This window comes from Perca flavescens, chromosome 7 (assembly GCF_004354835.1).
Source record: "Perca flavescens isolate YP-PL-M2 chromosome 7, PFLA_1.0, whole genome shotgun sequence".
Taxonomy (NCBI): Eukaryota; Metazoa; Chordata; class Actinopteri; order Perciformes; family Percidae; genus Perca; species Perca flavescens.
The window spans coordinates 25,486,090-25,558,178 of NC_041337.1; the positions used below are offsets into that span (position 1 = coordinate 25,486,090).

The following is a 72,089-nucleotide window of genomic DNA, read 5'->3' on the forward strand; positions in this document are numbered from 1 at the left end:
GGAACAGGAGTCTTCTTCTTCGTCTAGAAAAAGGATATTGAAAAGAGCAAGAGACCGGCTTTTTGAACCGTGAAGGCTACCATAGCTGTAATACGTACTCTGAACTGCGTGGTGCGAGAGAGTTGATTGCCATATATGATCTCAATGCTAGATGGGAGAAATTCCCACACATTGGACCTTTAAGGCCTTTTTTCTATTGTGCTTGATATTGGTAAAGTTTTTTTCACTTTTTGACTCTTGTCTTCTTGTGCTACTGTTACACAACATTTATGCATGTACCATTATCCCATAAATGCCACAGTGGGAGACCATGATTTAGTGCTCTGGCTTGTGGACGCATTGTGAGCCTATTTCAGGGAATATTTGTGATGGGAGGTACACAACTTATAATCCTTACTCTCGCCTCATGTGCTCCCATCCCGGACATCATGCCACATTCAGATTAGTTTAATACCACAACAGCAGCATTAATCGGATTTCATATGTTGGTAAATATTTTTCCTTCATCACGACTCACCACTTGGTCTGATGTGAAGTCAATGTAGCCCGGCAGAATCAGGATGTCACTGAAGGAGAGACGAGAAAGATGAGGTTAGAACAACTCCTTACAAGACCTGTCCATCCTAACAGCTTTAAACGTGTCTCAGCCAATCAAACATGAAAGATTTAATTCATAAATCGGGAACTTCACATTCCAAAACTAAGAACAAAAACCTTAAGAGAAACACTCTTTCCGTTTAATATAAATAAATAAAATGTGATGAGTAGACCTGCACCTAACACATATTTCTAGTTCAGAAATAGAAAACCAAGATCCATTTGGCATATGAGTGGCCGCGAGGCCCATGTGGAGATGAGACCAAAAAGAGACAGGCCAGCAGGTTCTAGCATGTGACATGAGTGACTGTCAGCCATTAACCAACTATACTTTAATAAACAAACGTCTTTGCTTTGCAATGTTTGATTAATGTGTGTGGATTTCTTTTCTTTTTTTAGACTCTGTAAAGTGTCTGTGAGTGTTCTAAAAAAAAAAAAAAAAAAAAAGCACTATATAAATAAAATGGATTATTATTTCAAAATATACAAAACTGTCTCTCTATACAGATCAGGTTTAAATTTACTGACAGCTGCATTTGTTAAAAGATGAAATTAATCTTTTCTCAAAGTAACTGGAAATCAAAACAAATTCTTTAGTGAATAAGTGTGTATCCCTTCAGAAAATGTATTGCATGGCATTCCCAAAAAAACACCTTGAACTGACACACCACCACTTAACTTTTGCCCTAGAACGGTCAGTGCCTCACTGGCTGCTGGCTCTTACGTATCCTACACTGCCAGCTACATATTCTCTTACTTAATGAACCATACACACTCTCACATACTAGGGCTGCAACTAACAATTATTTTCATTATCAATTAATCAGCAAATTATTTTCTCAATTAATCGATTGGCCTAGCAAATGTCAAAAAATAGTGAAAAATGTCCATCCCAGTTTCTCAAGGTCCAAGGTGATGTCTTGTTTTGTCAATCCAAAAATATCCAGTATATATATATATATATATATATATATATATATATATATATATATATATATATATATAAAAATAAATAATGGTATATCAAATTAAACTGGATATTTTGGGGTTGAGAGGCTGAAAACAGCATATTCTGCCACTTCTACATTAAGAATTACTTTAGTGATTAATCAATCACAATATTTGCAAATTATTTTTCTGTCCGTCGACTAATCGATTAGTCTACTAATCGTTGCAGCTCTATTGCATACCCGTACATTTAATACTAAAGCTTATACTGTACATATATAGACCTATGGAGTATTTATACCACTGTCTACATTGTACATACTGGATCTATAGTGTATAGGCCACACATATTCATATCATACCTCCAGTTGTTATTCTGTATATAATGTTTACTACAAGCACAATTTGTACTTACTTTCTGCACTATACCTGCGCTGCTTACTATGTTCTACTGTATATCTTAGCTTATTCATACCACTGTTAATACTGTATATATGTAGTGTATTCACACACTTACTGTTTATTCCACATTCTATTAAATTCTATATTTTACTATACAAGTGCTGAACAATGATTAAAAATCAGACAAGATAAAGCAATAATAATAAAAATAAATAAATGATTTAGAGACCAATGCACACTAAGATAAATAAAAAATGAATCAAATATACTTAAAAAAAAATGAAATGTTTAAAACAATATCAATCATAATTTTTTTTTTTTAAAAGTAACCTGCTTTTTTATACCAAGTTAAAACAAATAAACACTAAAAAAAAACAATGAAATAATATTATATAAAAGTAATATAAAAAAATATTAATTAAAAGTATAAGACACTATGTGAAAGCCAGACTGAATAAGTAGGTTTTTAGTCTCTGTTTAAAAGGTATTTAGGTTTCCAGCTCCTCTCAGCTCCTCAGAGAGGCTGTTCCAACATCTCGGTGCATAGTAGCTAAAAGCAGCATCGCCAGAGGTTTTTGTTCTGCTTTGTGGAACAGCTAAAAGAGAAAAGTTGGAGGATCTGAGGGGCCTTTCTGGTTCATAAATTAAAAGCATTTGTGAGATGTGGTTAGATGCTAAACTGCATTTTGTTGTCTTAGTACCTGTGCAATGACAACAAAGTTGAATCTAATCATAACTATTTTTTTCTGATTTATCAATTAATCTTTTGGTCTATAAAATGTCAGAAAACAGTGAAAAATGTGGGAATCACTTCAGATAACTGGTACATATACAAAGATATTGATGTCAAAAATATAATCTAGGATTTTGGACATGAAAAGGTGACAGCATCTAGTTAGTACATGGCATTACTATGTTTGCTTTGTTGTATAGAGGACTACCAAGCAGATGCTTTAAATATAGTTAGGTCCACACAGCCCAGAATTACAACACAGGACTGTGTAGGCCAGGACCTAAATTTGGAACCAGTGTGTGTACAGAAGGAATGCCCCCCCCTCTCCCCCTCACAGTGTAATTGAGTACTACACAAGTGTTGTTTTTTTGTTTTGTTTAGAAGATAAAAAAGGAGAAAAAAAAAAGCTTGACTTATCATTTTTGGCAGCAGTGTGTCGTTTAAAAAGGTGAAAACAATGAACTGTCTGAAGGTAAAGTTCAAAACAGTCATAAAACTTCACTGATGGCCAAAACTGCCAACTGTGACCAAAGGATGTCCTTATAACCAAACTAGACAGTGGATTAACAATGTAGCTTCTGTTTCATATTATAAAGAAAATAAGATTTTTTTGTCTCACCACAGTTTCATGTTATAAAATTGCATATTTTTGATTTTTAATATAATTAATTGGACTTTCAAATTTAAACCACCACTTTGGGCTCTGGTTACTTCTTAAGTAAATTAGTGATTACTCTGGACATTTAAAAGGGATTTTCCACCCATTTTAAACAATAAGTTCAGTTTACTTGCTACAAGTATTAACTTATTCAATGTGTGATTAAAGTTATTATAATAATAATAATAATAATAATAATAATAATAATAATAATAATAATAATAATATACGTGCAGTTTAGTGTCCCAAATAATTTTCCAAATACTGAGTGTCCCAAATGATTAGGGTCTAATTTGAGACAGGTTGCCCTAACCCTAACACCTTTTAAACAGGTGGTTTAGCAGGTTCATAATTAAGGACATTGTATGGGGGAATTTGGGACACTAAACTGCACTTATACCAACAATAATAATAATAATAATAATAATAATAATAATAATAATAATGTCTTCTCTGGCTCTGACTGAGCTTTCTAATGTTTAATAAGTCATATAATGTGAGGACAAATGCTATTGCTTGCATTATGGGACATGTAACATCCAGTGTTTTTGAAACATCGATTCATTAATAACTAAACTGTCACCGGCTGTCCCCAAATAACTGTTTGCTGTGGCAACACCAGATCCAGTTGCTGGACAACTGACAAACATTCTGCATCAGTAAGTGAAAAACACATCAAGGGCAGGGGGCTAGTTAGCACACAAAGCTACGTTACATTACAAAACTAGACATTGGTTCAGCGTGGGGTCTTTACTTGTAAGTGAGCCCGTCTCCTCCGTTGAACAGCTGCTGTCCCGACAGCCCATCATCGGGGATGTAACCGGTCTGCCCGCTGATCAGGTAGTCCGCCATGACGTCCAAATAAGCCCTAGCCAGTCCTTCAGTTTAAACTAGTAAGAAATTAATTTAACAAGCTCCTGCGGATACACAAACAGACAACACACAGGCCCGGGAACAGAGACCCAGAACTTTCTTCTTTCGCCCCGTGTGCTGCTATCCACCCGTCGTCCTGCTCCGTGCGCCTCTGAGCAGCCAGGAATAGTTCTGTCCGGACTCTCTGTTAACGCCCGGGAACTGAACAAAAAATGTCGGTATGAAAGCTTATGTATGCCTTTTCAGGCCTCCATGCCAGCCAAAGCTGAGCGCTGCTCTTCCTACAGTTCCTCAGACACGTGCATTATTCCTGTCTGACAGCGTTTCCGAGCCTGACGTCACGTCCGGCCGACCCACCGCCACATTTTTTATCATTACAGAGAGAAAAGCTTTTATTATACAATATGAAAGTTATTGAAAATGTGAAGTAATTACTATTTTACAGTCATATCTGAAGAAAAGTCAACTCAGTGGAACATACAGAGCTTAAAATCCATGCATGCTTTGCGTCACAGTACATATACTGCTGCTATTTGGCTAAATCAGGGGTGGAGTGGCCGGTTAGCTCAGTTGGTACAGCGGGCGCACATAAGCAGAGATTTATTCCTCGATGCAGAAGGTCCAGCGTTCAAGTCCTACCCCTTTCATATCTCAGCTTTCCTATCCAATAAAGGCAGAAATGCCCAAAAATTTAAATGTCACTTACACAAGAATTAGCATCAAAACACAATTGTTAAGTAGCAAGTGAATGTACTCATAAAGCAGAATGGCTCCTTTTATTATAAGGTATATTATTGATTATGATTAATGATTAATTATTAATGCTTTATGTTGTAGCGGGTAAAGGTGGAGCTCATTTTAAGTACTTTATAGTGCTGAACAGTTTATTCTATGATAATACGCCATTATTCATGAGTTGATTGTATTTTTTTTTTTATTATCAGAATCTGTAAAGTAACTAGCATGTCTTTTAAAGATTATTTTTTGGGCTTTTCCGCCTTTATTTGTTAGGACAGCTAGGTGAGAAAGGGGGAAGGCATGCAGGAAATCATCACCGGTCGGATTCAAACCCTGGACCTCTGCATCGAGGAATAAACCTCCAAGTACATGTGCACCTGCTCTACCCACTGAGCCGATCCAGCCACATAATTAATGTTTTTAAATCAATGAGTAAACAGTTCAACATTTCCCTCTGAAATGTAGCCTGGTGTAGAAGAAGTACAAAGTAGCAGAAAATGAAAAAAACTCAAGTAGAGTACAAGTATCTAAAAATCGTACTTTCGTACAGTATTTGAGTATATGTACTTAGTCACTTTCCACCACTGTTAAAAAAAACAAACAGGTGTTTGATGGATCCTGTAACTGTGGTATCAAGATGACCTAATTTTAATAGTTTGCAGTTACAAATATATTGCATCTCCAAAAACAATACTGTATTCTGGACTGTCATTTAGAAAGGTTGGGGGATTTTCAGAAATGCAAAATGTGTCCCACTTTATCTGAACACATTCTATTTTACAGTGGTTTCCAAACATTCTACAGCTCATTGAGCGGTTGTATAATGGAAAGTGCCTACCTGTACTGTTTTGGAATAAACACTTGAGGGTGCAATCCTCCCCAAACTCCATGTGTGAAGGTGAAACTGGGTCACAAACACATAAGGTCAGGCAGAGTAGTGGATCAGTTAATACCATCTTGGCACACAATAACAACTATATTAGGCTGTGGCAGACACCCTAGGCCCTGCAAGAAAATAGGTGCCAATCTGATGATGTCAGAAGTGGCCCAGGTTTCTGCAGCATGTCAATATGTGACTGCAGTAGTGACTTGAGAAAAAAATTATAAATATTTTAAATTTGTAGAATGTACAAGTCTGAAGTCCCAATGAAATCAATGAGTAGCACATTTGAGTGCTGGGCAGTACGATGGAAACATTTTAATAATCCTAAGAAATTCTTCCCTAATCAATATTTAATCACAATATAGACTATACTTTAAAACAGTGATTAGACATAGCATGTATCTGTCATTTCTCCTAAGATTGTATACTCATACCAACATTAAATGAAGTTCATTATGACCAATGGGTCTGCCACTGTCTTCAAAAACAAGGTTGCATTTATAAATCTCAGCTGCATTTTTATCTCCCAAAGTTAGTAGTTTATTCTGCCAAAATCTGAGTCTCCAGGTGGTTTTGTTGTTGGGGAGGTTATTCTTAAATTTAGGAGTTGAAACTCTCAAAAGGGTTATATGAACCTCCTGTTAAGGGGAGCAAGAAATATTATCCTACGATAATCGTTAACACATCACATTTTGTCTTGTTAATAACCACCACTTTAGACAAACACCCTATTACGTTTATGGAACACATTACATTTACTTGACTCCTATCGACCTAAAATGAAGTAAAAGCCAAAGGGTTTGATCTTGTGTTTGTGTAAGATCGTATGTGTAATGAACACACGAGAGACAGGGTCCGGTTTTAAAAACTCTCAGTAACTCTATTTCTGTATTAATGTACAACCGTTGAAAATTACAACAATTTTTTTGTATTTTTTTTTTTTAACGATCTATCAACAGCCATTTTCCAGAAGAAAAGTGAACAATGTGAGAAGGAAGAAAGGAGAAAATAAAGAGCAAAATAAAGTGAGGGGATGAAGGTAAAGAAAGAGAAGACAGCACAAGATGGGGAAAGGAGACAGATTAACTGTTAACGTTTATTTTCTGCAGCGGAGTGTTTGAGCACGAGTGTGTCAATGTGTACATGGTATGTGCGTGCAAATGCTGTGTCAATATCAGGGGTGGCGGGGGGTGCTGTCGTGTGCACAAACGGCTGAGAGTACACTTAAGTTCATCATCGGATCAGTGGAGGTGCAAATGTTAGATTTTTATGAAGAAGGTCTGGCTCACACTGGTTTGGATCTACACTAGCTGAACAAAATCAAGCAACATCATCAGTAGGAGAATGTAAAGAGACAAGAATGGGACTTAGCGGTTTTACTTCGACCATAATGACTAGCAACTATTTGCTGGCAGTCGTAGCTGTAGGTCAGGTTAGGTACTAACACAAACAAACAAAGGGGGAAGGTGTGTTTATTGTGAAACACTGGCAACAGAATCTATATGTATAAAAAAAGTTGTCTTTTAAACATTCATCTTATTCTTTTGTACTTTGTTTACATAAACATGCATCATAAGTAGGAAAATACTGTATTTTGTTCATTTCGAGGAGTATGTGGGACTCTGAGGTCACCATTTTTTTCCACAGTAAACACACCATATACACATTTATGGCAGAAATAAAGCACCTTTACAATGAAAGGTCTCCATAAACTGCCATTGAGAATTCTTCATTGGGCTGTGTGAAGTTGCCCCTATCCTGTTGATAAAACAAAGTCAGGGCAGTGACACATTTCACACTCCACTAGACACAGCTTCTTTCATTAAACCTTCCACAACTACTACATCATCATCTTTGCTGTAATCAATTTCTTATTCATGTCTATTAACCTTCTGCAGCTTAGGAGAGGTAACTTAAATTTAAATGTTTGGGAAAAAAAAAGAAAAGAAAAAAAAAATCTACTTTGCATGTGTTCAGGTCAATCCAGTAAGTACTACAAGTACAACTGCCAGCAAGTGCCCCCTAGTCATTGTAGTCTATGTGAAACCACCAAATACAGATCCACAATCAGCACAGTCTCCTGAAAGAAAGCGTATTCTATCTCCCACATCTTCTTTGTCTGCTTAACAAAAGCTTCTGCATCATTTTACCTTTTCTCTCTAATGATTATTCCAGCATCACAGGAATAATGTTTGAGAATAACCGCTCTTTTCAACAAATCTTTATCTGCTCGTGTCAGAGTATAAAAGCTTAATGTGGCTTTAAAAGTATACCCACTGTTTTCAGACACAACCTCAAAATTGGACCTTTAGGATTAGATCTGAAAGAAAAAAAAGCTGCAACAAGCGTAACCACGGTGAATGTAGTGATCTGGAGCCAAAACATGTAAATGAGTTGAGGAGGAGAAGAGGAAGGGAAGAAACAATCGTGCCATGATGTTACTCTGCAGCATGATGGGAGTGAGAGGAGGGAACGACCAAAAGAAGCGAACGAGCGAGTGTAGAGAAGCAAAAAGGAGGGGTCAGCATGAGACTTCACCGAGGGATGGTCATGGAGGGAAGCAAAGGCAGGAGGCAAAGAAGAAAGGAAGGATGTAAGGAGGGAGATGCTGGTGCTTTGCAGTCGCGATGGAGCTTCAGGTGTCATGGAAATCCTTCAGCAGCGTGCGGCGCCTCTGCTCAGCAATATGCATCTGATTCTCCAGATCCTGTAAAAAAAAAAAAAAAAAAAAAAAAAAAAACCCAGACGAAACAAAATCAATTATTATTGTTAAAGACACTTCCAAAACAAAACATCGACCAAGTGAAAAGTCAATTGTGATTCCTCGGCTATACTTCTTTTTCAATTCTTTACTTTTTAAAGAAATGAACTAAGAGTCTACAGCCATGTAGACAGTGGAGCTTAGAGCTAAATGTTAATCTCGGAATGCTTAACATGCTCCCAATGATGCTGGTATAATAGTTACCAGGTTCACCATATTAGTTTAGTGCGTTAGCATGCTAAAATGTTCTAATTACCAGCACTATTCACAAAGTGCAGCTGAGGCTGATGGGAACGGCATTAGCTTCGCAGGCATTAAGTCATCAACCAAGGTACTGGACAAATTAAACGCTTGACCTGGTGACAGCCTTAGATGAACAGTCGGAGGATCACCAAAGTTATTATAAAATCATCCTGAGGGAGACATGAAGGTCTATATCAAATATCCATCCAATAGCTCTTACCCCTCTGTCACTGGCGCTGAGCTCTCCCTCGCCTCCCACCACTCCCCTCTCATAGGTGTCAGCCCGCTCCACCTTCCACGACAGGTTTTCTATTTCTGCTTCCAGCTGGGCCTGCTGGTACTCAAACTACAGAGAAAACCGTTAACACCATTAATTAAGTTACTACATTATTTTACAATGAGTGTTCTGCAATAATGAACAGGCATGGAAAGAGGTTTCTCACCAGTTTCTTGCGTGGGCCAGAGTCCATGTAATAGGCGTAAGGGTACGTATACTGCAGTGTGTAGCGACACTGGAAACAAATAGACAAGACACAAAGTGAGTGTCAGAATTAAGAAACACACCTTGATAATTTATCAACATGATCTTCCTCTGATTCTACCATTGCACTGTTATCTACAAGAGACTGAATTGATAATATTACACCTAAGACAAATAAATGCATGTCATATTTTAAGTCATTTGTGTCCGTCTCGTACTCTTTCTGCTTTACCCTCTCATTACTTACTTATTACCTCTGCAACACACACACACACACGCACGCACGCACGCACGCACACACACTTAAGTGTGAGAGTACCTTAGCCAGTAGCTTTGCAGCGTTATGCAGGTACTGCCAGTCAATCCAGGTTCCCAGGTTGTTCATCACTCTCTCCTGGATCTTCTCCTGGATCCTCTGGTACGTCTGAGCCTCCAACTGCAGAGACTTGTTGTGATTCTCCCACTGGTTGGGCAAAGATAAAAAAGAAATGAAAATAATGAAATACAGAACAAATATTCCTCCTGTAGATCTAGAGCTACGCTGTATTGAAACGTCGGTGTTTATAAAATGTTCCATTTGCAAGCTTATGACAGTGTGCTGTGATATTTTTGTCCTGAGAATGGCTTTCGACACAGACGTCCCTAAAAACTTTTATACAAGAGTGCAGGACAAAATCTGTTATGAGCTAATCTCCCTCAAATCCCCAAAAAATGAAAATCTTTCATATGTTCCTAGTTTATGTAATGCAGGGTTTTGGGACGTTGAATCCCAGGCTCCACAGATTTTTCCACCAGTCTCAGCATTTGAGTAGAAACAAAGAAAGAACATAAGAAAGGTAGAAAAGTGTTTATTTGTCCAGAGGGACGAAATAAACACAGCTGCAGAGCTTTTCAACCTTTACTTTTATTCAGGAAACATTTTTGCTCTTAATAAATGTTAATGTTTTTTTAGAGCCAAATATAAATGGGGATCCAAAAAGACTCACCCTCTCAAAGTAGAACAGGTATTTTTTCAGGGCCTCTCTGGCCTGAGCCTGCTGGCTCTGGTTGACTATATCAGGGTTCTCTTTGTAGCGGCTGCACTCGTAGTATTCACTGCCGTGAGTCTTCCAGTCACCAAGACACATCCAGCAGAAGTCTTTCAGGAAACACAAAACACACATTTATGGACCCCCCACTACATAAATTACACAGTATGTACAGTAAGTGACCCATTGTGTGTATCATGGAACAGCCTAAAAGAGTCAGCTCCATTCTTAAGTCTACAGCCAGTCTAAACTGGTTGATATTGGCTGCGGTTGGTCATATATTATCCATTTCCCCAGATGACTAACCAATAATTAGATAATTCCTTATCTAAATTACCAAATCTAACTAATAAAGAAGGAGAAGAAAAACAATACTCAAGCTATAGCATCAGAAGTTATTTAGCTTTTTTTTGTAAATATACGATGGGTACTCAACTATATGCTCCTTTAAGAATGGCAGCTGCCACCATTACCCAAAAGATGCAAAAAAAAAAAAAAAAAAAAAAAAAGAAGAAGAATAACAAGACTTATTATAACCAAGCGTCAACTTTCACTTTGAATTTCTTGGAAGTTATCTCATCCTCTAATTACTGTGGATGGCTGCTTTTTGTGTGTTGCATTATGCCACTAGGTGGATATAAAGGGCCTCCCAGAACAGTGAGTTCATGCATTACTGGATAATACTGGAGGTGTGAAACTGAGACAAACTACTTACCGTGTTTGCACTTGGAGCATTGCTGAAATAAACAAAGACAGAGGAGGAAGTCAAGTTAAGTGAACCAGAAACATGACAAAACAACCACGTAAGGCGGCATTCAGACTAGATCAGGCGCTGTGGCGAAAACGCCAGTCCTCCGATTCATTTGAGTGGGTAGTCTGTTAAGGATTCAACATTTTGGAGAAACGCAACCCGACATCATGCTGCGGTGGCCAATCCCGTAACCGGCGATCAGACTGGACACAACACAACGGACTAGAGTGTAACGTTATTGTTTCACGTGTAGTCACTCAATTTGGCCTTGTGCACCAGTTTAAAACCCACTGTTCTGATAGACCTTGTGTCCTGTTTAGTTATTGAAAGTAAATGTGTTTTTTTTAATCACTCAATTACTTGTAGGACCCAGCATACTAGCAGCATGGCTTAAAAAGAAAAAAACACAACACACCCACACCGCTGCACAACCCTGCGGCTAATCTCCACAACGCCAGATCCTATGAATTCTGATATAAAGTCACATTTTTTATGAATCAGAAAAATCAGCCGCTGAATGTTTTCATACAAAACCATTTAGTGCTTGATTTAACACAACTGCTTTGTCATACATACAGCTTAGAAACTGTATGATAAAAGCAGTATATAGCAGGTAACATATCTGAGGAGTGATCTAACCAAGTGTCAAACTATTAAATTTGAGAACTGCGGCACTCAGAATATGAATATATTTTTAGCATCTCCTGTATACTAGGAAAGGGTGATTTTTATTTCTAACTCACCATGTGATTGCACCCTCCGTTCTTCTCAATGCAGATATTGCACTTAGGACACTAGAGGAGAAATACACATACAAATTAGAGGTGACCCCCAATAGTCGATAGAGTATTACATAAAGTTACTTGCTTTCTCCCTCCAAATAAATCAGCCATATATATAGGCGCTATATCTATCTATCTATCTATCTATCTATCTATCTATCTATCTATCAAATATATATATAAAAAAACATATAACACATGTATTAATCAGAGCACTTGCATAAGAGTGTAGCACAAGCAGAGCGCTGAATATGTTTTACATTTATGAAGGATTCCCTGTCAAAATGATCAGGGGGAGGAGCTTAGAAACAGCCGTTTGCAGCTTGCAGCTCTTTAGTCTGTGTGGGAAAAATGCAAGACTGTTAAAAAAATGAAAGAAAGAAAAAAAAAAAAAAAAAAAAAAAAAAAAAAAAAGACATCCAATTGAATTTGACAATGTAAATTGTGACAGGTTACAGCACTGTATTATAGATAAGTAATATACGTTTTTATGCATTTTCAAACTGTCAGCCCTGATCGTTAGTGTCCATCCAAAATATAGTATGTGTGCAAGTATGTAGACACACCAGTGCTTGTGTATGTGCATGACTATATGCGTGTATAGATGTGTACACGTATAGTTTCATCATACATCTTTAGTGTGTGCGCTGATGTAGTTAGCCGTCTCGGAATCATCTGCACATTTGGTCAGCCATTTCCGGATTGTTGCACAATCTGTGGGTGCATGGTACATCTGACGGCATTTAAAACTAAGAAAGAGAAAAAGAAAATACAGCAGTGAGGACAAATTCTGGACCGATTCTGAAATCATAATATTTTACTAGTGGTCAGTTACAGAGCTTAAATAAATAAGGGAACGTGGTGTGTTGAAGTAAATTAAATGCTCAGCTGTCTCTTTTTTTTAAACTTTTTTTCCCTTATTCTTTATCGGATACTCAGGACATTCAAATTCAGCCAAGGGGGGGGAGGGAAGAAAGAAAGAAAGAAAGAAAGAAAGAAAGAAAGAAAGAAAGAAAGAAAGAAAGAAAGAAAGAAAGAAAGAAAGAAAGAAAGAAAGAAAGAAAGAAAGAGAGAGAGAGAGAGAGAGAGAGAATGACATGCAGCAAAGGGCTGCAGGTCGGAACTGAACTTGTAGCCACTGCTTCAAGGACTGAGCCTCTTTATATGGGTGCGTGCTCTACCAGATGAGCTACCTTGCGCCCCAAAAAAAAAAAAAAAAAAAAAAAAAGGGAAATTGCAAAGATCTGTAACTGCTTTAACAAACAAAGATTCAGAGTCGATGAGAAAAATGCGTACAACCCTGTTTTAAAGCCAGCGGGCAAGCAACAATAATCTGACCATAGTCAAACAATAGTAGAACTTAATACTTAGGGCTGGGTATCGTTCAAAATCTTTCGATCCAGTGCCAATTTCGATACCTCAGTTTTGATGCCGGTTCCTAACGATACTTTTTTCGATACCATATGTTTTAAAATCCATTTCAACATCAACAAACATCCATTAACCACAAAGACGTTCGGTACCCAGCCCTATTAATACTGTAGTTTTTGTGAAATTGTTACTATCAGTGTGCTGTTTTTGTGTGCGAGTCCTACCAGAAGACTTCACTGCAGCGGCTACACTGCACCCTGCGTGCCCGGGGCTCCTGCACCTTGATGACAATGGGACAGTCTGCACCTGGACACAACTGCAACTGGAAATGACTCTGTGGGACGGGGAGAGGGAGGGAGAGAGGGGGGAGGAGGGAGGGGGGGGGGGGGAGCGAGCAAGAGAGAGAGACAGAGACAGACAAAGCTTAAGTAACAAAAAGAATGTCAAAATTAACAAACGCATCATGACAATGGTGATTATGATAATTGCCAATCCCTGGATAAAACCTGCTGGAAGGTGCCTTGGATTAACCATAGCAGTGCAGGGTTTTTTTTGACGCAGTTTGTTTTTGCCTTTTCCAACGTTTTAAATTGTTACATTTTTCTTCCCATCTGTCCCATCTTTTCTGATATAAAACAAAAATTGAAAACAGGTCAATGTGACCCAAAGTCAACACAAGGGTTAAAGAGTTGATTCCCCCACAAAAGTGGTTGGGTGGAGTGATGAAAATAGTATTCTGTGGATCATCCCGAGTATCAGGGATATTGTTTCTGGGAAAAGGTGGGTTTAATTTTTTCAATATTATTACATTATTACAATTTCCATTCACCTCACTTGGAGGCAGAAAGCTCAGACACAGGTTATCTCAAAACCTTGGTAAATAAAAAACGGAAAATTATTTTCTTTGTTATTTGGGTGGATGATCCTTTCAGAAAGCGCAAATGTCTAATTAGAGATATCATAATTCGCATAAATACATTTAGAGAGGATTCAGATTTAATGCTGCAGGGTTTCCGCCAGTGTGTTGAAAGCCTGGCGGCTTAAAGAGTTTCTCTCCTTCACACTCCCTTTCCACATGCCTCTGACATCTCATTTGCTGCACATGCAGCACTTGACGCAGCATCTAAGCAAACAGATTTAGCACACGGAGACACACCTCGACATAGTCTCTGAAGAGGTAGCGTCTGTATTTGTCCTTCAGCTCCTCTCCTGGCAGCAGTGGCAGGACAAAGTCTTCTGGCATCTGCAGGGAACAGTCCTGAGCCATACACGTGATACCTACACACACACACACACACACACACTCTTAAATCACTGACTTGGGATAGTGAGAGAGCCAACATGTACACACTGACCTACATAGGCTGCAGCTGCTGTTTGTGGGTTTCTTTACTAATGCAGCAACAAACTACACCCATCATTTTGACTTTGTCTGTGACTAAGAAAGTTCCTCCAGTTGTGTTTGGTTTAAGTGGGCTGGTTTAGTGTTACAGTGACCCAGATACTGGATCGGGGTCACCTTTCATCATAAATGTGTCCTTCGTACAGCTGATAAACACATATCAGGCTCAGAAGGACTCTCGATAGAGAAAACACATTTACGGTTACGTGGACCGACTATCAGGGAGAATGGGTTACTGCATTCAAATACACACATACAAAAGCACTGGTGCTCCCACACACTCACAACTTAAGAACAGGGAATCTGGTAAATTGTATGCACTTTACCACACAAATACATCATACTGTACAAAATATAACTATCTGTGTACACACCCACACTTCTATCTGGTCTCTTGCTGACACAAGCATACTTTCTTTCTCTCTTTAGACACACTAATAATCATAGTTAGCAGTATGCCTGCCAGGTACATTTTACACCAGACACCCCCCCCCCCCCCCCCACACACACACACACACACACACACACACAAATTGACTTTTCTCAGATCTAATGATTGTAGTTGGCCCCCCAGTAGACTTCTTTCGCAAGTTTTGTCTTTAAGCTTTTTAAGTGTTATTTATTTATCATCTGCTGTAGCTTTTCCAAAAATCTAACATTGTCTTGCAGGAGGACCCTAACCCCCCCCCGCCAAATCATGCACCGAAGTCTTCCCGCAAACCTAGAGAAAACGCTGCATCCAGCCAGGATCCATAGTAATTTACAGCAAAGGGCCGCAGGTCGGAGCCGAACCCGGGTCCGCTGCATCAAGGAGCAAACCTCTATACATGTGCGCCCACTCCACCAACTGAGCCATCCAGGCGCACAAACTCACCTTGTTAAACCAAATACCAGACTTCAAACCATGCTCGTCTGGCAGAAAAGCATAGGCTAAAATAAACTTCCAAAAGGATCAGAGGCTGAAACTGATAAAACCCTGAGCGGATAAACACACACCAACACATAAATACAAGGACATACAGACACACATGAACAGGCACTTACGAGCTCACATCAAACAAAGTGTGACTCACCCACTCTAATACCAGCTTTGATGACTACACAGACACACACAAACACTCACCCACTCCAATGCCATCTTTGACCAGGACAGTGCAGTGCTGCTCCCAGCATGCCTTGCAGAAAGAGTGCTGGCAGGGCAGTGCCAGCAGGGAGTCTCTCCATACAACCTGTAGACACACACCACACTGGAGGGACTGAGGGACCTGAAACGCAGAAATCATGAACATGTCGTCAAACACAATCTGCACTGGAGCCCTAAATACAAAACCTTGATATGCTTTTTTTAAATTATTAAATCAACTGATTGCTTAGTATATAAACACAATAATGCTATATTGCCATCTCATGTTACCACAGTGATGTTTTCAAAATGTCTACACTGAATTTCTTTAATTCTAATAAAGAGAAATTGAGAACAGAAACACATCCTCCCATTTGAGAAGCTGTAACCAAGAAATGTTTGGGACTTTATCCTAATAAATTATTTAAATGGTTAGTCAATGACCAAAATGTCCATATATTCTTTTGCCAAACAACTAACCAATTCATCAACTGAATCAAACTGCTGCATGTTTGAAATCAGATGACAATTTGTCCTTACAGTAAACAATTTTGTAAAGGATTTTATTTCTTTATTATGGCTTTTACATTATGTACAGCCTGAAAGGTTTTACTCAAAGTAATGTTCACACAAAGGACGGACGAATGCTTCAAGAACCAAGCCAGTAACCAATGAACAGCGTTATAGTAAGTCGTAGCGAGGTCACAAGATATGAATGATATAAAAAAAAAAAAATCGGAACAAAGAGGTATGAACAAAGCATGTAAACAGTATCTGTGTGTATAAGCCCTCATTTATTGCATGTGGCCTGTTACTTACCGGGACTGATCTGCAGGTGCTGCTGGGCTGGACCTGAGCATCCGACAACAGCAGAGACAAGTTGGACTTATATCTGTGGGGAACATGGAGAAAACCAAGGGTTATTCAAGGATGAGAAACCAAAATATATAAAACTGCAATGCAAAGAAATGAGAAGTAGAGAGACAGAAATCATAGAAAGATAATAAGGAAAAGAGAGCCAGGAGAGTGAGGAGAAGAAGGTACAGGAGAAAAGTAAAAGATGACGGAATTAAGAGAATAAAAATTATGGAGGGAAAAAAAGTGGAGAAAGGGAGGATGAAGGAGCAGAAGGTCATACCTGTCCAGTATTTGTGAAACCTGCCAGTGCAAATGCACCAGGATCAGTTTTGCTACTGCTGGTAAAACCTGAGAGAGAAAGGGACACATGAGTGACTTGGCAGCTAATCTGCAATGATACACAGCTCTTATATATACCCCCAAAAAATAAATATATAAAAATAAATAAAAGTTTTTTTTTTTTTTTTACTGTAATTTTACTGCATAATAATAGCACTTCCTTCTTCATGAGGAGGAAATAATTGATAATTCTGACTATGCTGTCAACACTTATAACGCAAGGTTTCAAATAAAGCAAGTAACTTCAACAAAAAACAACCAAAATGTTTCAATGACAATTTTTACAACTGAGTAAAAACCTAAAAGGTTATTACAGTTTCTCAAAAGGTAAAGTTTTACTTTTGTTTTATACTTTTATAATTTAATACCATTTGCTTTATTGATCACTGCCATGACAATAAGCTACTTGAAGACTTCACTTTGGACTGTGACATTATATAAACTACAAGATCAGCAGCCATCAATTAAACAAATAGGTAGCTTTGTTTATTCATTTAATAAAAAAAATTTAAAAAATGTATTCCATACATACAACATTTCAAAACAAAAAGCTGCCCCAACTCTATTAACACCCCTTTATCTTGATTAATGAATTATATGGCTAGAAAAACCGAAATGTAGTTCAGGCACTGACATCCCTGCTGATGACTTGATGTATTTTCTCAGCTGTAACTGTACAGTGAATATTAGATGAGACAGGAATATAACTGTAATATAACTATAACTAATAAGTAAGCTATATAGTGTTACTTTAGCATATTACCTAGCACTACAGGCCAGGCATATATGGCTCATATTAGTCATCAGTCCAGTCAAATGAGAAAAAACTGAGAAGTGCTACCTTTGTTCACCTACTGCCATCAAGAAACACAAACTGCTCCTCTGGGAGCTGCTCAGTTCTGCTAACAGAAGACCGTTGTGCTGTGCTGCTCACAGGTGTGAATATGTATAATTATGTACAAGTGTGAAGTAAGTTACTGCAAAACAGCATGTTGACTGAATAAAAAGAATAATTAAGAAATTAATCATATAATCATATAATCAATGCATCGAATCGTGGACGATGCTGCATCGATAATCGGGCGGGCCATAATCGATTATTTCTGTTTACAATTTAATGTATGCCTACAATTTAATGTATGCCTAACAACCTTTCTGTTTACATATTCTGTTATGTTTTGCACATTCAGGAAGTGCCATGTGCTCAGTGCTGTAGTTTTATGTATCCAATTTATTTAGTATTAGAGCACTGCAGAATGTTTTGTTTATGAAGCTTGAAAAGCTATGAATTAAATATCCTACATGGCTTTAATAATTAATTGACAAGTGTGAATTGGTAATAATTAATGGCAGTGTGACATTTATAGAAAAATGTATTTGACGCATCGTGATATCGAATCGAAGACCTGATAATCGTAATTGAAAGATCAGTGAAGATTCACACCTCTACTACTCATAGGTCCTTTTCACAGCAAACATTTTGCACAGTGTTACTGATAGCATTTATGATGGCTCTGTTCTATACATGTGTCCTATGGCAGTGTGACATGAGCCAGCATGCACAATACAGCAGCCTGAAACTAAAGCAGTTAAATTGAATTCAGAAAACATTAATTTGATTGTTACACCATTACTTTTCCTACAGTGACAAGTCAAAATGTCATCTCTGAAAAGGGCCTATTGTAAAGCATGAAAGGACATGTTTAACACGATAGAAACCTCATGATCACTGAGTCAGTCTCCTTGTGTCTTTCTGAATGCATTAATATTAATGTGTGCACTCAGAACAATGTAAACCGTCAGACAGATTATACAGTAATTTGCCCGTTGTGAGAGTATACTCACTCAACTGTTGCAGGCTGATCGTTTTAATAGAAACATAACCTTAACCAACTAAGGGCAGCCATGCACACAAAAGTTTGATAAAGATAATAAAACATTACCATTTTTGGTAAAGCATTTTTTCTTTATTTGGAGAGAGGTGATTCTTTCCTTGTTGCTACATTGCAAAATTTTGGAACAAATGCATTAGCAACTCAGGTAGTGACTATCAGGACTCGCTGTACATATAAGTAGTCTTGTGGTACTTTGGAAACTCATACTTCTATTTGATACAAAATTTACTGTAGACCCTAAAGCGACCCTGATACACACAATGTTAAGGTGGCATTTGCTTTTCGGGAACAATTGAATAAGTAAATCCGAAAGTTGTCATTCTACTGTGGACAAACAGTAAACTTTACCACAACAATAACGTATGCCCTCACAGACACAATTGGGTACAAACTTAGTGTTGCCTTCAACTTCTTTTGTGATCACTTATTTAAATGACTTTGTATTCTCAGAGCAGGAATTACCATTTTATTTCCATTAATGAGCTTTGCTATTTAATTCTCGTGTAATCCTCTTATGACTGAAAAATATGTCAATTAGATTGAGAACAACACACAGTAGCCCTAATCATGGACAGTAGGAGCATGGTTTAACCTGCTGAGACCATTAAGAATAACCAGACTCTGTCTGTTCTATCTTTTGCGCAGCGTGGTTCTTATTACCGTTTTGTGCAATACACAGCGAAAAGCATAATTTTGCTTTGAACTGCTTTACTCGTGGTCATACGGTATAAAGTGTATGGTGGCCTGTGAAGATAAAGTCTGAAAGCTAGGTCTGTGTGAAAGGTTATGAACATTTTTGCTTTTCCAAATGCTACAAAACATTTGAATTCATTTTCAGGATTATGACAGTGCAGCCACACACAACCCAGCAACAGACACAAGCTCACCTTCAGTGCAGCAGCCACAGTGTTAACCTCCTCTATCAACACCCTCTGACTCTCTTTGTAGGTCAGACAAGTGAAAAGGTACTCCTCTGGGTCAAAGGAGTCCGCGCCCTGTTGCTCAACGTCGCTGGCCACACCATCATAGTAGGTTTCAAGGTCGCCCTGATCCTCCTCTTCTCCTCCATCGTCCTCATCATCCTCTTCTCCAGAGTTCACTCCGAAGTCTTCCTCGTTGCTGTCCGACGCCTGGCTGTTCATGTCCACAGACATCCAATCGATTGAATCAACCACCCGCACAGGTAGACGGCCCGCCTACCTGTCGGATCCAGCTCCCTGTTTCTCCCTGCACCTCTTTCCACCTGCTTGTGTCAGAGACACCCCGTCTTCCCGTCTGCCTGAGGCGCGTAGAGAGCGCGCTCAGCAACAGCGGAAGAAGCAGAAGAAGTCACACTCTCCGTCACTCATTTGGAAAGCTGGTTACAAGTTGATCTGAGGAGAAAAAAAGACTGAAGAGGAGAGTAGAAAAGGAATGAATAAATAAGTGAGGAAGAGAAAGAAGTGAAGTCATACAGGAAAAAGTGGGGGGGAAAGAAAGAAAAACATGCATAAGTGATCACAGTTGTTAATTATTCCTGCAGGATATTCCTAATATTTTAATAAATTGAATGCAAATCTTTAATTAAATTCTGAATCAAGTAACAGTGCAAGATTAGACTATGTTGAATTGGGCTGATAAAAATGTCCCCACATTCTGCCCATATTTTTGGTATATTTCCCAAACTATTCAAATGTATTGTCTAGATGTATTTAAACATGCTGGACAGGCCCTACTTCTGCTGCTCCTACTTCTGCTGCTCATGTCTGCCTTTAGTTTTGGATTAAACTTCACAAACACAGGATTTTACATCAGCTCTTGCCTATACATCCTGTATTTTTCAATCCTACCACACTGTAGATCTGATAAAACACGTGTGGGACACAAGGCATGGGTTAAGGCTTAAAACGCAGTTTAGAGGATTAGCTGACGATGCTTTAGCCTTAAGGATGAGGGAAACATGCAAACCGTAATTGTACTTAACTTGGTGACAAACCGTAAAGTAAAATTGGGCACATAACAGGACAACAAAATATGTCTCAATTGGAATTAAAACCAACTGCAAGCACACAACAACAAAGCAGTAATGCATGACTGGAATAATAATATAAATGATGGGAAAGAGGAAAGGGCTAAAACCTTTTTACATGTATTTTGTCTATTAATCTAATGATTCTGGGGATCTTCTCATTGAACTTTATTCATTGTAAACACAAATTTCTCCTATGATGGCTTTCAAAATACTGTCCGTTAAAAAAAAACTCAGTACTGAACATCACCTTTACATACAGATTGTCAGTTATTGCCTTGTTTTACCCCAACATCAACCTGCTCTTTGCCAAAGCAATACAATTCCTTTGAATGTAGAACTGCATTGTGGAAATACAATTCCCCAGCATTGCTGTACCAAATTGTATGTCCTTGTCAGAATGGGGGTTCCCTTTCCGCGTAGTTTTATCACTGTCCTATTGTGTTTTGTTTTTTTATGTGGGTGGGTAGCTTTTTGGGGTAGTGTTTTTCTCCTTACCAAAACGTGTCTTCGCATCATGTAACATAGTCCATAACTAAAGGGAGTGTACTCTGAAGATGATACAAACTTTGATCACAGAGGCCGTAAGTAGGCTTGTTTTCACATGTGATTTGTATCCACTATGGTAAAAAAAAAAAAAACATCGGATCAAAGTAGTTTGCTGGCACCGGGGATCAAATGTGACTTCGCAAATATCCACCTGAATAAAAAACAAGGTTAGTCGGGAAAGACTGCTGCCAGCTGGCCCCGGTGCTTGCATTCCGTCCGGTCCAAGCTAAAAATAGGCAGCCGACTAGGTGACACACATCTTGCCAGGTTAACGTTATTGTATCACGGCGACTCAGCACAGTTTTGGTAACACGGCTTGGGGGATGGGAAGTAATATGTTTGGGGAAGAATTGGGCAACGTCAAAAAACGACTTGGTTGTTGCTGGGCATCGGCCATTCGGTCAGACTTCGGTGCAGACATTTAAAAAACGGCAGTAAAATCCAATCCACAGAACGGCTGGCCAATTTACGGTTAGCCGGATTAGCTTCCTGGCTAGCGTGCTGGAAGCTAGCTGTATTCAGCAGCGAAGTAACGGAATGCCAAACCCACGAGTTTGGCGAGTTAAATGTTTGGGTATTTTTAGAGCATACTAGCAAAAGCCCTTAAGAAAAAGTTTATTTTGTTCTCCAACAATTTACAACATAAGCGCTAGCCCGGTTAGCCACCCCCTTATCGTTGTCTTCCACTGCGCCGCCGCCTCTTACCCACTTTACTCCGGGGATTGAGATGTAAACAAGGCCCTCAAGCTCGGAAGTAAACAGGCACATTTATACAACTGCTGCATTGACTTCCACTGGTTAAAGTCGGTGGTAATTACCTCTCAGAGAAGCGTCGGCTCTGCTCGCGTTATCAACCAGGAGTGTTTTTTGTGTGTGGGGAAATCCACAAAGCGATACACTCCGTCCGCTTGGCTGGTAGGCGGAAGATCGACAGTTACAGAGGTACTTATCAATGACGTCACTTCCGCGTTTAGCTTTTTTTTGTCTTATATATATTAACAATGTAAACTTTTTTATTTCATAACTAAAACACGTAATGTAAACGTATAACTTTTAATACAGTTTGTAATTCTTCCCGCCATCAATCAACACACACTAGCCCCTCTCCCACCCCCCTTCCCTTTTTTTTTTTTTTTTGTTTTTTATTTTATTCACAAAATGTAGATTACAAAAATCAGGTAAGCAATGATAGCACGTAAACAAGTGCACAAATTTATAACTTCCGCGTTTATCATGCCAGTCTCCTCTCTCTTCTATGACAAGCAGCCGTTTCAACTCATGCATTAATACTGTCCATTAATACTTCAGCAGTATTACAAGAATGGAGCAACATCTTTTAACGTCTTACAGGCATGGAATGTTTCCACATCCATACACAAATCCTCATTAATCAAATTACCTCACATGGGTTAGTGTAAATTTCTTATAGAAAACATATTCATATTGCAACTTAAACATGCATCTGAACATTTTGAAGTGTAGACATTATCATATCAAAAATGTGCAGGTCTAAACCGCTCGTTACTTTCCTTGCACGTGGCACATGTTGGACTGAAACTTTAGGTGCTGTGGCTCTGCAACTGGATAGAAAATTTGCACTCAAAGTTTAATAGCTCTAAGGGTATTAGGACCGGTGGCTTTAGAAACAATTCATTGCCCTGCATTTGTGTAGCAATAATTGAATTTTTAGGCTCATGGCCATTGTAATTAGTCAATATTTGTTTATGCTGGACTTGTACACACACACGTACACACACACACGTACACACACACACACACGTACACACACGTACACACACACACACACATGTCTGTATTACTATCTTTGTGGGGACTTGTCATTGACATAATGCATTCCCTAGCCCCTTACCCTAACCTTAACCATCACAACTAAATGCCTAACCTTAACCCTTACCCTCACCCTAACCATAACCTAATTCTAACCCTAATCCTAAAACCAAGTCTTAACCCTCAAACAGCCCTTCAAACTCGTGGGGACCAGCATTTTGGTCCCCACGAGGCTGTGCAGACCCCACAAGTATACTGTAGTCCCCGGTTTTTGGACCCCACGAATATAGTAAAACGGGTACACGTACACACACGTACACACACACACACGTACGTACACACACACACACACACACGTACACACACACACACACACACACACACACACACACGTACACACACACACACACACGCACGTACACACACACACACACACGCACACACACACACACACACACGTACACACACACACACACACACACACACATGTACATACACACACACACACGTACATACACACACACACACACCTGCTTTTAACTGATATTTCAACATTGCTTAGAAAAATACTTTTCATACAAAAACAGTTTACAACTTACTTACAGCCATGATCTGCTGTGTACAAACACGTATAGAGACACAAGGTGTGAAACAGTGACAAAAGTGTGAAAGAGATGAGTAAGAGGCTGAATGTGAGGGCTGATAGAGAATACAGCAGGAACAAGTGAACCTCCAGGGATGTAGCAGCCTAACAAGGAACAAGAGAAAAAGAGGAAGTACAGTATTTGTGAGAAATCATGACTAATGAATCATTCAACAACTTAACTTCAGTTTTAGTTTAAAACTCAAGGGAAGAGTTACATGGTCTATCTGTCAGATAAGTGGATGCTACAACCCAAAAACAGTGACATCCAATCAAGAGTGCATAGTAGCAGAGCTACAAAAACATGGCTGTTTGTGCTCGTTCCTGAAAATATGATAACCAGGAAATACAGTTTTCACGTAATAATAACAGTATAAGTTTCTGTTTTCATTGTGTCAGCTTGCATAGTGTACGGTCCAGCCAGTAACAATGGCTGTGGTCCAGTTGGTCGTCACATGGTGGCAAGGTTGGGGAAACATGCTCATATGGAATGAGATGAAATGAAAACAGTAGAAGGTAGTGGAGCCACTCCAAAAAATATGTTAATTTGCCTTCATTGTTTGTAGTGTTGTTGGTACGTGGGGTATTGAGTTTAGTTGCTACCCAAGACATCAATTCAAGTCGGCATAAGCTGTATATGCCATTTTGTGTGCTGAACTGAAAGGGAAACCATGCCCACCGGGCTCAAACTAGCACATCAAGTTTTGGAGAACACCCACTGAATACTTGCAAGAGGGCTGAGTGTATCATGTTGTGAGGACACTTTTCTGCACAAAAGCACACGTGTCAACTTTCTGGATTTGATATTCACCTGTGTTACCCCCGGCATGTGCTATATTTCTACTAATCTCTCGTATAAAAGCCTAACAGTACATGAGCTAATGGGAGTGTGCACAGTGATGGTGGAGACAGAGCAGGTTTAATGCACGTATTATCACCACTGGAAGAAACGGATCGATCTGCAGTGCATTATCCAACATTTTTCTCCTTATTTTTCCTCTCCTGCTTATCATGTTACAGCCAAAGGTTCCAGGGATGACCAAACTTGCAAAAAATTTATTCCAAATTTGTCCCACCTGGGGCAAATTCCAGAGTAAATATCAGGAGCAGCTTTTTTAAGAGAGCAGAGTGTAATCAACCTTGATTTAACTAAAGTCAAGTCCAGTTTTGGATGTCTGACATCACACTTTCTCAAATGGGAACAAATGTTTTTCTTGTCCTCTCTTTTCTCGTTTTGTTGTCTTCTTCTTCTTCAGTCCGCTGATACTCCCTCCTTCCTCTTCTGCTTGTCTGTTCTGGGGCCAGGACATGGCCAGAGTCTCAGACGCTGTCACAGCTAATGGACTTCCACCTTCAACCACTTCCTCATCTGACGAAAGCCCGCCGGTCTCCTCTCCATGAGCAAGGCCCCCCAGTCCCTGGTTCTTCTTTCCGTATCGCTGTTTAAGTCTTTCTCTGATCAGGAGCCCCTTAACCAGCAAAGTCCAGTTGGAGATCACCCTCTTTTCTTTTTTCTGGAAAGTGGAAGAGAAGGTGATGTGGGGTTTTGGTGATGAACAGGTTTTAAATCACTGGTTTTGCTTTAACTTGAAAGTAAGCTGGTTCTTGATAACTAAAGTGCTCACCTTAACTGCAAAAAACATCATAACTGCATTGGTCATAGAAAGTTATTAGCTTCTACTCAATCAGTCAGTCTCACACACACCTCTTTCTCCTTCTGTTTCTGAATCTGTTGTTCTTCCCCCCAGGCCGCTCTGAGAATCTCCTCATGCTCCTCACACACAATGTAACCGTCAGTCCTGAAACAAACACACACACACACACACACACACACACACACAGAAAGTATAAATTTTCCCCCTTACATTTAACACATTTTCATAAAAACTGCATTTTTGTTCCTTCTTTTCCAGTAGTCAACAATTACAATGTGCAGACTTTGGTGTGTTTGATTATTTCAAATATTCACATCTTACTATGCAAATGTACACAGTAGAGTAGTTTTACCTAAGAGAACAAAGACAAAGAATGAAAAAGCAGAAACTTTCCTGAGCGTGCAACAGACGTAACAGCAAAAAATAAATTAACCAGATCATGTGCAGCAGGTTTTAAAATAATTGTGTGAATTAAAACAAACTAATGACATGAAAACTTGCTCATCGAGGTCTCTCAGTGTTGTCTTACACAGCGTGAGAGTATCCTCCATGGAAGTCGAAGCCCGTGACTGCAGGGGCTGCGTCCATGTTCAGCTTCCTTGCCACGCGGTTCAGGTTGGGCAGCTTGAGGTGAACACAGCCCACCGGTAACATACAGGGCTTAAACAGGTAGACGTTACCGTAGTCGTTACGGGGAACCTGAAGGGAAAAGACACAGACAACATTTAAACAATACTGCACTTCCCATTTTCTTCTGAAAATTATTGGTTGTTTATTAAATGTATGTTCCATTTTATCTGCTGTATAATAATATTTGCTGCTACAGTGACCGTATTTCCTGACAGTTATCATTCTAGTCCACAAAGACGGTTACCTTCCCATCCACAGCAATAGGCGGCTGGTACTCTTCAGTCTGCCATTCTCCAAACAGAGCCAGGTCATTCGCATCCTTCTGCTCAGTAGCCATCCTGGCTTTACGGGAACGATTAGAGAAACCCTTCACCATCTGAAAGAGAGGGAGACAGTTGCGTGGTTATACACATCGTCTCTTTATCTACTCAGTTCAATCATACAGCAACCAAACACAGCGGTTTGAGTCCTACCACAGTTTCAATCACAGTTGAGGCAGCTAATATGTCCTACTGTATCACCACAGACAGGTTATTCTACTTAAATTCAACTACAAGCACAAAACCATGTCTGTGTCAGTGTGCGGTCTATAAAAATTTAAATAATAAGATACTTGGCTGTGTCTTTGTTTTCCTGCAAAGCACTGTACATGTTAACATTAGCATTGTGTCTAATCTGCGCTCACTGGCTGAAATATTAAAATGCAGACTCACTCAGTTCTGGCTCTTGCTGCCTGCAACCTTGTCCCTACCATCAGTTCATTGATCCAATTAAGACAAAATGAGATTTAATAGCATCATTGCTCCCCAAAGTCACTGACAATAACTTAGCTTTGCAAAGTCACACTTTGTTAAATGTGTTTTGCATACCTTTGCATGCTTTAAAAAAATCATAAACAAGTTTTAGATTACTACCAGTGCCCTGTTATACAGTACATCTCAGTAAAATCAGTCTAAAACTACAGTGACTTTGGTCTACACTGCAGAAAAACAAGTATGTTTTCTCTTGAAAATAAATATGCTAGAAAGAGCTCTCAATTCAATTGTTTGGCTACAAATGACATAGAGGATTGTCACTTTCACAGCTCAAATCAACCAGACCTCATCGACTTCAGTATGAGGAGGAATTCTATATATGTTAAAACTGTGTGTTGAGTGGTTGTATGAATATCAGTGGAGTGTTGATTTATACAACAAACAAGAACAAATTTGAGAAAAATCATCTCTCTCACCTTATATGGCTCCTCTCCTAGCCTGACAGTCCGCGCCTCTTTGAGCCAAGTGTCTCTGGAGTGGAGCGTGTGCACACAATCCCTAAAGAGAAAGATGATTTAAACATGATAAGAATAATAAGAAATCATTTATTTTTATTTGCCTCAAGAATTTTATGTTTTTCTCATGGATTGAGCCCAATGCAATTGCATATGTAAGTAAGTATGAACCGTGCCTAACAAACACCAACAGTCAACAGCATATGTAATTTACTGCTAGCAGATCACCATGTGAACACCACAGCTTCAAGCACATTTTAAAGCACACGGTTTAACTAATCAAACAGCACCACCAGGTGGACAATGACGCTCACAGCCACAATTAATTCAGACACGCAGGTCATCATTAGCTGTGTCCCAATTCAGCTGATTTTTCCACGCACCCAGCCAAAGAAAATGTGTCCTTTAGACTGAAACTGTGATCCTTAAACAATGAGACGGTCTTACCTCTTGCACACCAAAACTCATGCAGCATTCAGGTGCTTCTTCTCAACTCTTAAAGTAAAATATTTGCAGGTTTATGACCAGGACCAAAGTGTAAATACCAGTGGTAAACCAGGTCAACTTCCATGATGCCCTAGTTTACAGTGCGAGCGGTCATGTTTTAGTTCAACACATGATGTCCTACAGTCTTCCAGAGTAACGGTCAGTGTCCATATACACGCTGTGATTTACAACATACAACAGTTTGCTTAACCAAAACAAACAGCGTAGTGTATTCCTGGTTTTTATAGAGGCATTGGCATTATTTTTTCTTGGGCTTTTTCCTTCAGTGGTTCGAGTATCCCTGCTACTACTATTATTACTAGTCATATTATCTTTTTTTGTTACTATAATTGCCACTGTTCATCACAGCCACTGCTAGAATTATTATGATTTCTCTCAACAACAACATAAGGTCGCACTGCACTGCTGACTGTTTTACTACTGACCTGGAGTACACCTGCTCTCCCCTGCAGTATCCCAGTACAGTGGCTGTTGAAGGGTAGATAGCTTCATATTTCAGAAGGTGTCTCTTTAAGGCGTACAGCGGGTGGTTCTTATACTCCACTATTGAGATCGGCAGGGGTTTGTTCAGCAGCTTGTTCTGGAGCTGGGTGGCCAACATGGGGAAAACACAGCGAGAAGATGGGTGGTATCAGCAAGTATAAAAGGAGAGTTAAAACAGTTATAAATGAGGAAAAGACAGAAGAAGGTTGTATGTGTATGAAATAAATGATTGGTATATCTGGTCTGTCCAGTCGACCCGTCTGTCTGAATGTCTACATGGCTGTTTGTCTCACCTCCTTGTCCTCCTTTCTGTCCCTCTCGTCCTCAGGTCCCAGAAACGGCTCAAGCATTTCCTCCCACCAATCTTCATCCACCCGTCTCTTCCTGGACGATGTCAACCAGGTGGGGTCGTACTTCCTCCCCAGGTCCTTCACAAAGCCATCCCCGTCCACCGACACCACGTACGTTACCGGTGCTGTTGCATTCTGGGAGCAGAGGTGAGGCATCTCGACACCATGTTCCACATCTACACAAACCCAGGAGGATGTTTTCTCCAGATACACCTCCAACCACTCGTCCGCTCCTGGCCCGTCCTTTTTTCCACTCCTTCGCTTTGTTCTGTTGCTCGTCGTTCCTTCTCCTCCTTCTTCTTCTTCTTCTTCTTCATCATCTTCCTCCTCTTCCTCCCACTCTTTGCCCTCCTGGTCTTTTACCTGTTTCTTCCCTCCACCACTCCTCTTCGGAGCTGCAGTGTTCTTGCTGTTGTTCACTTTGGATTTGCTCTTCCCCTTTTTCCCCTTGGTGGATTTAGCCCCTCCCTCTGGATCCTCACTGTCTTCCTCACTGGTCGCCTGAAAATCCTCATCACTAAGCCCCTCATCCTCTTTTTCTGCTTCACTGTCACTTTCTTCCTTGTAGCTGACTTTTGAGGCGATGCTTCGGCGTTTTGAGTTCTTTGGCCTTTGCCCTCCTGATGTTATAACCTTCTCCTTTTCCTTCGCAGTCTCCTCTTTTATGTCTTTTGTCTTTGCTTTCTTTCCTCCTCCGTCTCCATTTATTTTCCCCCCTCCAGCTGGTCTCTTGGTGCCAGTAGAGACCTTTGGCTCAGGGGAGGTGGTCTTGGAGGTTTGCTGGCTTGTGTTGCTTTTTCCTGGGGCACCAGTAGATGTTCTCGCCCCTTTGCCCTGGAAAAAGGACAAAGAGATCTTTAGACTATGTGTATAAGAGCTGGAGACCAAATACAAGCTAATATTTTGTAATCTATAAGTCTGTAATGAACAGACATAGTAGAGGCAATAGTATGTGATTTTGTTTAATAACCGAGAGGGTGTTTTTGTCCTTCCACTGATCTGAGCTTTACTAATTGAGTCTCAGAAACAAAACTATGCAAAGATTAAACGGACATAACTTCTGAAAAGTATAGACCATTGATTACCAGGCCAGGGGTACCAGGAGGTATGTGGATAGATTGTGGAGTAGCGCAATTATTTTAAAAGAATATAAATAGAAATCAACAAACATCAAGAAAGAATAAAAGTAAGTTAATGAATAAATGGTTGAAATATTAAGCTTCTGCTAACTTACACCAAGTGGTAGTATTATGAATACAAACTTGACCAAACCGACCTAAACATTGACCGTTCCAACTGTATGAAAAAAAATGAACACTGTCAAATAACATCAATTTAAATCAATGAAATGATTAACCAATGAACTTGAGTTCATCTTAAAAGGGGCTGCAGGGTACATCAGACTGAAAGGTTGGGAATGGCATGGACTAAGAACATAACTGATTGCGTCAGAAAAGCTGATTTTCTAATTTGAAACGATATAGTTAACACACACACGGACGTTTCAACTGCAATAGGGATTACCAGACTAACATATGAAATTATAAAACCATTTGTAAATCATCTTTTTTTTCTATTTATTGATTGCATAGATTTTGTACTAACATGTACACAATACATTTTAATAGATCAATTTTGGCAATTTCATTCATTCACTACACTTAATTGATCTTTTTCAGGTTAACCTATTCAAATGAGCCTTAGAGCTCCTCTGTTTCCATGGATAAATAATGCTGTATGAGTCAGATGTGTACAGATTTCAAAATGGAAATATATATGCTATGCCAGAGCAATACAACAGTCATGTTAATCCGGTGTGGCTGCTGTAGTGCAATTACATCAGTATCTTCTAAAGGGCTCAATAACAGATTGACGTACCTTGGCTGATGGGGGTTTGAGAGGAATCGGCTGCAAAGAAAGAACCAATCGGCAGAAGAGCTGCAGAGACCTCAGGACCAACAGGAACAGCTGCAGGAAACACAAAACACACAGGAGCTTTATTTATCGTTTATTCTACCTTTGTATGTTCACTCAAGGCCTGAATTTGATTTCATCAATTGGACTAGTCTCGAGCCAAAATACCAACATGAGTCATCTCCTGGTGGTTTCTGGGCGACAAGCTGGCCAGCCGCCTCTCCAGGAGAGCCCGGGGGTCCGGACGCTCCTCACAGGGCAGACTGGGGTTGAGGGTGAACGTTGCTCTAAACCTGAAAAGGAAGAGAGACGGAGAGAAGAAAATGGAAATAGGTGATACAGTGGTGATTACACCTGTATCACGGTTTTACACATTCTGACATTAAAAGTAACTTTAGGCATCACTACCACTACACATATTTCACAAGCACACACCATTTAAGCAGTCCAGAGAGGTAGTTTTGGTCAATACGTTGCTTGGCGACCATGCTGAAGTGGGGGGGCAGCAGTGACAGAGTGATGGCCAGCAGGTCTGGTTCACTGCACAGGCGGCTGCGGAACATCCCACTGGCTATCAGGCACATCAGGTGGACCTAAGAGACCAATCAGAGGTTTGCAATGACCAAAATCCCACGGTGCCGACTTCACATTAGACACAGGATTCGGGAAATAGCGATAAGAAGAACTCGTGGGTACAATCTGTGTGTTTTCACCTTGTGTGTGTCTATCAGCACGTCCTTCTTGTATCGGTTCATCATCCGCCTCAGATACATTTCAAACTCTGCCTGCCTCTTTTTCCTGGTCAATGAGAAATTATGACTATTAGAGTAAAACAGACTACGTTTCTCCATAGCGTATACTCACACACTAATCTAAAATAAATATATACAAACTTGCACCTGTTAGCTGTTGGAAATGCATACACTGTAGGTTTGTAATCAGACTTGAAAATGCAAAGGCTTTCCTAAATATCCCACGGAAATGCAATGTGCCCACAGGACTTAAAAATTGTACAAAGAGAATTGGTTTCACATGGAGTAAGTCCACATTAAAAGGAGATATATTATACAAATGTTCAGCTTCATACTTGTATTTTGGGTTTTTGGTCAACCAGAAGATGTTAACATGCTTTAATGTTCAAAAACACTTTATTTTCCTCATACTGTCTGTCTGAATATACCTGTATTCACCCTCTGTCTGAAATGCTCCGTTTTAGCGCCTGCCTCTTTAAGCCCCACTCCCGAAAAGCCCAGTCTGCTCTGATTGGCTTTTTGAAAAATATACGGTGCACCTTTGCAAAGGTGGTTCTCAAGCTGTGGGTGGAGATACTAAAGGTGCATCTCATAACCCTTATTTGATAGCTCCTCGACTCCTCGGTTGAACCGGAAGTTGTTCTGTCCCTTCTCGGCAAAGGCCATCTCAAAGCTCTTATTTCTGCCCCGAGACGCAAGCATGAGTGAGGATACACGGGAGCAGCCCGTTATCTAAGTTCACAGGTTGTGGGTTGGTAGGTACTCCAGATGTATGTGCAAGTACAAGCACTGAAAAAGTGAGTTTATTATGATATAGCCCCTTATGGGCGCTCTCGAAAATGCAACAACTGGTCATAGAAAAGAAAACGTTGTTCTGGTACTCTATGGCAGAACATGGAGAAAAAAAATTATCTTAGAAGCCTGACTAAATAAAGGCTTATAAAGTACTTGCTCTAACCGAAGGACATTTCCATTTAAAGACTGAAGATGTTTGCTAACGCTACGTGGAACTGTATTCAAGATGAGAGGGATTTTACTGAAACTAAAACAGATCACAGTTTAAAAACAAAACTGTACTTTAACTGTTTTTACACCACACAAATGTCCACTTACTTTTTCCTGATTTCTGGAGTCTCGATCTCTATCTCAAGCGGCTGAGAGGGCAGGACAGGTTCTGGTGGTTCAACTGGACCCAGCGGTCCAGAAAGCTCTGATCAACACAGACACACTCAATTATTTTGTCACTTCCGTTTCCCACTTTCTTTCCAACACGCTATGACCCTTTCTCACCTTTGTATCTAAAATGAAAGTGTTGGAAATGTATTCACACACACACACACACACACACACACACACACACACACACACACACACACACACACACACACACACACACACACACACACACACACACACACACACACACACACACACACACACACACACACACACACACACACACACACACACACACACACACACACACACACACACACACTTTTCTGCTGATCCCTCACTTACCTTCCACTTCCTCCCAATCATCCTCGTCATCCTCACTGTCCTCCTCTTCTTCTTTCTCTGTTCTCTTGGCGTTCACCGTAACCGCAGATGCTGCTGAGGTCACCATGTCAAAGTCATCTTCACTCTTCGTCTCCTCCTCCTTCACCGGCGACTGGAAGTATTTACTGGTTTTGACGGCAGTAGCAGTTGCGGATGTGGTGGATGAAGTGTTCCCTGATGCTCGTTTTGTGGAGCACCGTGGTTTGGGTTTGACCTTCCTCTCGAGCTTCTCCTCTTCCTCTGTGTGGCCATTAGCTGGAAGGACAGACAGAAATAAATAGTTTTAAGCTCCGGGGTTTGACTAATGATTAAGACGGAGTAGATTAAAAGGGATACAGTATGATTTTCGGTTTTCTACTTCTCACTTTTTCCTTTCTTTATATAGTTAAAATCTTTGGGATTTAAAAGCTGTTATACAGTATTTAGCATCAATGATTCTCAACCACAATAATGCAAAACAGAAGTACGATCACCCTTAACAAACAAGATCACCATCATAGACTGTCCTGCCGCTATTAACCCCTGCACTGCATTCTATTTTTAAATTTTTTTAAAAGTATTTTTTATTAGGGCTGGGAATATATGCTTTTGTCCCGATTCAATTCTTTCACGATACATGGCTGCCGATTTGATATGTATTGCGATTCTCGAAGTATTGCAATTCGATAGTAGTATTGCAATTTCTTTTCCTTCTTTAACAAAAACTAAAGTTGAATAACACACTTTTAGAGACAATATATGGAGACATTTCACAAGAAGAATGCACATCACATGTCAGTCAGTCAGTTTGATATTTATATAATTTATAAAGAAGTACATAACATGAATTTTCTGCATTTTCTGCTTTCGGTCTGTGTTTCGCTGGAAACGGAAATGATGTAGTTGCCGTCATGAATAGATTTCCCCTCCCCCCACCCTTATTTGTTATTGTAAACCATAAGGTAACATTTAAAAGGATTTTTTTCTTTTTTAAGTGCGTTTTGCCCATAGAAAATAGATCTAAAGCTCAGTTTCTGGTAAGAGGCCACAGGAAAAGTTATTTTTCTACAAGATTAAAGCTTAATACGAGTAAACACTAATCAAAAGAACAGTACAATAGTGGTGGTTGTGGTTGGAGTCCTCCTCACAGCACGAAGCAGAAAGGCTCATGGTAATTATAGTCAGAGTTTATGAATTACTTGTCATAAAACATGAAAGGCATAAAAAGGGATGAAACACAAGGTACCAAACATCTAACCATAATCTCACGTGTCTGTAGTAAATACAGCCTGGTATCCATAATGCTTCTGTTTAAAAACGCTACAAAGAGAACATTTAAGATAACGCACTAACTGTGTATTTTCTGAATAAAGTACATTAATGCCTAATGCATTGAAAACTGTGACAGAGTAACAAATAATACATGGATTAAGAGGCAAACACACCTGCTGGCATATTAAAAAAAAAAGTATTTATGCACATGCATGCAAAAGGTATGCATATGTATGGTGCATGCTTTACACGTACACACACTGATCCCCCACTTACAAAAACATGTTTTGATAAAGTGGAGCACTGATGTGTATCTGGGCCAGCAGATCCACTCCAGTAACCATTCATATCACCCGTATATGCACCTGCACTCCGGTTGCTCGAAAAGTGTGTTTTTGGGGGCAACAATAATAAAACAGCCACATGTGTGAACACAAATCAAACAACACTGAAAATGTGTTTTTAACCATTAAAGATCCTTGAAGATTTGTGATTTATCCACAGATTCAGTGAATCATCGCTCTCTAGGGTCGAGCAATAATTCAATATCGTCGATCAACTTTCAGTGGAATTACACTGTGATGATGTATGTCATGTTATCATTTCACAAAAATGTTGTTGTCCAAATTAATGATTCCAAACAAACTGTTGTTAAAAACCAACAAAATAGTTCACAGAAAGGAAGAAGAATTATGACCAAAAAAGTCATGAAAAAAATCAAGTCCAGGCACTCAAGGTTGGTTGATTTTTTATGACTTCTTTGATCATAATTCTACTTCCTTTTTGTGAATTGCATTCCTTTCCACGAGCACCGGTGGTTAAAGGGATACAATAAGTGCCCCTGACACTGCTTTCTTTAATATCCAATAAAATAGTTATTGAAGTTTTTGTTTTACATTTGTGAAGGGTTTTGTCTGTTATCATATAAAGTTTTTTTTATATGTATTTCCCATATCCCACTATATAATGATATTGGGAAAGTATCTTAGTTTATTATAGCTGATGTTACATTCATTGATCGGCATCATTGAACCTACATCACCAACAACAACTTAATTGATGATAGTCTGCACTGACAATCAGCTATAATTCATAACTTTCCAACCATATAAAAAAGGATGCATTTAGCAGGATGAGTAAGTATTCTTCTAAACAAAAAACTTTATTTTATGCATATGCTGAGGGTTACATAGACCCCTTCACTGTTGGAACAGGCAAAGTGGCCCTCCTTACTTTACAATCGGAGTTCACACACTAGTTAGCAAGCTAAACGTGGTTTTCCCATTCATTTTTGGGATGCAAACTTTACACACATCATTTGCAGCAAACAGGGAGGATGTTAATATAGCGGGACAGACGGGAGTGATGCATCAGCCCTAACATTTCATACCTGCGTCTTTCTTCTTCGTTCTCGCTTTTGCTCCGCTGCTCTTTGCCTTCAGCACCTGCTTCAGTTTCTTTGTATAGGCCTCTGTCTCTGCACACCCTCCCCGCTTTGCCATGCTGTCTTTTCTCAAACGTTTTAGATACAAATCTATTTTCTTTACATTTAAATGTCTTTTGGCAAAACTAGACAGGCGGAAGCCCCTCAGCTGTCCACCTGGTGTTGTGTAAGGGTTTGGAAACAGCAGTTATCCAACATTTCACTCTGCAGCTTTCATAACACTCGGGTTGTTTTGGAGGCAGGACTCTGACGTCACGTCCGCTCCTTCTTCTTCGCCGCTAATGTTGCACCGGCCGCAAAATTACGAATCCCTCGAGTGGTTAAGGTTAGGGTTAGGGGATTGGACCAGTACATGTAAGCATGGACGCCTGGCCAATAGTAGTGTGTGGATGCTGTTGAAGGACGGGTCTTGGCGTGGCCATAGTGGGGGAAATATCGCGCACCGGCCGCACCAATCCATCTTCTTCATCTTCTTCATCTTCTTCTTCTTCTTCTTCTTCTTCTTCTTCTTATTCTTATTCTTCTTCTTCTTCTTATTATTCTTATTCTTATTCTTATTATTATTCTTCAACCCTCTTCTCTTAATACAGCCATGCTTAAACCTTTAGGCTACTTATGCCAAAGTTCATCTATACTTGGTTCTAAACCGTATCTGCTTATGCCTACCTATTCAGGCTGACACATGTATGAAGGGCAGCTTTACATATAAATTATGTTTTTATTTAAGCAATGTAATACCACATTATAGACACTGAGGGGTGGTTTTGTGCTATATATGAAGCTCAACAGCAACAAGCCACAGGTGAGCTGTCTCTGTTGCTGCTCCTCACCAAAGTGTAATCTTAAGCTTTGACAGTGTTTGACACATTTATAACTAAATTCACGGTAAAAGAGACAATCAAGCCGGGTGGCTACACAACCGTCTGGAAACAATAGTCTGTTTATTTATTTATTTATTTTAGATTTGAAGCATTTAGCCAAAGGCAAGCTACATTATGAGATCAGAAGTAGAAGAGAACAATCTAGTCTCTAGATTCACAATATTAAAGACAGCTAGCCTTAAAGAGCCATACCAGATTTTGAAAAATTGTGTAAGGTACTGTATATATAAACTTAGCATAAAACAATGCAAAACCACCAGTAATAGGTTTACTGTACTATATATATATATATATATATATATATATATATATATATATATATATATATATATATATATATATATATATATATATATATATATAAATAATGAAGTATATTTTATTTTATGAGGACTAATACTGATGAACTAATTTCTTATAAATCCGTGATTTGTCACTTTCTCTTGTTATATGAATGTTCTCATTTTTTACTGCAGTCAGTGTGCCTAGAAGATTGTGTTGAAATAAAGAAATTATCCGAAAATCATATGATTTATAGATTTGTGTGCACATTTTATTTTAGTATGATGGTTAATGGATTCTAGGGTGTGTACAGAAACATGAGACCATTAGTCAACTCTGTACAACTATTAGGCAAAATCACCAGGCTGAATAGAAGTAGAGTAAGTTTCCACCTTTTTCAGATCACCTGTGACAGATTTATGTCTTGGTTCTATTTTACTTATAAGTAAATCTGTAGGTTTGTGCAATTTTTCACTTGCTTCCATGTTGCCCATTGGAAATGTGTCCTCTGATACTGTGACAAACCTGTTCACAGAGGTGATTCTGTTCTATTAATAAAGTATTATGGATAAAAAAAAAAATGTATGGAACTGTTTGATTCACATTTCATTCATCCTCAATATGTCAGTAGGACCTCAGATTCTCTCTCATTCACTGGCTCCAGGCATAAGAATGTGGCTTTTGTCATCCATCTGTGTGTCAGCCATGTCCTGGGAGTTTCGCTGTCTTCCACCCAGTGCATGTTGGATATTCTCTTCATCCCACTGGGACCCTGAATAAGAATGAAGTGGGTAAAAGACCATGACTGAATTAATTCTTTATCTTGTTATTTTGCAAGAGTATGTGTGATTCCACTACGAGTTCTGCCTCTTCAATCAATTTAGTTCATTTCACTTCAATTTAATTTTCATTCTGCTCTGTTGTGATCCGTATCGATCATGTTGGGACTCTGTAGCAGATGTGTGTGTTTCACTTCAGAGAGCCGTCTGTCAACTGATACAGTCAGACAGCTTCAGACTGACTCGCTGTAGTAGGGGCCTGATGGAACCTTTTCTGTCCTGAGTGTGTGCATGTGTAAAGTATGCACCATACATATGCATACCTACTGCATGCATACGCATAAATGCATGTTTATGTGTGCAGTGCGTGTGTTTCTGTGTGACTGTGTGACAGATTTTCGCTTCACGGTCTCCTGGATGTGTGCATGCATTTATTGCCTTCTGTGAGCATGTGGGGTCTTGAGAGTGTGCTTATACATATAGTGTGTGGGTTTGTGTGTGTTAATGTGAGATGACAGAGCATGAGTCCATGGTCCAGTGCGCTGTGCTCCCAGCGCGGTGCATGGCTTCCATCCCTATATGAACCATCAGTACAGTCAGATAGGAATAAAAAGCCATACAGCGCACTGGGCATTGGGAAGGCTGGATTTTAAGAGCAACGACACACAAACACACACACACACACACACACACACACACACACACACACACACACACACACACACACACACACACACACACACACACACACACACACACACACACACACACACACATACACACACACTCAAGTCAGATGGTAGATGGAAAGACATTGAAAAAAAAAAAAAACCGGTGGCCTGCAAAACTGGAAAATGGGATAACGGCAGGCAAAGGTCATCAACACACAGAGAGGAAGACAGAGAGCTGGGGCCTGTATACTAGGAATACAGCATCATACTGGGCCAAGGACTGGTCTACGGAGTGACCAGAAGACCGACAGAGTGTGAGTCAGAGGGAGGGCATGTGAAGCCTCATCAAGGATGAGGGATGGCGCCCGATGTTGAGGTGTGGCAACACTTTTTTTTTTATCACCACAGTGTTGTCTACAAGGCAGCTGGATTTCCAACTGTGCAGCTCTTAGCTCATGAGGATCAGGCAGAACCACTCTGATATATAATGTACATGAATCTTGACTTGTTAACTTTCACACACCACCATGTTTTAGATGGAGCGTCCACAAAAAGTCCCTTTTTGGATATTGGGTTACAGCACAGGTCTTTCCTTTTCGATTCCTACTTTTTCATACCACATATTACACTCTACCTTCATTTCAACCATATGTACATCACTTATCCTCCCCTTAGCACAAATAACACACTTTGTTAGCACAGTATACAAGTGTTGCAATCTATAATCCACATACCCTCATGGATGTCTAAACAAAGATGCCTATGCTAACAAAGGAAACATCCCCAGAGTGTCCAAAATGCTTTTACATATGTTCATTTGAAATATATTTTGAGATATAGTTTCCTTCTTGGCAACAAGTATTCATTCATAAATACAGTTCAAATCTACGTATACAAATTGGTTTTGGTCCAATTTTGTTTTGTTTTGAAATATATACTCACATATTTTAATCTTTGTATGATGTGTAAATTTAATAAATTAGATTCAAACATGATTTTGAATAAAAGTGTTTGAATGTCTTGACGCAACCTTAACTTTCTTTTCCTGTGAAAAGATAACACCTGTGCCGCAAAGATTTTAAAATTAAATTGGGCTTTTCATATCAGTGTCAATCCAACTGTTAGGATTTAATACAAAAAAATTAATTAATTAAATTAAATAATTTGCTCTTTAAAAGGATGGGTCAACTCTTCCACCAATGAGCTTTGTGGCACCTGTTGTCCCCTTGAATAGGAACCACATGCTGCAAACTCAACCAGATTAACACATTTTTTAAAACCAATTTTAAAAAACCTTTTAGAGAGAGCGATAATTATACGTTTCACAGAACAACCAACATGTTTTACTTTAATCAAGAGTCAGTCACATTTTTGCAATTGACAACCTCCTTAATATGCCCCATATGGGCACTTGTTTCTGGAATAGGCTATTCCTTAATCATGAAACTGAGAAGGTAGATCTTAAGAATGATTAGAGACTCAGTAAGAGGGACTGCAGGGAAGGTTATGTTTTGTGCAATAAATTTGTAAAATATAAAATAATTCCTCTCCGAAGTACATATCCTGTTCTTTTATTCTTGGGCCTCATAGCTCCACGAATGACTTGGAAAAGGATTGAGTATATGTGACTGCTTAAAACAATAATCCCCCCCCCGCCAAAAAAGCCCTAGAAGTCTAAAGTAGGTATGCTATTATTGTTTTCTACAGAAATAAAGCCCGAGAAACCATTCCTGTCGCGCTTTAAGAGGCTTCACAACTTCAAGGAGCGGATATGAAATAAATCCAATTACGGAGCTGTCAATCAAGACGCTAATTAGTACGGCCCCGGCAGACTAAGTGGCATTAAAGCTGGAAATTCAAAATAAAGGCGACGAGAGAGACAACAAAAAAATCACACAAAACTGGAAAATTCTACCGCAAATAAACCTCATCAGACGCTTCCTCACAACCTCTAGACCGGCTGTTGCTATTTCTGGATCGCCAGACGAGCAACCGCAGCTCGTAAAAAAAAAATGAAGAAGACGCGAGCATCCATCATCCGAGCCGGGACACCTAGCAGGGTCCTCCTACGCCTCTGTACCCCTCTGCTTCATGCGTCCTCCGGGCTGCTGGAGCTCCTGAGGTGATCCGAGCAAACAGGGTCCGGCTTCAAACAGGTGGGCTCCGCTCCAGGCTTGTGCTTCTGATTGCTTCTGCATGAGGCTTGAACAATAGTCCAGACTAGTAGTTTGTCTCCTCTTGTCTAAAGAGAAGGGGGTCGGTGATGCTGCCGCTGCCACCGGTGGATATGTGGAGTTTGATCGCCCCTTTACGCATCTGTGCGTATGTCCATTCAGCGGCAAACAGAGCGAGAGAGAGGGAGAGAGAGTGAGTGAGGGGAGGGAGGGAGATGTGGTAGAAAATGAGTGGAGGAGGAATGGGGGGTGAGGTAACAAAAACCTCTGAGTGAGGAGGAGCCAACGAAAAAGAGGGATGAGAGAAAAGGGAGAGAGAAAAAAATCAAGGAGGGGGCATCATCATACCTGAACATGCAGGAGACCCCTCTCTGTGTGTGTGTGTGTGTGTGTGTGTGTGTGTGTGTGTGTTTGCGTGTGTGTGTGTGTGTGTGTGCGTGCGTGCGTGCGTGCGTGCGTGCGTGCGTGTGTGTGTGTGTGTGGAAACGGACAGAGGGTGTGAGGAAGGGAAGGCTTATGTCGCCTCAGTAATGCACAGTGTTAATAAAAGCCAGGCAGAGGGCTGATTAAGGCTCTTTTCTGTCTCATTCAAATACCGCCAAAAAGCACTTTCATTCTGCTGATAAAATAGAGAGAGAGAAAGGGAGAGAGAGAGAGAGAAAGAAAGAGAGAGAGAGTGTATGGTGGCACGGCAGAGGAGGGAATGTGCGACTGTGTGTGTGTGTGTGTGTGTGTGTGTGTGTGTGTGTGTGTGCTTGTTTCAGTGTGTGTCCATCTGCATCTCCATGTGTTTGCCCTCTCTCTCCCTCTGTCTCTTTCACTGGCATTTACACTGCGAGCAGCGAGACAAACAGACGGCTGGGTGCACAACCTGACCGACAGCCAATAAACAGAAGCCCTAAAGTCAGACAAGAAAGTAGAGATAGTAAAGAAAAGAAGAGAAGCTTAAAATGTCCACAGAGAATACAGAGACACACACACGAAGACCAGAGATGAAGAAGAAAACAAAAAGAGGTGAATCTGAGTAGAAATAGAGAGAATAAGAGAGAGAATTTGGAGAAACACTTCACAGGGATAAAGTGGAAATACTTGCTCTCAGTCTCCCCTTCCTCCTCCTCTTCTTCTTCTTCCTCCTCCTGTTCTCAGGGGCTCGGCTGGAGTTGCATTCCAATGCGTCGTTCTCAATCCCCGTTACTCCCGGCAACACAGTTCCTTGATCTGGTCCCACGTCATGCAGGGCAGAGGAGGAGGAGGAGGAGGAGGTGGGAGCCTCAGGGGGAGGAGGTGGAAGACAGGATTGATGGTCAGAGGGAGAGATGGTGAAGGAGGGAGGGGGGGGGTGCAATGAGGAGGTTAAGATGAAGGGAATGTTAGAGAATAGTATAAGTAGAGAGAGGAAATGCAAGGGGAGCAGTGAGAGGAGGCAAAGAAGAAGGTAAGAGAAAAGAGGGAGGGAGAGGATGGGGGGCGAAGAGAAGGAGAGAATGAGAGAAAAGGCCAAGATATGAAAGAAGACAGGAGTTGGTGAGACGGAGGGAAGGATGCAGGAATGAGAAAAATTAATTAATTCAACCTTTATACTCGAGAAATCATTGAGGGGCGGCCCTCATTTACAATGACATTTAGACAAATTACAAAGACAAAGACAAAACAACAACACAAAAAAGAAGCAACACCATCATAAGAAAAAATAGAAAGACACTAAAACTATCTGAATTGGAAAAATTATTTGATAAATAAATTAGGATAATAAGAATGCAAAAGAAAGTATAATTATCTAATGCAATTAAGTAGAAGTTTGCAGGTTTAAAATCAGATTTTTAAATTGTCCATAAGGCACAAGTGAGTGGATTTTAAGGAAGTGCTGTAATTTGTTCCAGGAGTCAGGTGCACTAAAGTAAAAAGCAAAGTTTTTCCAAGTTCGTGCTCGTGGAACATGAAGCAAATGCCAGTCAGCAGAGAGAGTCTGATAACGTCCCTCTGTGTAACAATCAGAGAAGTTCTGTAAGGTAGTGTGGTAGTTTTCCAACTAGAGCCTTATAGATAAAGAGATAACAGTGAGTATCACGTTTCTCTTGGAGAGAAGACCACCCAACACTTTTAGATAAAATACACTGATGTGTACCATAGACATGACCGATTATGAATCTTGAGGCAGAGTGATAGACTAAGTCCAAAGATTTAAGAGTTGAAGATGTCTATAAATCACATCACCATAGTCCAAGACCAACATGAAAACTGCCTCAACAACCCTTTTCCTACAAAACATGGGAAAGATGCTTTTATTTCTGTAGAAATAACCAACTTTTTGCCTGAGTCGACACACAAGATTATCAATGTGAAATTGGAAAGAGAGCTTTTTGTCGATTCAGATGCTGAGATATTTATATTCTGTAACTATCTCAATTGTAAATCCGTTCATAGTGGAAATATTAAGGTTAGTATAATCTATAGCTCTGGCTCTGGAAAATAGCATAAACTTTGTTTTATCTGTGTTTAGAACAAGACTATAGGTATTTAAGAGCCTCTTGCAGAATATTAAGAGAACAGTGTAAGTTTTCAATTGCCAGATGAACAGAATCAGCAACATAATACAGCACTGTGTCATCCATGTACAGATGGGCATGACATTTTACCAAAAATGAGATTATATTATCGATATAGATGGTGAAAAGTACTGGACCTAAAATTGAGCCTTGTGGAACACCTTTTGTTACTGTTAAAAACTCAGAATTGTAGCTTCCCATTTTAAGAAAAAAGTGGACAAGTATGTGTGGGAGGAAGAAATAGGGGAAGGAGATGCATAAGAAAGACAGGAAATATAGTATCCTGGGAGCGTTGAAGTCGTAGTACCCACAACCCTTCCCCCAGTCCTCATTCGAGATTATAATAAAATTACAAAGTAAAATCACTGTTAAGGATCATTTGCTTCTCTCAAGGCCATTAAAGTCAGATGGGTTTGTTCTGAGCTGCCTGGTTCAATAAAATAGAGTTAAATAGAGTAAAAGAGAAAGATGGATATAATAAAGATTGAGAGGGGACAACACACATTGCTGACGTCACATTCGTAAAAGTGTGGCGATTGTTTTAAAATGCTTGCAATCTGGTATTGCAAGACAAAATACTGTATACAAAAATACAGACACCCACCTGAATGACTAATTAAGGGCGGACTAGATTCAGCATTCATAGATGTTGTGTGCCTCTGGTGAGGATGGAAATGTGATAAACCATTTATCTGGTACTCCAAGTAAGGTGCAGCAAATAGGATTGTTGCAAATTATATTTATTGATCCATGTGTGAGAAGAGTGGGGGAGATGAAAAGGGATAATATGAGAGTTTAGAGGTCAACTCCTCTGGGTTTACCTATATTTTTCACTGACTTGAAAGCAATGAAAAGTATTCAGGTATTGTTATAATTTCTTTCTTTTCAGAGCTGGCAAGCCTTTAAGACAGCATCCAGACCACAACATGACCAAAAAACAGACTAATAAAATAATAATAGTGTTAATAGGTACAGTGGCTGACATATGATGATGTTTAACAACAATATGGTCCAGTATGGTTTAATTGTCACATTGCTCTAATAGTAAAAGAGATTGTATAGTATAGAGGAAGAAAAGAGAAGATGGGCAATAAGAGGCAAGGAGGTTAGAGAAAGAAAAAATACAGGAGAGTAAATCCTTGGATAAAGACGAGGAGAGTTTAAAAAGGGGAAGCAGGTGTATGAAGACAGGATCAGATGAGTTTCCTCATGTTGACAAAAGCCACTTAGATCCAAATGTCAAAGGATGTTACTACCGAGATGTTATTCCATACCTCAAACACACCCACAGGTTTGTATGCTTCAGGACCCAGTGAGGACATAATGCATCACTTTGCCCCTAACCGTAACTTAAACCCCCACACCTACAGTACTGATGTTGTGTTAGACCACCAAATATGAAGGCTATTCCCAAATAAAATACACAATGACTTCTGACATTGATGAACAAACTGTAACATATTTGATTTAAAAATTTGGAAATGCACTGCAGTTTCTAAGTTGCTGTTATAAGCAGAAATATGTAGGTTATGCATACAGCAACAATCTACACCACTGAAAGGCTGCAGACAAATTCAATTTCTTTCACATCTTAAACAGCACTTTAAAACAGTAATGGACCCGTTGGAGTGCCCTTTGTATCGCTCATCACAACAAATAACTAAGTTGCCCTTCACACATCCTGATTATTTGTAAAATCAAATGTTTGTGGTGATACCAGTGGCTGTTTTGATCTTATAACCAGCTGATCACAGTAATACTGATTTAAAGACCTGGGGTCAGGTAGGTGTTTCTGGATGGTGCCATGCCATTGGTCCCATTATTATACAGTCCATTATTCTAAAACCCCAATAGTTCATGAACATGTTGATGATTGTTTACCATTTTCCTCTTAGTTTAGCATATTCGCAAGCTTACATTTGCTAATAGCATTTAACACAAAGTATATCTAACAAATAGTATAGGCTGATGGGAATTAGTTTAGCAGAGATTCTGTCATGAATCAAACCAACCTTAACTAAGCACTTATTTTAACCAAGCAGCAACCTCCTGTGCTGAAAAATAAAGCCAACAGAGTGTTCCTTGAATGATTACTTGAGGCTAGCGCCAATCAATCCACATGGACCCCTAAGTTAACATGTCCAAACTTACAGCAGAATTAAACATGTTTACAGCCTTGTACAAAAAACTATTTTGGCTCTTCAGAAACCTATGGGTGCCTAACAAAACCAAAACGTCACAAGATTTATTTCCCAACAGTGATGTGTAATGGTTTAGGAGGGCACAGAAGAATGATATTGTGCTGCCTATGTGGCATCAGATCAGAAAACACAAATGTGTGTCATTCTAAAGGACTTGTTTTCTAGAAACCATTAATGTCTATCCAAACATTGTGGCAATCCATCAAGCAGATGTTGAGATATATTTTACAGCATAAGTGAAAACGTTGACTTTCTGGTGCCGCGAGAGGAAAAATTATGGGGCTCACCAAAGTTATTACTTTTTATCCTCTGGGGACCATAAATGTTTGTACCAAATTTCATGGCATTCTATCACATAGTTGTTAAGATATTTCAGTCCAGACTAAAGTTGTGGACTGACATTTCCATCCCCAGGAGCCATGCCAATAGGGTGGCAAAAAAAGAAGCCAAGCAATCTGAGGGATCAAATATGTAAAGTATAAAGCATTGCTAGTTATTTTTCACATTTTCTTCCATTTTTTGTTTTGAGTTTATAAACACATTTTACTCAGACTTATTAGTTGGTACACATGCATTAGCAACTGTTGTAAAAAGGCCATAATGTGTAGAAGGCTGGTCTGTACTGTGAATATGGATTTGATGCATCAAGTGGCGGTGAAGCATAACCAAGATTTTACAGCTGTAATCAAACATGTAGTCAGTCTGGAAATGATGGGAATTTTAATTCCTCAGCATCTGCAAAGAAAACTACTCCCACATCTTAGCAGAGTTAGATGAAATATGATGTACCATAAGATATATAGATTTCAATTCAATTTTTTGTAAGTAATCTTACAAAGTGATCGTCGGAGAAGGAGATGCAGGTCAGTTCACCCCATTAGAAAGATTTACTTGATAAAAGTGTCTATTATCACACAGGTGTGGTTCAACTAAGGCTGTGTGTTTTCATATATTACATCTATTGTTACAAATGATAATTTGTGGAAGACCAGAATGATAATGCAAAGAAGAAACACACAGAAGATAAAGAAGAAAGGCTGTGTCTTTTGATAATTGCTTTAGGTGTTTAATCCTTTGAAAAAAGAACAGAAAGAATTAGGTTTTTATGTTTCCTACAAACTCTGGCTGCCTTTGCCCTACTGTGGCACGCTCTGTGATTACCCACAAAACATTAGTGGAGAGAAGTTGAGCAAGGAGAAGTGAGAAAAGATTGAAATAGGTGAGAGAAAAAACACAGCAGAAAATAAATAGTGCGAGGCAGAATTGAACACAACAGAAGAGAATAGGCTGCAATAGAAAAATACAAAATTTGAATAGGCCCTTGATAATATTCCCACTCTATCTGCCTGTCAGTGGGACATCATTGATATTCTGGGTAGAGCTCCCCTTCTTGCAGCACATATCAAAAGGCAGTGTTATGATCAATAAATATGCCATGGGAATCAAAGCTTTTTTTCTTTGATAGCATTGGTCATTTGCCCAGAAGTGTTTGGAAGTGGGAGCCAGCTTTGAACGCAGTCTGGTATGAGTCACTGATTACATTTACAAGAGAGCAGAAAATCTGATTTTTAACCTTTTGTGGGTCAGCTGATCCTCTTGACGCTGTCTCAACGGGGGATAATAAGAGTCTGTGTGGCTTATCTCCGCATAGACAGCCTTGAAAAGAACAGTTGTAAAAAAGAAAGTTGGGATTGATTGTAAAAAATGTCTATAAACAGCTTGAACCTTTCGACGTTTTGATTGATAATACTGCAGTAATAACAGATTGTGTGACATTTCTGAGTTAACCTGTGGGTTTAGGACTGATTGAATTTTTGGAGCAGCATGAAAATGGTGTATATAAAAATCTCTGAGGAAAGACTGAGCAGTGGAAATATTTCATGGACCAGTGCTGTAAAGACCATATATCAGCAAACATAACCTAAGTATTTTTAACAATGCAGTTGTTCACACAGAGTGCTTTGAATACTATTATTTGGTAGAGCATTTAAGGAAGAGCTGATATCACCATTTAAGAGTTGACAGCCAAATAGCATTAAACAATAATTGCATTCACCAAGTCCGTCGTCAAAAAATCTAATCTGGGAGTCAGGAATGGAAAACTCCATCTGCTGAGGAAGATTGCATGATACGATTCAAAGCTCTACCCAAACTAACAAAAGTCAAACAAACCAAATTGTGAATGTATACACAGATTTTTTAGAGTTCTACTGAAATGATTGAAAGCAAATGGCTAGCTCCAAGTTCAACACGTGTGCTTTGGGATTTCTTTTGTTTTTCTTGTAGCTTATACATGATTCATAGTTAATGGGCTAAAAGATACAAAATCACAGGAATCATTCTCCATTCCATCTTTTCATCACTTAACCTGATCTGGCTCACTGTGGCCCAGATGTCTCTCTACCCAGCCACATCCTGCAGCTCCTCCAGAGGCATCCTGAGAGGTTCCCAGAGGTCCCATGGGATACATAATCCTGTAGAGACCAGAATTTTCTTCCCAGACACAATAGGGGCCATCCTGCTTAGATGCCCAATCTACAGGGTATAAACGGCTTCTTTTCAGTTGTTCTACTCTTAGTCCCTCACCGTGTCTGGTGACCCCAGCCTACAGGTGAAGCTCATTTGGATAGTATGGTCCTTTAAAACCAAAAAAAAGAAGAGCCAAAGTGAAATAGCTGTTGAACAGTGTTGTTCACACAACTTCATGAGTGATTCATTTTGAAATCATATATTCCTTCCTAAATCAGCTTTTGATTCTATCTTAAATAAATACTATTTTGCATTAGACATAGACCCTCTCCCTTTATATAGCCATTATTATTATTTGTTTTTATACGCACTGCTGAGTCGTATCAAAGGTCTGCTGATGTCCATTTCTGAAGAGGCGATCAGTCCCAACGGCTGCTCAGCTGCTCATCACACTTCTATTAGCACTGGAGCCAATTGCGCCTGCAATTACTATCACTGTCATGGCGGACACAAGTGGCACAATCCTGGTGATTAGAGACAAGCTTTGGCATACTTTCATGGAAATGCAGACACAAACACACAGGCACACCGGCACACAGACACACAGACACACACACACACACACACGCACACATTTGGTAGTTGTAACTTGGCTAAGTGGATGCTCCATCGCTGTGCTAAACTCAGCCACCTGCTGCCGCCTCCGTACCTTCGCTTCAGGCAGGAACATAACAGTGCATGAGACATTAGTCATTAATTGAGCTTAATCTTCTCATTGTTTAATTGTCTGAGACCAACCCAATGATTATTCCAAACTCAAGTGCACTAAACACCTGGCTGCAATAAACTTGAAGCAATGAGTTTCTTAAGCTACGGATGATGACTGGAAATGGGTCAAGGGCTCTCCTCTGCTCGGTCCAGGTGTGACGAGAGCAGGTAACTTTTAATGAGCCCGGTAAAAGGCTGAACTTGAATCCACGGCTTAAAACTTTATAAACACATATTCAGAGCTTATGGAAAGTCAGTGGCCCTCATTTATCAACATAACGTAGAAACCAGCGCAGATATGAGCGCAGAAATCGTCTTACGACAGGCTTCACGTGGGATTCATGAAACGTTCGTATCACACCAATCAGAGCGTAAGAATGGTCGTACAATGATAAATACGGCGGCTGGAAACGATCGTCATTTAAATATCACGCCCCAATATATTCTGGGTTTTGAGGCCTCGCCCCTACAATTTACGACATGGCGAGACGTAATCCGGCTGAGAAGCGGAATTTTTCAGAGGTGGCGATTGAAACCCTGATATCTCTGGTTCATTTGCACTAACGTGTGTACTTTTTGGCAGCCTGAAAACTGGTATTTAAGGCTGTAGAAAAAATGCGGAATGGAAAGAGATCACTGATGCGGTCAACAGTGTTGCCGTAGTAAATCGGACAATTTTGTGCATCGTCATGTTTCCTGTAGCCTATGAATATCATTGCCAAACATAGCACTATAGGCTACCTTTTAAAAGCGAGGAATAATAATATCCTGTCTCCTTCAGTTGGGGCTGTGCTGGACACTGCTCTCTGGGCATCGGGTCATCTGGCTCCATCGCTACATTTATGGCACCCAGTTTCCCTGCGAGATGTTGTGCAGAACCCCACAGGCTAAAACAATGTTGCAGACTTTTTCTGCCGTGTATAGGGTCCCCCACTGATGCGAGCCATCTGCCCTTAAACAATCCGATGGAGCGCTCCACCGTGGCACGTGTGCGTACGTGTGCACTATTGTTCCGGCTCATAGAGGTCTTCTAAAAGAGCCAGATCTGCCATTGCTGATAAGTGATCAACTGATGACTTCTCCTTCTCCTGTTAAACTGATTATATGCTGCACTGCAAGGCCACGCTGACGCAGAAACTTGCGTACACGAGTCCAGACCAGACGTGAGACTTGATCGCAGCCCACGCTCACGTCCAAATTGATAAATGCCGAGCTTTGCGTAGGAATCGGCGTACGCCCGCCGTACGCCTGTTTTAGGTCGTACGCACGTTTCATAAATGAGGGCCAGTGTGTTTATCACTATCCTATAAAACTCAAATTTTACACAGTTGATATTTCTGCAAAGTGAGGTAATTCAAATAAATTTTAGGTCCAATTTATGGTTAAAATTAGAATCAGTATTGGCTTTTAGGAATAAAGACAGACACCGTTATTGTCCTCACATCTATAGTAAAACAAAAGTGTGTGTTTGTGCCTAGAGCAAAACTGCAATTACCACAACTATGACATAGTTATTTGGCTGGACAGTGATTGTTGGCTAAAATCTCCAGGATTTATTGGGTAAGTGTGTGCACACACATACATTATTCTATTAAGTTGGCAGGTAACTGAAGCAGCCATTGATGGTTAGATCAAATGGAGGGCCATGCGGATGGAGTGATGGAGTGTGGGGTGATAAGAGGAGGGATGCATGTGGCCGGGTGGTGGGGGTTTTGAGGGTTATTGGGTGGACGACTGCCCACCCTTTGTGCTCCAAATCCGGGGGAATCTGCTGGCTATTGTGGTTCCCTGCTTGTTCACCAGCCAGAGAGCTGAGAGAGGGGATTTCAGCTCCACAGAGCCGATGACTAGAAGGTTTTTTTCTCTCTGGGTTTCTCTCTTGCTCTTTTATCCTCTCTGTCTTTTCTCGCTGTCTCTCCGCTTTGTTCTGGATGCAGTGCACAGTCAGCCCCGGCCAGCTATAGTACAGTAATCTGTGGGTGACCGAGGTTAGTGATCCAGTTCTGGGGTCTGATTCAGGTTTCAGGGGTAGCACCAGTGTCTATTGAGAAACACGTGCTGCAGCTTATGATGAGTTTATGTGAAGCAGTTCAGTGATACGTTTTGTCTAGATCAACAAGTGAGGCAGAAATAGCTTTGGATTCATTTAGACGAGTCTATTTTTGTTGAGTCAAAAGCTTATCCTGTTATTACCTGCACAGCACTGTTTCCCCCCAAATCGTCAGCGTGGCGAAGCCTCTAAAACAGCATGTAGATTGTCACACATCAAACAACTCTCAGCTGAAACCAATACTAATGAGATTCTTTCAGGTGGGTTGGCTGTGTCTCAAGGAGGAGTGACGCACTGATGCCACTGGACAAACCTATTTAATATCAGATTCAAATCTCATCCCAGAGATTCTGCAGTTTACAGTGATATTCATTTTCAAGAAAACATGGCTTTACTGTTTTGAGCCTCCTGTAGTTGCTATTGAATGGACTTTTTCTTGTTTCCGCTGTACTGTAGCGTCATGCAGGCCTTTATGTACATATTACTAATGCAGGATACCACTGCAGTTTACATTATAAAAGATATTAAGGAGACAACAACAATCTCTGGTGGTCATATTATACATGTTCAATGATAAGGAAACAGACAATGTAACACAAAGTTGGAAGCAAATGCTGAAAAAATATTGGAACAGCTAATCAGGGTGTCCACCGCAGACTTAGGGAGGTTAAAATATTTCCTGACATGGGAGCCAAAGCATTGATCTAAAACTATATTTGAGCATTCTGGGCAGTTGTGAGCGGAGCAGAAAAGCATCTCTGTGGGCGACAAGTTAGAAAACAAATGGGGCTTCCTGGTGGTTTTGGTGTATCAGTGCAGTTGTGTTTGCGTGTGGATTTGGTTCCAGTCTCGTGCTGGGCTGTCGCGTCGCTCTGCTCCATTTCCTGTCTCTCTGCTCTGTGGGCTGTTGCTGGGCCTGGAGAAAGGGATAAAGAGGGAGGTGGGATGCCCGCTCTCCTTTAAAATGACAAAGACGTAACATGAATCAGTGGTTCATGATGAGGAGAGGGAGGGGTTAAATCACTCCAGTAATCGCAGGGACGACGGTCCAACAGCGTGTAGTTTTTCATTGGGGTTGTAACCTGTTGGCAAAATAAAATATAACCCTGAGAAGAACTGGCATTACATTATGAGTCTTTTGAAGTTTTCAGAGAGTGATCATTAAGCAATGGCAATATTTTCTTGGTGAAAGTAAGGCTAACGTCATCCTCTGAAGACCTCCTCGAGGCTGGGATTCATGCAGAGACGTAAAGTTAAAAAAACACAGTAAAAACAAACTTGGTCAAATCAGATCTGTCTTTCATGAGAAGGACCACTGAAAGGAAAGAGGAGAGAAAGATGAAAAGAGAGACAGAAGAAGGGAGGGGAGGAAAGAGGGAGCAAGAATGTAAAAGTAAATTGAGGGAAATAAAAAGTACAAAAAAAAAAGAGTACTGTGTTGATATGTTGTGACGGATGGAGACAAAGAAAAAGAAAGAAAGTAGTATAAAAGAAATGCAACCCAGTGGTGGCAATACGTGTAAGAGTGTCTTCGCAGTTATGCTGCAGATAGGAGAGACGGAGGGGAGAAAAGAGACAATATAAACAATCTATCCAAGGAAAGAAGGAGGGGTCCACCTGAAATCATGGGAAAAGAGTGAGAATAGTAGAGTCACAAAAAGGCATTAATTACAACAATCGAAGCAAACCGAGAAAGACTGAAACAATGAAATTCTATGAGCACAACAGGAAAGCGGGCTGAACTGAAAGTCTCAAACATTGAAGTGAGATTAAGAATGAATTTAAAGAAAGAAACTGTGAACCAGCATGTGAAGTGGAACGAAAAAACGCATTGGAACGGCAAGATGAACCTGCAGGAGGAGAGACCGAGACAACAAGCGGTGATACATTAAACAGAGAACTTTTAACTGAAAACTGAAGGAGATGAAACAGCGCAATCTAAAGAAAAAATAAAAGAATAAGGCATTGGAAGGATGAAAGACACGAAACAGGAGAGGAGTAGCCTGCATGTATGTGTGTGTATGTATAAGTGTTTGTGTGTGTGTGTGTGTGTGTGTGTGAGAGTGAGATCCTGTATGAGCCGTGTGGAGAACGGACTGCATGGCTGAGCAATTCCTGTCCAGTTGGCTGGTTGGCTGTGAGTGTGTACGGTAGGGGGTCCCAGGGAGAGCTTTGATCATTACCGAGTGTGACAGAAGAGTTCTGACAGAGAGGTAACCCCCAACCTAACACACACACGTACCAGTAACAACATCACCATGACCACTAATGTTACTCCTATACCCGGAGATGTAGCAGAAAGTGAACCTAAAGTCAGTTTACCTGCTTTTTAGGTTAGGACTATTTTTGCTTCATCTGACTTATTTCTCAAAGTAAATTAGGGCTCAAACTAACAAATGTTGCCACTGTAATTTACCTGCTAGTTATTTGTAATTAACGTATTTTGTCCAATTGGTTAAAAACCTCATCAATTTTCAATTTACAATGGGAGAAAGGGAGCACGGCCAGTAAATAAATGTTCACATCTAACAAGCCATTACAATACCATTTTACTTGACATCGCTGAACAAACTGCCATTGTTCATTGTAATGAAATGAAGGAATATCACCCAAAGTCAAAGTTATGAAGCTGCACAACAAGAATGCTGTGTAAACACAGACTCTTTCTCACACATATACTTATGTCACACACGTGATTCTACACAAAAACTCACACTCAGACATAAATAAATCACATCCACAACTATTTCTGTTGCAGATGCACCATTTCTAATTTAAAGGCACACTATGTAGTTTCCGTTTTTTGTCAAACAGCTACCCCTAGAGTCGCTGTGGAGTACTTGTATTTAATGTTACTGTCGTAAATACCACTCACGCAGAGAGAAAACATAATGACATATGGTGATACCTCATAATAGCAGTGTTAGAACTGATACATATTATATATAATATAGCTTCACTCCAGATGTAGTGTAGAAAAGAAGTGACCAGTATTACAGAGAGTACCCCTAAATGCCTTAAAATAATGGCCAGGATCTCCAGGAAAAGGCAAGATATGTGTGTCTCCATTTCAAACATCACTGCAGGTTGACTCCTTTTAGCAGCAGAGATTGATTGTGGCTCGGCAAGGTTAGCTAATGTCTGCTAGCATACGTACAGGCTAACTATAGCCAGTTAGCTTTGTGTGTAACGTAACAAAAACCCACCCATCTCGCAGGAGCGAAGCTTAATATTTCATTCAATAAAATTATCAACAATGGATGAATAAACGACTTCGTAAAAACTGACACACAACAAGCAAGCGCAACAACATACAAAATAGAACGCAAGCAAGTTCACAAATAAGAGGTTTACTTACTAGTCCATCAACAAGAACGCCAGGTCAGCATCGCTGTTGCATCCTTTGCTGCTTTTTAGCTCTCGCCAACGAGTGAAAGCCTGTCACTAGTTCCTTACGCGGTCCTTTTCTTGTTTTCTTTTCCTTGGCTCTTTTCCGACCATGCTTTCTTTGTTTTCTTTGTCAACTCTGCCATGATTCACGAATGAAATGAGTGCTAGTGTTTTCCATATAGGCTGCTTCTGTTGATGCATGTGACGTCGGGCCGTAAAGCAATTGGTGATTATTGCAAGATTTGGCGGGGTTCCACCTCCCAAACTTGCATTGCAGGTTTTGAAGGTGGCGTTCCTCCCCTGCTTTGCTATCGGGATGATTACTACAAGGATGGTAAACAAACTACAAGTTTGTTTACCATCGAAATGACTTTGAAGCTGTTATAATAAGGTACAAATCTTGCATAGTGTGCCTTTAAGTGCAAACATGCACACATCTACGTAGAAAACCACATTCAAGAACACAACTGAGGTCGGAAAAAAGGCATAATTATCTTTTAACATTAATAAAATCCTGGACAAATAAAGAATATGGGGACAAAAATTAACCTGAACAGTCTGAAGCAGCAGAAAATTCATTTACTTGTTGCCGTTTACATGCTTATTTAAAATGAAAGAAATCTTAGCCTCACCAACTCAGTCTGTATTTGCCAATATGCAGTGCAACTGTATTATTATTCATAGATCAATATAACTGCCCCTGAAAAGGACCAAAAGTCACCCTAAAGGCGATTAAATCATCAGACCCTTTGAAAATAACAGCCCACACACATTCTCTGTCCAATAATAGGACATTAATTTCTCAATTTATTTTGTCTCTAGTTGCCAGCCTGCCAGTCCTTCAGGTGTTTTCATTGAGGTTCAGGTTTCTCAGACACTCTGAACTGGTAATTAGTTTCCCCTGGCTTTCTGTCTCATAGCCTCTCTCTCTCTGTGTGTGTGTGTGTGTGTGTGTGTGTGTGTGTGTGTGTGTGTGTGTGTGTGTGTGTGTGTAACATCCAGACAGAAATCAATTTCAGGCGGAGATCTATCAGCTTTTGTAGCCAGCGATCCAATCATCAAATAATGCATCTGATATCACGCTGTCGAGGTGGTCTGTTCAGGGAATGATTCACTCTCTCTCTTGTTCACTTTCTCATTCTCTCTCTCTCTATGCAATTCTTGTCTCCACCACCCACACACCTGCAGTATCTCACACGTTCTGTCAAACACACACACACACACACACACACACACACACACACACACACACACACACACACACACACAGACATGATGGATAGTATTTGGAAACACGTCTTTACCTCAATATCATCAGAGGAAAAACCCTCCCTCAGATTCTTTGACACTGTTAGATATCATCTGTCTAGGATGTTCACAGCATGCCAGGAGATATTTTGAGATGAAGTGTTTATTTTTCACCTCTAATTCAGTTCCTACATTTTCTAAGATGCATTGACATTGCATCCAACTGCTTTAACAACAGGTGGAAAGAGCAACGGTGAGAGTGATAGCATAGTAAGAAGAAGGAGGAGGTTTGTTTTAAAGGTGAGAGCTGTGCCTTCTCTCACTTAAAACACCCATGTGTTGCTGCTGCATCGGTTGCTGGTTCATTAAATGAGCAATATGTAATATATTTACTGTATTAAATCAAAATATGACCACAATATGTCATTAGATATTAAGGAAACATGCTAAGTTGAAATACTATCTTATCTGACAACAATGCTAAAGCCAGTATTTTCTCCTTTGAATTTTTGTGACGGAATGCCTGTTCTTGTTTTGGCCTGTGTGTTATTGTCAACTTCCCATTTTGAGACCCAGGTTGTCAGACATGAAACGCAAACAAGCAAAAACAATGTGCTGCAGCCATGATATCAGCAACCAAACGAACTGGATTAACAGAGATAGATTCATTCTACCCGAGCTAAAAAAGAACTCTGCATCTTTCTAAACAGTTGCATGACCAGAGACATGGTAAATATTGGAGATGCATTTAAATGATGGAGACAGCTTTGAGCCAAAAAGGTTGCAGAGTTGGCTAATTTCCTCCTGAACAGGTAAGCATTAAGTTAACGCAAAGCTACGCTTTCTGTACTCCAAAACAACAAACTCTTCTCTCCTCTCTCCCCACTAGCGTTCCATACTATAAACATACACGGTTCCACATTGCAGTCTTCTGCCAAGTCACCTCGGAAGATTTCAGAACGAGACTTTATCATCTTACAATAATGTAGTCAGACACTTATAATGATGGCAAAAACAAGAACTTTTAGTGGATGTACATTGACAGTACGCATTTGCACGATTACATTGCATCCCATTCCACGGCTGCCGGTTACAGCATTTTTGCTCATTACTGGACCAATTTTTAAAAATGATATCACTGTCATTGGTCACTTAGACACAAATGCGTGGGAAAATAGGTTCCAGGTTGAAAAAAATAATAATTTAGAGAAGTAGGAAGAACTAACAGAATGGGAAACTGTAGAGGGAGTTTGAATTTATGCAAAACGAGTGAAAGCAAGATAGGTGAGACTCCTATTACTGCTTGAAAAACTGATTTGAGGGGGGGATGCCATCCCTTTTGCTAGCAAAATGGTCAAAATGTGCAAACCCTAGCAAACCCTAGCACCAGGAGTATGGCTGGGTCTAACCTATGTAACAGAAAGTTCAACTGAATTTGAGTTGCTTCGAGTTGCTGTTAGTAGAATTAAACGCACAGAAAGTCATACTATTTGTTTGATATTTGCATGAAAAATTCCCCAAAATGGACCAGCACATGCACCAACATCACAAAGACGTCAGAGAGGTCAAGTGCAGTGACTTAAGTTAGCCTTAGCCAAGGTGATGATGATGATGCCTAGCAGAGCAGACAGCTGGCGGCTAGCCTCCTGTAACGGCACCCACCTGTCAGTCAAAGCAACCACACCCTTTTTTTTTTTTGCTTCTGTACAGTTGTCATGGATAACAAAATTAGCTATAGAAACAAAAAAGTTTTTGGTTTTTGTACCAGGCTGTGAACATGTTTCATTCTGCTGTAAAGTTGGGAATTTTAACATTGGGGTCTATGGGGATTTGGTGCCAGCCTCAATTGGCCATTTCAAGGAACTGGTTAGAGGTTTAGAGTGTTTTTGGCATTTTTGCGTTGGCTTCATTTCTCAGACCTGGAGGTTGCCGCTTGGTGCAAACAAGCATAAAAAGTCTATTGCTTTGAGCGTGGAAATCAATTCTTCAGAAAATAATGTTGGATCCATTAATGAACTTTTGGAGATTTCAACCACATCTCACGCAGTCTTTATTTAGTGATCGGAGCCGGCTCAGGTTTCATCACTTGACCTGAATGAGGAACTTTGGTGAGAGACAGTGGTTATGCTGTACAACCTGTTGTGAGCTATATTTACTGGCTGAGGAAGACAGTGAGATGTAGTTGAAAGCTTTAAAAGCTCATTAGTGGACCTTGGCTCTTAGATTATTTTATACAATTTTTCAATTGCCCTTTCAAAAATCATATCACATTGAAAAGCTAAGACTATTCAAGGTCAGAAGGCTACCTCTCACTCCACTTTAAGTGTTGTTTAGCCTCTTTACTGGCAACAGAAGTGTGTAACAGTGCATCCTAATGGAAAAAAAGAAAATAATCAAATAACTGGTGATACGCTTTAAAGCTGCAAGCATCCTTGACTGTCCTCTACAGAGAGACTAGACAGGATTCTCCTCTTTATTTCATCCTGTTTTTCCCCTTACATTTCAACTTGTCCTTGTCCCTGTTTTATCTTCTGCTTTTGTGAGATGTATTCAGGAGTAATTCAGACAATGCAATTGTATGTCAATGTATGTATGTATGTAACTGATTGTGCTTCATAAACAGTAATTATGTGAATATTTTTGCATATTTTTGCATCAGTGTAAACAACAAAATCTCAAGTAAATCTACACCGACCATTACCGTACTTACTAACCCAAACACACAACACAGAGAAGAATAGAGAAAAGAATAAGACCTTGAGTCTGAGAGGGAATAAGAAGAATAAAAAGATGAATTTGAAGGTGGATTTGATTCCCTCAGACAACTTCAAGGAGACTGACACAGGTGGAATATGAATGAGGAGAGAGAGAGAGAGAGAGAGAGAGAGAGTGTGTGTGTGTGTGTGTGTGTGTGTGTGTGTGTGTGTGTGTGATGGGGGGGCAAGGAAAGCGAGTGGTGGTAGAGAGATCCAGGGAATGAAAGAAAGAGCCGTTGACAGAGAGCGAAATGTCAATGAGGAAGGGAGCGAGGAGAAAAGGAACAGAGTGTGAGAGAAAAGAGGGTCAAAGAGCCTTAAAGAAAAACTGACAGAAGAGTGGAGAGAAAGACTGGTAAGGTAATGACAGGAGACAATAAGAGAGAGACAAAAGGAAATGATAGATGAGAGGTAAAGAAATAGTGCTGGCATTAAAAACAAGGGAGAGAGATAGGGAGAGAATTCCAAGCTATCAGACAAAAATGGTGGGAAGGTCGTATAAGAAAAGTCAGACAATGGGGACTTGAAGACGTACACAACAAAGAAGATTCATTTTAACAACATTTTCCACCAGCGATAATATTCACAGGTGGTTAAATATGACAATACTGGTTATACTTTGGGCAGGAAAAACTGAGCATTTGGAAAATTCTGACATATGACTATCATGTTATAAACCCTCATGGCCTTTGTGTTTTTTTTTCCACCAGCAATGTTTAGAAGCCACATTTCTGTTGCCTCTGATGAGAGGCAGAAAAGTTCAATGTAGTGGAGAAAGTCAGATGGAAATGCAGAAGATGAAGAGGATGAAAGACAGAAAAATGGAAGGGTCAAAGAAGGGAAAAAAGAGAGACTGGTAATGTCACAGAAAATCAATGGGAGAGAAATGGAGAAAAGGTGGGAATGGACAATAGGGAAATAGAGGTTAGAAGACATGTAAGGTGACAAGAGAACAGTAAAAAAAAAGAAAAAGAGAAAGACACTGAGAAAGACTGAGAAAAACGCAGCCTGCCGATGAGCATAAGAATGAGAGAGTGAGAAAAAAGGAAGACATTGAGGAATAGAGCGATACTGAAAGATCGACAGGAGGGATGGAGGAGGGAGTTGGTCTGGGGATCAAACCGGTCTCAGAGATCATTTGACAGGAGATGAAAAAAGGAGGTGATGAGGAGCGAAAGGGTTCAGATGAACAGACAGGGAAGATGAATGTAGAGGGAGAGTGGAGGTGATGAGATGAAATAGAAAGACAGGAGGAAGAAAAAGAAAAAAAACAGCAACGGAAGACTTAAGTACCTGTGGTGTCACCTTTGTTGGTGCATGACGCCACCGCTCTGCAATAATATGAATGGAGACAGCGTGGGCTGCCTCAAATTTCACCTGTACTATATATAGATATTTGACGTTTTGTTTTATATGGTGTTTCTGCTTTATTAAAGACTCAGTTTAAGTGAGACAGGATGAGGAAGAAATCTAACACTGTTCAGACAGAAGCAGAGGCACAATTTCACCTCACGTCACAAATGAGTTTAATTGTTTGGCCTAAAAATTTGCTATTTTGATTACAGGTTGTGGTTGACATCTCCTTCGACTTTTGTTTTTCAGTGGTGCTTCTTATCATCAATAAATCATTACCCTATTTATTTTGTAGTTACCCTATGAATTCATCAACAACAACATCAGTTACAAAATGCCAAGCTTCTAACAGCCTCTACACTGCATTTTCTGTGATAAAGGGTCAGATTTGGATAATAATGTGATTGAAAATAATCATACAGTACAAACAAACTTGACAAGAGCCATGAGAGTTGGATAGTTACAAGACGCAGTCACAGATTTGAAGAGAACGGAGCACTGGTAAAGTTTCTGATGATGGGACTTTTTTAAGCCTGGAGTTTGGGTTTACCACATCAAATGTTAGGAGACAGAAAATCTATCATTTGGGCAATAGAGCGGAGCTACAAGCAAGCACCAACTTCCAAGGCTGAGTGTGATAGGCATAGGCTGAGACACCTGTCAATCAATATCCCCAAACATTCAGTCTTGTTTTCGTAAACAAAAAATTTAAACTGTCCACTGAGACACACATCAAAATACATATATTTGAGTTAAACATGTATTCAGAGAGTTAGAGAGATTAAGAATAGTCTAAGAGTCAGAAAAAGAAGCAGAAAAATCAGAGGAGACAGAAGAAGTGGGCTGAAATCACACTTGTGGTGTTGTTACAACATGGTACTGGCCTTGAACCACTGACCCTCGCTGATACTTCCCAGGCTTATTGACACATTCAGTGTCATATCCACATCATGCCATAATAAAGGTGTGAAGGATGTGTCAATGTGAGCAGATATCAACTCAGCGTGTCGGTAAAAGCTGAACACTACACTGTCCAAATGGATTTACGTCTACGTTTTTATTAGACACAATAAATCCTCTATGACTGTGAACTCACTGTTGACATATGTTATTGATGTATGTTAATTGCTGCAACATTAATTGCAAAGTAACAGAACAATAAGGTAAACAGCAGGTTTTTATAAAGAGCTGTTGAGTCTGCCTTTAGCAGGGGAAAAAAAAGGTTGCTGCTCACATTTCACATTTGCAGGGTTTTCTTCGATCTGGAGTTGTTTTTTTTATGTGGTGTTTTATTGGTAGTGCAAGTTTTCTGACCCTGAGGCCTGCAAAATCCATTCAGTATCCTTAATAAGATTTCAAAGATTCATCGTCATCAATCTTAAAATGAGCATGCCTTTCTAAATTTCAAAAAAATTGACTTTTTGAAAGTACAGCAAACAGCAGGTGAAGAGAGAAGCTGTTCACCTCTGCAGACACACAAAGAAGCAGCTCATCACTCTTCTTACCAATTCAATTCAGAGTACAGCTAAGGAAAGACTTCTCTTACTCCCCATTAATATAACATTCGCTAAGGATGAATTCTGCAGATAACTACTGTATACGATTATGAGCCACCCTCGACAGTCTGCCCTGTCTGCGCTATAACGTACCTCCAGGACATCCTGTCTGAAACGTCACTGAGTAAAAGGTCAGACATTACCGCCCACAAAAATCAGATCAGTCACATTAATGTGTAGAGGCCAGGAAGTAGTGATTCAAGATGTAGTGACAGCTAAGTGTGGGTGGACTGGTTGTGTACATGCGCAGGCAAAGTAGTAACAGAAGAAATCGACAAAATGCCCTTTAGCAATGTGCCTGATACTTGCCTCTGTCACGGAGGCAATGCTCATAGTGTCGTTTGTCAGTTATCAGGCCATCTCATAAACTCATAGATTTTTGTTGGAAACTTGGGCCATGTGTCACAGGAAAAGCAATCAGTTCAGACCCAGAGACAGCTAGCGTTTATCTCACCTACAGCAGTTCAGCAACCAGCCGCCGTCATCAAGCATTCAGCCCCCACCTATTTTGTGTGGATGAGTAAATGTCACTTGGTAGTGTGACTGCGGCTTAATACAAAAGGAAAAAATTATTTATCACATCATCTAACATCTCCAAAAAAGACAAATCTCACGACCTAAATCATGAACTGGGCCTACATCATGAACAACAGCCTACACACACTGTTTAAGAAGCTGTAGATTCACCCTATAGATGTCAGCTGTGATCACTGGTGGAAAAACCTGTTGACTCACTCTGCTGAACAAAAATAAGAAAGCTGGACTCGCCAGTGTCAGATCTTTTTCTTTTGTCGGTGGTAAAAAGGAAAAGAGAAGAAAAGGTTCTGTGGAACCAATAATATATTTCAATTGGATTAAACCCACCTTATTGAGGAGTTTGGTTAGTATGTAAACCATTTAAACACCTGAAAGAATAAGGCTAGCGTTAGCCTACACTCTGTTTCTTTTATTGTCAACAAATCACCCAACCCTTTCCAACGTCCCTACCCTCTCTGTGCATTCAGCCAAGCCTATTATCTACTAAAACATAAATCTTTGAAAATAGGTCACAAATATACACTATAGTGAAAGTCTTTTAAAAAGGTTGAACTATTTCCTCAAACACACATTACTCAAACAGGATTAAAAAGTGCATTTGTTGGGGATTATTTTCAACGGCAGATTAATACACATTTTAGTATATATGCAGCAAGAGGAGGTGTACGTGAGATCAACTCAATATAAACTACAGTGTGTGTGTTCATGTTAATGAAGGAACACCCAGTGCAACAGTGAGGCACATTGATGTGATTTTAATCGTAAAAATGGAGCTCAGAGAAATAAGTTAGATCAGGCTTCAGCTACAGACAATACTTGTTAGTACAGTAGGATCAATTCATTGTTAGTTTTAGTCTTTTCGTTGGATTTGATGACATAAGAACAATATATGTATAATATCGCCAGTCTTATCCTTTAATCAAACTATTTTTCTAATCTTAGTGGTCACAGTTATTGTGATTTATTTGCGTGCATAAAACACGCTGAATCGAGAGGAGAGGAAACGAAAGGAACATGAGAGAAAATAGAAATACATGAGGAGGGAGACAAGGAGAGATGGACAGTGAGAGCAACAGAGTGATGGAGAGTACACCTGGCTGGTGTTTTTAGGATCAACTGGCATCATTGGTGAACGGAGAGACACCGAGGGAGGAGAACAGGGAACAGTGTGGGGAGCAAGAGAGGAGGAGGAGAGGAGGGCGAGTAAAAGGGAGTAACGGTCGTCTCCATGGTGAAGCAGTGGTCGTCATGGTTACCCACAGAGCCCGGGTCAGTGGCTCCAGGAATGTGCATGCTGTTTGCACACACGCGCTCACACACGCGCTCTCTCTCTCACACACACACACACACACACACACACACACACTCACAGGCACTCTCTCTCTCTCTCTCTCACACACACACACACACACACACACACACACACACACACACACACGCTTGGTCATTATTTTCTCCCCCTCTGTTGTATGTGTGTATATGTGTGTGCGTGATGACAGATGAGCCCTGTTGTCAGAGTCGCCGAGGGGTGTGAATGTCTACACTTCAGGACGTAAGAAAAGAGGTGTGTGTTTTCAGTGTATGTCAAAAAATGAAAAAGAGACCGTGTTATTTCATTTTTTTTTTACTTCCTTTTGGGGATACAAATACATGTTTGCATCTGGTGTGAGTTGTGTTTTGTTTGTGTAGGTGTGTGTGGCCGGGTCAAATAGGTTCATAGCAAGGAGGGGTGACAAGACAACTGTGACTCAACTGAAGCTACCGCATGCAGGCACCTGGTATGTTTGTGTGTGTGTGTTTAACACAGCAAGGAGAGTAAGTTAACCAACATGCACTGCTGTGCTGCCATTTCTGCATCAAAAAACATCCAAATCTTTTTGCAAGTGGTGGTTTACAGTAGCACAGACACACAAACACAGACAGACACGCACACTCACTCACGCACACACACACGCACACACACAGACGTCTCCGCCTTCAGACATGCTCACCTGAGCACAAAATCAGAAGTTCAAGCAAGAAATTCGCTCACTATTTTCCCAGCGTCTTTCAACTACATTTAGGTTTCAACTGCGATTCACATGGTTACCATGACATGCAGACATGCCACAAACTTGCCACACCCCACTGCACTTGTGTTTGGATGCCTGTGACTGTTGTTTCTTTTTAATGTGTTTTCCATTGTAACCAGCGCACCACTGGTTCTATATAAGGGATAATGTAGAGCGAGAGGGTCATTATTATTACAGAGGCGGAGGGGTCTTGAATCACCCTGAACACAACTACTTGCTAAATAAATCAATAATTTGATGCAAAGATTGATTTTAAAATGATTTTATGACAAAAGCGAGTTGAAACAAGTGTGTCTTCAGCTGCTTTTTAAAAGCATCAACCGAGACTGCGAAATGTAAGTTAATAGGAAGGGCGTTCCACAGAGTTGGAGCTACCACTTCAAAGGAATGGTCACCTTTAGTTTTCAAACGAGTGCGTGGGACCACCAGTAATCCCTGGTTAGAAGACCTGAGTGACCTGTTAGTAGTGTACGGATGGAGCAGGTCACAGATGTAAACAGGTGCCTGACCATGCAATGCTTTATATGTAAGAACTTTAAATAGGATCCAGAACTTAATCGGAAGTCAATGTAACAAGGATAAAACAGGAGATAATAGGCATGGTAGCTTCCTAACATTAGCATGTCACCATGGTACTGTTACCACCAACACATTTACATTATTGTGTTCATTTAATAACAGCCCACACAAAGCTGGGATAAAAATTTGTCTAAGATGTCCTAAAATAGCCATCATACAGAGGGTAAACCTTTCGGAATTAGGTAACAACATAGCCAGGCCTCTGGTACTTGGGAACATTTGAAACTTTTTCTATATTTTTTTCTATAATAAGGTAATTTCTCCATTTCCCACTCATCCTGCTAGTTGTTTCGTGGTGTGTAATGATCACTACAGCTTTCATGGGGCTGCTAGCATTGACATGTATACACATTTAGTGTCTATAGAACTAGGAAGTCACAGTGACAACAGCAGCTGACCTGTTCAAAAACATGGAGAACATCGGCTCTTTCTTCCATACTGCAGCCATTACTGTACATCTAATCTGAAAAGTAAGTTTGTCTACATTGACAGGTTTCATGACCCGGGGGCAAAGCAAACCTATTAAAAAGGCTTTGTGAAAAGTCATACATGCACATAAACAGGGGGAGTGGAGCAGGTTCCCCAGAGTCTCATGTAGGTCTGAGGTACTTTGAAGGTCACTGACAATACCCAGCATTCCTGGTTAAGCCAGCGAGAGTACTACTAGTACTCAACCTGCAGCCCTTAACAGCGCTGACTGAACATTCAGGAGGCATTTCTACTCCAGTAAGTGTTGCATTGTTCGTTCACTTCCACCTCATTTTCACACATCAGACATATATTTGAGCACTTGAAAAATTTCAAAAGAGCCAAAGGACGGGAAGAAATTGTGTTACCAAGTAAACAGTTTAACTGTTGCCTGCTTTAGTGAGTGCTAGAAATTAGTTTTTTTCTCCCCCAATTTCTTGATTAAATTTATTTCAGTGCAGAAATCATCATTGCTTAATATAATGGCCATTTCTTGTTAACCTATTAAAAGCCACAATTTTCAATGCAATAAGAGAGATATAGCTCAATTTGCATCAAAGCATTTTCACATTGTTTTTGTCTGGGACTTTGCTAGATTTCAACACTAGTATGACCATGTTAAAAGGCACTGACAATGAAAACAACAAAACCTTAAAGAGCAACAAATTGGGGATCCATTTGTACTGTGTGGTGAATCCTAACCCCTAACGCCCAAATTATACTTTAATTACTTTTCCTTATCTTTCTGCCACGTACAAAAAGTCTTAAACAAGACTCTTTCTCATTAATGTTTATATTCTCTAAACCTTCACCGACAACAAAGTTGCACATAAACTTGAATGCTCTTGATCATGACATTGACCCCGGTCTGCCACGCACCTCTGTGGTCCTACCTACAACCTTTGACCTTTGTGACAGCATTCATCATCAAACTCAAACCCTTGTGTGTGTGTGTGTTGTGTGTTGTGAATCCTTTGAATAGACCTGAATGGACCTGAATGGACCTCCCACTTCACCTTTATTGTCACTCTATTCAGTCTTGACCTGGTCTCTCAATGGCGCGTCAGGCCCCATCTGTGAATACCTCGGGCCACACTGCATGATAAACACTGAAAGGTTTCAACATAGACATCAACAGTCTTTCTGAATGACTCAATGTCCCAGTTGGCGTGTAATGCCACTCCTTCAATTACATTCTGAACAAGGACCTCAAATCTAATGTCTCTTGTGGCGCCGAGATTGGCCCCTCTGCCAGCTTTTTTGTGTTTGTAGGGTCAAACCGCCTGTCGTCTGTAACAGATATTGTATAGCAGTAAACACGTGAAGATGGATGTCCAAATCCTTTGAAATAAAAGGCAAATCAGAAATTTTAGTCAAATGTCATTTGTGGCGCCAAGATGACTCCTCCAGGGCCCTTTTCTGTCATCAAAGAAACATAGAAAAACAAGAAAATACTTCAATGTTACAGAGGAGAGTGATTAAAATTAAAATTTATAAAAAAATGTTCATGTCACTTAAGGGTGCCAAGCACATTCCCCTTTCAGCAGTACACACATGGTACTAAAAAGATATACATTTATATACGTATATATATATATATATATATATATACACATCAGTGCAGATTTCTTAATGATCCTGTTCAGATTTTGCAGCACCAAAACTACTCCACTGTTGGCTGTGTTCATTTAATGGGATTTTCATTTTCAGAATGTTTGGCTAAGTCGTTGATGACAACACCAACACTGTGTGCCCAGAGTTAGATTTGTATCTATTATCAAGCTGTCACACTTGATTGGTTTGTTTCGTCTGTAAAAAATCCAATAAATTACATTTTATCTGAAACTATCAATAAGATGGGTTTACCTCAGCATGTCTCTCGATTTTAGAAAATCAGTCTCAGACTGGAGTTTCTGTATTTGGATCTTTTTCCCTGTGCAGCGGCCTGGTGTGTTTGAGGTAAACAAAATTCCATTCCATTTTCAGCCCTGGGAGGGTGCATGAACCATTAGCTTTCAGAAGCAGAGCCCATTCCTCCAGTGTCCGTCGGCCTGAGAGGAGAGAGCTGGCAGGCGGGATCGCTGGCTTCCTGGTTCATTGGCTGGATGGCTGGCTGTTACACTCTGGTGCACAGAGATGCCAAAAAAGTGGGCATGGGAAAGTCTCGGGGGGGGCCAGAGAATAACAAATGATACAAAAAAGCGACCTTGTAATTTAAATGCAATTGTTCTGTCTGAAATATACTGCTGCACATGATAACAATAGCACAAAGTGAGGTTTGTCTTAAGGAGGTAATGACCCGTCTGTTATGCATTTGAGCTCGATGAATCACTCAAAAAAGTAATTAATTATAATAATACATTTCTATCAACACTTTAGCCAAACAAAAGTAGTATTACATTGCAAGGACATATTGCTGTTTGTTTCACTTTTGACACACACAACTTGTCCTCAGCTGCATTATGAGAGATAAAATATTGGAGAAAGTGTAAGATTTCCAGGTAATGTGCTAGAGAGAAACAGAGGTGAGCAGGATTTAAACAAGGATTTTAACTCTGGATATGAACATTTAATTGTTGTGTGATCAGGGAAAGGTCCAACACTGTGTGGATTGTCTGATGGTGAGCCAGAAAGCTTTAAAAACAGATTGGTGAAAACTCTTGATCCTAATCCTGAGTACAATCTTGATAATTGGTCATTCAGTTCAAGGCCAGGATTGACATAAGCAGGTAGAAGAGTTAAATGTTATGAGACGTGAGTGTTTGTCTTACTCTTGATAACTTTTTAAATTTCCAATACAGCTACAAGAGCTGTAGCTATGATTTTCCACTGCCATTTTAACTAATGTACAGGGAGAAATCTATTTTAGAGGAAGCACAGAGACCAATTTGCCCCTCTAAAACACTGCTGGACTGAGCCAGGTCTGGTGCGTCGTGCTCTCTGGACTCAACAAGCTTTGGCTGCAGACACACTTCAGTTTCCTCCTTAACATCTCCATGGTTAGATGTGTGGCTTTTCAGCCAGCCAGCTGGCACAGAGACACAAGTTACTGAGCAACACCCACAAAGCAGGACTTTGGAGCTAAGATGGCTGCCGCGTAATACTACAAAGGCCAAAGTGTGGGCACTTACACTGACTGGCATGGTGAGTGCTAATCCACATTCTGGCACCAAACCGGACTGTTGTAATTACAGAATTGGGCTAAACAGTAAAGAGCAACAATGCATTTGAGCTTTGCCAAAGTCTCAGACAACATTTGCTGCTTCTACACAAGGATGAAAAGGACTCTTCTTAATGTTTGAATCTTTTCTGTTTACTCACAAACAAGTGGGTTCAAACTAGGGCTGGGCGATATGGACCAAAAGTCATATCCCGATATATTTTGGCTGAATATCGATATACGATATATATCCCGATATTTTTTTCCGCAAAGTGAGAGCAAATGTTCAGTCAAAGCCAAAATCAAATATGACATGTCACAAGTAGTTTCATAGAGACAGTTGCAAAATCAAATAAATAATAAACCGGTTTCTTCACCTGGTTCATGATTAAATGCTCAGCTGTTCAAATAACAATAAAATGTAAACCTAAATACTGTATAACAGGAGTACCTTTTTTGAAATCAAAGCTCCATATTTGTGATTCGTTCCAAAGGTCAATTAAGCTTTTGATATTAATATAATCTACTTTGTTCAAAATGTAATGCCTCATGCCTGTAAGCCTAGGTTTATAGTCCCATTCTTCCACTTGATACTGCTTCCACTTAAGTAAACTAAAAGATGAACTATCGACTACAAAACAAAGAAACTAATTAATGTGTTAATACAAAGAATATTTATTATGATCGGTTCACAGATCTGAGTCAAACGTAAACTTCACCCTTCTGAACTAAGAGTTTCTGCTTCAAGGTGAAGTTTAAAACAGACTGAAATGTCCAGGCTCATTCCTCCACTATTTATTTCTGTATGTATTTATGCGTTACATGTCATTTTAACGGGCACTGAGCTCCAGATCCTGCAGCCGCAGACGGTCTCTGCTGCCCGCTGTAGCTTCTCTCCGTCCGCCTGCCGCCGGCAAACTTAGTGGAACTTTCCGCCCGATATCGACATACAGGTCGTCCTGGACTGCGTGTAAGATCCTACCGATCACCACTCTGTCTTTGGCTGGTCCGATTTGGATCAGCGGGGACGGCGCAGCAGCAAGGCAAAGCTGTGTTTTTCCCGGGGGAAGAGACGCTGCGGCCGGCCACGGAGCTCTCCGCCTCCCGCTGCCGCCGGAGCTCAGGTTGCTGGTCAAAGGCGGCATACATAATCATAAAACACATTGTCACCTGTTAAATGTTATTCATTGCTGTTTGTTCTTTTCATTTCCTCTATCGAACATAATTAAGCAGTACAAAAGTCCGGCATCTTTAGCGTTGATCTGAATGCTTCGCACCCCTGTTCCAAGATGGCGGCGGTTTTGACGTATGTTTAGAACCTCAAGGCGACATCTGTGTATATATCTATGGGAGCAAGGATCACATTTGAACTATATCGATATATGCGATATGGTCTAATTCCATATCTCATTTAAAAATATATCGATATATTTTTAATATCGATATATCGCCCAGCCCTAGTTCAAACTATTTTTTATCTTCATATCTGTCCAAACTGTCTCACTTTTCTTTCAAATTGAGGCAGGATAGGTTGACTGTAGCCTGTAATTACTCACTAACACACAGCAGGAAACAGATCAGTCATCATATGGTGCATACAGCAAATAGCAACTATTTGATGTTGAGAATGAAGAGTACCGTATTTTCCGGACTATAAGTCGCACTTTTTTTCCTACTTTGGCTGGTCCTGCGACTTATAGTCAGGTGCGACTTATATATCAAAATATATATAATTTAACATGTTTTTACATGTTAATTCATACTGAAAACATTACCTACAGCTGCGAGAGGGCGCTCTAGGCTTGTGACAACTAGAACGCTCCTCTTAAAGACAACTGAGAAAGAAAAGAGATAACAAACTGCAGGTAGTAAAATATGCAGCTGAAAACGGTAATTGAACAGCAGAAAAAGAGTTTGAAATGAGGGAGAAACTTATGAGGGAGACTGGCGAAAAGGTGACTCTTACAGCAATGAAGAAAACAAAGAAAGCTAATCGGCTAATCGTGGGCTAAAAGCGAGACGGCCAGAGCTGGAGGAACGAGTCGGGAGGGGCTCGTTCACGGTGCAGCTACGTCTCCACGCCTTTTAAAACCTCCATACTCCACGCCCTGGTAGCTAGTTGTTCTGTGTGCTATTGTATAGTTCAATAACTGTTAATGTGTTACGTTAACATACCGGACACCTACCGTATTCAGCGTATTGTTCTGTGTGCTATTGTGTAGTTGAATAACTATTGTATTTATAATCTAAATAAATGCGACTTATAGTCCGGTGCGACTTATATATGTTTTTTTTCTCTTCATGACGCATTTTTTGACTGATGCAACTTATACTCCGGAGCGACTTATAGTCCGAAAAATACGGTATATTTTATATATTTAGGAAGGTTCTATAGCCCTGCTTTCAAACCACAGTCATTAATCTTCTATTACTTTGTTATTGTAACACCGGTTCCTATAGCAAACAAATGAACGTCAGGTGTAGAATGCTGCTTTCAAACCTGAGCAGTTTTAACTGAAACCTGGAACGTTTCGTCGTATAGTCCAGTTTGTTTGGGGTGGTGTGAAAGGTCTTTCGAACTATGGCGCGGACCAAAAATGGGGATCTCGTTTCACTTCCGAGTGCAGTAAAGTTCGGTTCACTTTAAAGGGGCTTTCACACCTACCTCGTTTGGTCCGGAGTTTCAGATTTTTCAGTTTAATCCAAACCAAAATTACAGGTGTGAAACATCCCCCAGACCACGGTCTGGACCAAACAGGCGAAATTTGGTCCAGCCAAAAGAGGTAGTCTGAGTCCGGATCAAGCCGAACCACGGTTCGCTTCGTTTCTAGTGTGAAAGCATTTTTGGATGGTTCGGACTTTCGGACCAAATACAGGAAGCTCTGGCAGGCTATCTTTGTGTTACAAGAGTGGGGAAGTTCATTTAAGGAACTGCTCAGTGCTTAGTGTGTAGGCCTACATGAGAGTGTGACGTGAATGCACTCAAAGCAGAAAGCTGTTGGGTGCTTCAAACCACATATAAAACTATTGTATTGTTCACAGATAAGTGGTTTTGGTCTGACAACAGAGAAGGGGCCAAAACTGCAAATAGTGGCAGAGGAAGAGAGACTGGCCAAACAGGCACTTTGGCTCTGAGCACTGCCCAGGCTTCATTCATACTGTGAGTGGAGCTTAAAATTGTTTATTTCACTGTGGAGGAAACCGCTTTGTACTTAATATTGCTACCTGCTAAAAAGAACATGAGAATGTGGCTACCGTTAATGAAAAACTTCCCTGTAAGTTAGTTAGGGAGACAGACACAAACTGTCCCATGGTCCCCTTCTTAAATTTGTCATCCACTCAGCATACGTCAATATAAGAACACTTCAACAAATTACATTAAACTGCTGCCAGCAAGCAGCATCTGTCAGACAGTTGTGTCGTGTCTGGTTTCTGTCTGCTGCTGCAGAGCCTCTCCATGAAACCCACAGATGGGGTATCTCTCGCCTCCATCTTTAAGTGCTTGTTTCTTAAAAGCCGAACCGCCTCTCACAAATCTTACGCATCAGCTGCTGTCGGAACTAGTATTTCTCTCTTCAACTTGTCTCTTCTTCTTTCTCTCTCTGAAACAGCTTTTTTTGTGTTTGGCGCTATTGAATTTGAAGAAGTTAATTTCAGACACCTCATCTCATCGTTAAGTGTCTCAGATCTGTGGTGTTAACACGGTAAAGGCCATGCAGCAGCCAATTAACAATTCTTCCGAATGGTTAAGATTTTCAAATAATGATCCAAGTGGTAACTTCTTTTCATACGACGCCTCGTTGGGTGTCATCTTGGTGAAATCACTACCACAGACAGTTTGTCGTCTTTGGTCACAATCCCTGTGGATCAGTTCACGTTATTGAATGTGTGTACTTAGTTTGTTTAGGCCTAGTTACACAAAGACAAACAGGTGTTTTCAACATGAAAATATTTTTCCAGTGGGATGTGTGGTACATAACATTTTGCAACAGCCTGTTTGCTGCCTATCAGCGGGAGTAAAAAAACAATACAGTACATCTTCTGTGAAACCCAACCGAGCAGTGATGTATGGAAACACTACAATGCTCCCACAGCAGCAGCAAATATGTATGAATCACATTTTACAACAGTTTAATCATGTTAGTTAGTTGGTCTGTTGGTCTTTAGTCCAAACAGAAATATGTCAGCAACTTTTCGATGGATCACCATGACATTTTGCACAGCTATTCATGATCCCCAGAGGATGAATCCTACTGACGTTGGTGATCTCCTGACTTTTCTTCTATCGCCACCATAGGGTTGACATTTTTGGTTTTGATTGAAATATCTCAACAACTATTGAATGGATTACCATGAAATGTGGTAGAAATATTCATGCCTCCCCAGGATGAATTGTAATCACTTTGGTGATCCTCTGACTTTTCATCATCAGGTCAAAGACTTCATTTGTCTAGTAATTTGGTTATTGTCAAAATACCT

General features: G+C 40.1%; 3 protein-coding genes across 3 annotated transcripts in view; all 3 read right to left on the bottom strand.

Annotated features, from left to right (window-relative positions):
- The window catches only part of impdh2 (IMP (inosine 5'-monophosphate) dehydrogenase 2), a 14,470-nt gene extending 9,894 nt beyond the window's left edge, over positions 1 to 4,576 (bottom strand). The window contains exons 1-2 of the mRNA XM_028583833.1: positions 4,093 to 4,576; positions 518 to 566 (exon numbers count right to left, since the gene is read on the bottom strand). Coding sequence (XP_028439634.1) covers positions 518 to 566; positions 4,093 to 4,190 — 147 coding nt within the window. The 5' untranslated portion in view covers positions 4,191 to 4,576. The remainder of the gene's footprint in view (positions 1 to 517; positions 567 to 4,092) is intronic.
- Positions 4,577 to 6,686: 2,110 nt separating this feature from the next.
- On the bottom strand, positions 6,687 to 22,388 carry arih2 (ariadne homolog 2 (Drosophila)). The gene is made up of 15 exons (XM_028582794.1): positions 22,242 to 22,388; positions 19,754 to 20,256; positions 16,913 to 16,980; positions 16,594 to 16,666; positions 15,775 to 15,916; positions 14,406 to 14,527; positions 13,474 to 13,583; positions 12,510 to 12,627; positions 11,840 to 11,890; positions 11,061 to 11,082; positions 10,304 to 10,455; positions 9,637 to 9,780; positions 9,280 to 9,348; positions 9,057 to 9,182; positions 6,687 to 8,539 (listed from the first exon to the last, which is right to left on the bottom strand). The coding sequence occupies exons 2-15, from the start codon at positions 20,018 to 20,020 to the stop codon at positions 8,468 to 8,470; spliced, it is 1,536 nt and encodes a 511-aa protein (XP_028438595.1). The 5' UTR covers positions 20,021 to 20,256; positions 22,242 to 22,388; the 3' UTR covers positions 6,687 to 8,467.
- Positions 22,389 to 24,679: 2,291 nt separating this feature from the next.
- xpc (xeroderma pigmentosum, complementation group C) lies at positions 24,680 to 35,970 on the bottom strand. Its single transcript, XM_028583961.1, has 14 exons — positions 35,617 to 35,970; positions 32,937 to 33,230; positions 32,529 to 32,625; positions 31,377 to 31,461; positions 31,099 to 31,256; positions 30,836 to 30,956; positions 30,628 to 30,717; positions 28,693 to 29,583; positions 28,342 to 28,502; positions 27,371 to 27,452; positions 26,384 to 26,515; positions 26,039 to 26,208; positions 25,560 to 25,653; positions 24,680 to 25,368 (listed from the first exon to the last, which is right to left on the bottom strand). The coding sequence occupies exons 1-14, from the start codon at positions 35,726 to 35,728 to the stop codon at positions 25,036 to 25,038; spliced, it is 2,820 nt and encodes a 939-aa protein (XP_028439762.1). The 5' UTR covers positions 35,729 to 35,970; the 3' UTR covers positions 24,680 to 25,035.
- Positions 35,971 to 72,089: the final 36,119 nt, after the last annotated feature.

Coding starts and splice junctions, on each gene's coding strand:
- arih2 (XM_028582794.1), bottom strand. CDS start 20,020: ATGTCTGTGGACATGAACAGCCAGGCGTCGGACAGCAACGAGGAAGAC. Junction 9,349..9,636: donor CTGCAAAGCTACTGGCTAAG/GTACTCTCACAC, acceptor ATTTGTTTCCAG/TGTCGCTACACACTGCAGTA. Junction 9,183..9,279: donor CTGGCCCACGCAAGAAACTG/GTGAGAAACCTC, acceptor TTTTCTCTGTAG/TTTGAGTACCAGCAGGCCCA.
- xpc (XM_028583961.1), bottom strand. CDS start 35,728: ATGGCAAAGCGGGGAGGGTGTGCAGAGACAGAGGCCTATACAAAGAAA. Junction 32,626..32,936: donor TGATTGGGAGGAAGTGGAAG/GTAAGTGAGGGA, acceptor TGTGTTGATCAG/AGCTTTCTGGACCGCTGGGT. Junction 31,257..31,376: donor TGCTGATAGACACACACAAG/GTGAAAACACAC, acceptor TTGGTCTCTTAG/GTCCACCTGATGTGCCTGAT.